The 72,089-nt window shown below is 38.3% G+C and overlaps 1 protein-coding gene across 1 annotated transcript; it reads right to left on the bottom strand.

The window, feature by feature from the left end:
- Positions 1–15,278: 15,278 nt before the first annotated feature.
- On the bottom strand, positions 15,279–69,862 carry AGTR1 (angiotensin II receptor type 1). The gene is made up of 3 exons (XM_040234422.1): positions 69,610–69,862; positions 59,209–59,290; positions 15,279–17,308 (listed from the first exon to the last, which is right to left on the bottom strand). Exon 3 carries the CDS (start codon positions 17,260–17,262, stop codon positions 16,183–16,185), a length of 1,080 nt encoding a protein of 359 aa, XP_040090356.1. The 5' UTR covers positions 17,263–17,308; positions 59,209–59,290; positions 69,610–69,862; the 3' UTR covers positions 15,279–16,182.
- Between the last annotated feature and the right edge of the window lie 2,227 nt (positions 69,863–72,089).

Here is a 72,089-nt window from a genome sequence, read left to right as displayed (position 1 = left end):
CTGCAACTTGTTCCTCAAAGCAGTACCAAATTAAGAGGCAGGGACAGAGCCATAGACCCTTCTGGGGTGTTTGATGACTCAGAAGGATATTAGGGAAACCCTAGAATCAGTGTGGGAGCGGCTGTAGTAACCTTGGTTTGTGGTTTGGAAGTGCTTTCTGGTTTGAATGCTTTTAGTGTTTTAAGTTTCTGTTATGATTATTCTCAAGCAGCCAAAATGATATCTCACAGTCATCATGTCTAAAGTAACAAAAAATGAGTTTTGAGCAGAAGCTCCCCAAATTTCATTTTAGCCCAATGTTTGTATGTAGGAAATGCTTCCGGGATGAAAGCATGTGGCTTACGTACCTCGGAAGCAGGAGATGGGAATTCAAACTCTGACTGAACTCTGACTCCTGTGCTGGATTGTCACTTTAAAGTTTGAAGAGCACTGCTTCAGATTCCTCCCTGCTGGGAGGGGAGGCCCTTTGCTTTGCTGATTCAGTGCTTTGCTGGTTCAGTTGCTGGGAGTCATGACCCTGGAGGCATGTGGAAGTTGTCACTATGAAGAACTAACCAGGACAAGCTGTTACTGAGCTGGGTTTGGCTTATGAGAGCTGCTTCCACATGGAACTTGGTTTCCCTTGCCAGGGTGCGTGCTAAGTCACTTCAGTCATATCCAACTCTTAGTGACCCCACGGACTGTAGACTGCTGGCTCCTATGTCCATGGGATTCTCCAGGCAAGAACAGTGGAGTGGGTTGCCATGCCCTCCTCCAGGGGACCTTCTCCACCCAGGCATCAACCCAAGTCTCCTATGTCTCCTGCCTTGCAAGTGAATTCTTTACTGCTGAGCTATTAGGAAGCCCTTCTCTTTCCTGCTGCTGCTGCTGCTGCTGTCACTTCAGTCGTGTCCGACTCTGTGTGACCCCATGGACGGCAGCCCACCAGGCTCCCCAGTCCCTGGGATTCTCCAGGCAACAGCACTGGAGTGGGTTGCCATTTCCTTCTCCAATGCATGAAAGTGAAAAGTGAAAGTGAAATCGCTCAGTTGTGTCTGACCCTCAGTGACCCCATGGACTGCAGCCTACCAGGCTCCTCCATCCATGGGATTTTCCAGGCAAGAGTACTGGAGTGGGGTGCCATTGTCTTCTCCTTCTCTTTCCTAATTACCTGCAAACCAATCTCTTGTCTCCATTCCCAGATCCCCTGGGGCTGACATATCATTTCCTTTAATTACCTTTTTCTATTATCAGAGCTGATCAATGGTACAACTTTAAGAGTCCTAGAAACATCTTCTGCTCCAAAGTTCTCTTTGCTCAGATGATATTTAAGAGTTGGCATTCTGCTTCTGAAATTCTGTTCCTTGTAAGACATTGTCCTGTGTAAAAGCAAAAAGCCTCTGGAAGGCTAGGTTTACCTTCCAGGGCTATGGTGTTATCAATGAGGAGGTTATAGAAAATCACTTCCAATAACTTCTCCTTTCTTATAATTGATAACAAAAGAAATTTTATTAGAGACTTTCTGATAGAACTGACTCTTAACTTGATAAGGGGCAAGGGAAGAAAAATTTATAAAAGTAAGGTATATTTAAGTAAGAGGATAACCAAGAAGGTTATGAAAAGAATGTATAATTCAAGGGAACAAAAATTAATTTTTAACTTCAGTAAATTAATACATCCCCCCAGTATCTTTAAAAAATGTAAGGTTATATTGACAACATCACTAATTTTTATGTTTGCATGTAGTAAACATAGAAAATTATTACTTATAATCTATACTTATAGTAATTAGTTACATAGTAATTTTTATTTTAAAATACAGATGATGTTTAAAAATTTTCAAATAACTGTGGAATATGGGAACTTCTTAAAAACTAACCCCAATAATATATTAAGTGGAGATAAGGAGAAAAAAAGTTGAAAAGGTGGTACCACTTAAAAATTCACTGGAAGAACTCCATGAGTGTGTCTTCATGAGGGGATGCCCACATAGATCCTGGGGACTCTTCCATACACAAAGAAGTGGATAGTCCCTGGTACATAGGAACAGCAGGAAGTGACCTATCAGATTGTCAGAAAAGCATGAGGATTGATGGAGCATGAATCCTGAGTAAATCAATTATGGGATCCTCCATTCCGTGAGAAATTTTTCTGCTTTCTACCATTAGGACTGGCACTACTACTGTTTGAGGACCATTGGACTGTCAGTAACTGGGTAAACAGTTCTTTATCTTAGTGGTGTGTGCTGAAATTTCTCTAATGAAATATTCTGAGAGTCTGCTTTGGGGAGAAGAGGAGTCTCGGCCTCAGGCATGGCTAATATTCAGCACTGGGGAGCTTGTGACATGAATGACTAGGTTGTTTTCTCTCAGAAAATAAGAGAAACGGGATTTGCTTCTTCCAAGGAAATTGGTGAAGAGTGCAGAGAAGGAAGGGGATGATGTGTGAGATGGAGTGAAGATGGTGACTGCATGGGGTCTAGGGTTAAAGGTCCAAAGTGATGGGGGCTCTTTTGATTTAAGGGTATCCCTTATTTCTTATAGATGTGTGTGTGTGTGTGTGTGTGTGTAAGTAATTGGAGCTGTTTCACCTTTGTGTCCTATAGAACAGGGATGTTCTGGTTTGGAATAGTGAGATGTTGTCTAACGTGAACTAGGGGAAGCAGATGGCTATAATTAGACCACGGAAATGAAAATTTCTAAGACTTCTGCAGAAAATTCTAGACATCTTGGACTTTCTCAGGGCATCTGAGTTGATCTCATCTAAGATGTTAATGGACCTACAGGTCCCACTGACATCATAACTATATCACTATACTATTGTATGACTCACATCACAGTACTGGATACCCTCACGTCACCACCTCCATTGAACTGTCATGCTCTCAGCTTTTATAGAACATTACAGGAACAATATAAGAATCACACCTAAATGAAAAATGTTGCTTAGAAATGATCTGTGAACTTGCTCTACATCTCCATCCACCAATTATTTGTGAGAAATTCCTTTAGGAATTCAGCATCAAGAAGACTGCTCCATTTCAGAGCCTTGTCACTTGTCACTTCAATGAAAATTGCTGGAGATGTTGTGATGTTTGTCCCAAGAAGGTCAGAACTCAATATTTTTCTCAGTCACAACTACTCTGTTAAGCCTTCATTATCAGTGGGTTTTGCTTCTTCCTTTTTACTGTCTTTATTTCTGATTTCTAGTTTTGTCCTGTTTTAAAGTCTTCGTTAGAAGCTGCTCAAATCCTCTAAGGAAATATTTAGAGTAAAAATAATTCACCCTGATTTTGTTTAATAAAAATTTTGTTAGAATCACATCAAATGCTCGAAATACTATAGAGTGTCTTGGGGGAGCCACCAACTGCACCACCCCACCCAGTTGTTTCATTTCTGCATTTAGTGTCTTCTCTATGGATTAACTGCTCAGTGGAACCCACACCTTCATTTTGTTTTCTATGGCAGTAAGGATGTAACCATTTGGCTTTACATCATGCTACAAGCTGGCCTTTGGTCCTAATATTCATAAGTGAATTTAAAATATACAGCTTGGGGACTTCCTTGGTGGTACAATGAATAAGAAATTGTCTGCCAGTGCAGGGGACATGGGTTCAGTTCCTGGCCCAGGAAGATTCCATATGCCTCAGAGTAACTAAGCCTGGGTGCCACAGCTACTAAGCCTGTGCGCTAAAGCCCGCGAGCTGCAACTACTGAAGCCCGTGAACATGGAGCGTGCTGCACAACAGAAGACACCAAAGCCCATGCCCTGCAACGAACAGTAGCCCCCTGCTTGCTGCAACTAGAGAAAACCAGCCTGCAGCAAAAGACTCAGTGCATCCAATTAAATAAATAAATTAAAAAAATAAAATATACAACTTGTTCCACAAGCCTTAATAGATTTGCCTGTGTATCCCCCACCAAACGACACTGCTCTTTTTCATACAATTTTCCATGAAATATATTGTTTGGATGACATTCACATGCAGTGACATTTGAGAAGGTGAGTTGGAGCACAGAAAAGAGGTGGGGTTATATTTCATGGATAATAAAAATCAGGAGACCAGCACTTTCAGATGGATACCATGCACAGCCGGTAATTAATTCACACTGCTGAAATGGTGCTCTTCCCTTCCTTCTGGACCCCAGGGATTCTCAGCTTTGACCTTAGTGACATTTTAAACTAGATAATTTTGTTTGTTTGTTTTGCTATATGGGACTGTCTTGTGCATTAAAGAATGGTTAGCAGCTTCCCTGGTCTCTAAACAGTATATGGCAGTAGCACTTTCCTCCCCTAAGTTATGACATTCAAATCTGTCCCCAGACATTGCCATGTTTCTCTGGGGAGTGTATCATTCCCAGTTGAGAATCACTGATCTACCTCTTTGCTCAACTTTTCTATCATGATATGCTATATTAATACTTTCTTCATTACTACATTTTTTTGGATATTTGCAAGTTCTGTCTCTTTATTTATTGAAGCACGGTTGATTTATAGTTTCAGATGTACAGCATAGAGATCAGTGTTTTTACAGATTATACACTATTAAAAGCTATTTCAACATAATGGCTGTAATTCCCTGTATGTACATGCTCAGTCACTCACTCGTGTCCGACTCTTTGTAGCTGCATGGACTGTAGCCCGCCAGGCTCCTTTGTCCATAGGATTCTCAAGGCAGGAACACTGGAATTGGTTGCCATTTCCTATTCTAAGCATTATTCCTGACCAGGGATTGAACCTGAGTCTCCTGCATTGGCAGGCTTCTCTATCACTGAACCACCTGGGAAGCCCGTGTGTGTATATACGCTCACAATATCTTCTTTATCCATTCAACTGTTGATGGACACTTAGGTTGCTTCCATCATAAATGTTGTAAATGTTGCTGCTATGAACATTGGAGTGCCTGTATCTTTTTGAATTACTGTTTTCATTTTTTTTCAGATACATACCCAGGTGTGGAATTGCTGGGTCACATGGTAGTTCTATCTTCAGGTTTTTGAGGAACTTGCATACTATTTTTGTGTAGTGACTGCATCAATTTACATTCCCACCAATAGTGTACAGAGGTTTCTTTTTCTTTACATCAACATTTGTTATTTGTAGACTTTTTGATGGTAACCATTCTGACAAATGTGAAGTGATATCTCACTGTGGTTTTGCTGTAAATTTGTCTAATCATTAGTGATGTTGAACATATTTTAATGTTCCTGTTAGCCAACTGTATGTCTTCTTTGGAAAAATGACTATTTAGGTCTTCTGCCCACTTTTGATTGTTTTTTTTTTTAAATTAAGTTTTATGAGCTGTTTATATACCTTAGATATTAACCACATGTCTTTCAATTCATTTGCAAATATTTTCTCCCATCCTGTTGGTTGTTTTTTTGTTCTTTTGATGGTTTCCTTTTCTGTGCAAAAGGTTTTACATCTAATTAGGTCTCATTTATTTATTTTTGCTTTTATTTCTTTTGCCTTATGGGCAGATCCAAAAAATGCACCATGATTTATGTCTGCTTGTGTTGTCTTCTAGGAGTTTAATGGTTTCAGATCTCACATTTAGGTCATTCATCCATTTTGATCTTATTTTTGTATGTAGTGTGAGGAATGTTCTAATCTCATTATTCTACATTTAGCTGTTCAGTTTTCTCAGCACCACTTATTGAAGAAACTGTTGTTTTTCCATCATATATTCTTGCCTCCTTTGTCATAGATTAATGACTATAAGTTAGTGGGTTTATTCTTGGACACTGTTCGTTTCACTGATCTGTGTGCCTGTTTATGTGCCAATACATTTCTATTTGATTACTGTAGCTTTGCAGTATAGTCTGAAGATAGGGAGTGTGATACTTCCAGCTTTGTTTGCTTTTCTTTTTCTCAAGATTTCTTTGGCAATTAAGTCTCTTGAAGGTGCATGGAAATTTTAGGATTACTTATATTAGTTCTGTGAAAAATGTGGTATTTTGATAAGGATTACATTAAGTCTACAGATGGCCTTGAGTAGTATGGTCATTTTAATAATATTAACTCCTCCAATTTGAGAGCCTGGGATATCTTTCCATTTCTTTGAATTGTCTTCAGTTTCCTTTATCAGTGTTTTATAGTTCTCAGATAATAGGCCTTTCACCTTCTTGGTTAGGTTTATTCCTAAGTATTTTAATTTTTTGATGTGATTTAAATGGGATTATTTTTACTCTATTTTTATGATATTTCATTGTTAGTGTAAAGAGAGGCAAAAATTTCTTTATGCTAATCTTGTATCCTGTTACTTTCCTGAATTCATTTACTAGTTTTAATTGTTTTTGTGTGTAGTATTTAGGATTTTCTATGTAGAGTATCATGTTATCTGCATATAAACACAGTTTTACCTCTTTCCTTTCAATTTGAATATCTTTTATTTCTTTTTCTTGTCTGATTATTGTGTGTAGGACTTTGATACTATGTTGAATAGAAGTCATGAGAGTGAGTATTCTTGTCTTGTTTCTGAATAAAGCGAGAAGGCTTTTAGCTTTTCACTATTCAGTATTATGTTGGTTATGGGTTTGTCTACAATGACCTTAAGTGTGTTGAAATATGTTCGCTATACTTTGATAAGAATTTTTATCATGAATGGATGTTGAATTTCATCAAGTGTTTCTCCTACAGCAATAAAGATGACCATATGAAAAAAAAAAAAAAAGATGACCATATGGGTTTTGTCTTTCCTTTTGTTAATATAATGTATTCATGTTGATTGATTTGCATATATTGTACAATCCTGTGACCCTGGAATGAATCCAACTTGATCATGGTCTATGATTTTTTTTGTGTATTGTTCTATTTAGTTTGCTAAAGTTTTGTTGAAGATTTTTGCATCTTATATTCATCAAAGATATTGGCCTTTAATTTTCTTTTACTTTTTTTTTTTTGTTTGGTCTGTTATTCATATGTGGGCAACGATGGCCATGTAGAATGAATCTGGGAGTGTTTCATCCTCTTCAGTTTTTTTGAATAGCTGAGAAGGGCAGTTATTAACTCTTCTTTATATCTTTAGTAGAATTTCCCCGTGAAGCCATCCAGTCCTGGACTTCCATTTGCTAGGTTTTTTTTTTTTTTTTTTAATTGCAAATTCAGTTTCACTACGAATGATCAGTCTATTCAGATTATCTGTTTCTCTTTAATTCAGTCTTGGCAAGTTATATGATTTTAGAAATAAGTATGTTTCTTTTAGGTTGTTATAATATCCTCTTATAATTTTTTGGTGTCTCTGTGGTATCATTTGTTATTTCTCCTCTTTCATTACTTATTTAAAAATTTTTTTAAATTAAAAAAATTAAACTTTTTGCTTTATATTGGAGTATAGTTGATTAACAATGTTGTGTTAGTTTCAGGCGTACAACAGAGTGATTCATTAATACATATATATGTATATGTTCTTTTTCAAATTCTTTTCCCCATTAAGTTGTTACAGAATATTGAGCTGAGTTCCCTGTGCTATTCAGTTTCTAGTTTTCAATGATAGTTATTTAACATGTAGATTTATTTTTGATATGTTCATGGGGGGAGATGAGTTCCATGTCCTACCGCCCATCTTGCCTCATCTCCTCTATTACTACTTTCTGACTCACACTGGCTGTTGGAATTTTCATCATGTCCCGGTCAGCCTCTCAGCCTGTGGCTGAATCACCTTGTTTTTAAGTGTTTTCTGTGTAAACACTGCTTTATACCTGTTCTGCATCTCGAAGCAAAGGTGAAGGAGTGAGTATCCTTTTCCTGAACTGTTACAGCTCTCTTCTTAGCTTTCACTGTTCTAAATAGTATCGACTGTGAGGTGATTTTCAATGATACTGCTAGACCTGTCCTCAAGACTCATGGCTGTGATCTTACTGCCTTTATTCTCTGGTCTCTGGACACAGTTGAGATAAATTACACTTCTGTTTTCATTATTCCAGGTATATTCTTCATCTAAATTTATTGCCAAAGCTAAACTGTATAACTTGAAAAGGAAATCTCTCAGAATGTAATTTCTCCAGAATGTTTTCTCAAAAGAACATCATTCCATTAAGTTGTAAGATAAAATTTGACATTAAAAATTAATTTAGGAATTTCCTTCCCCCTTCCATTTAGTAAATGTTGTCTGAATTCTTGGCTACAACAAGGATTAGAGCATTGAACTAATTACTGTGGCAATTAACAATCATAGCCTGTTTATTTGCTAGACTCAATATAAGCTCATCCAAAATCAAATTACAATAAATGTAAAATCTAGTATTATGCTGTATAAGGTCAATTAGTGCTTTCCATTAATGAGCCAAACTTTCATGGACAAAAATTATTGGAATTCTAACTTAAGACCTAGTAAGTATGTTTAAAGCAAAGCAAAATAATATGCATGTTGATTTTGTGTAGACTTGGGCAATTTTTGGAAGGTACCCACATGATTCATATTTTGTGATGCTATTTTCTTGGAAGGAGGCAACATAGTTTAGCAAATAAGAACACAGATTTTGGAGTCAAAGTGACTGGGTTCAGATTTCAGCTCTGGCATTTGCTAGTCATGTTACCTTGGATCAAATATACAAAATCTCTTAGCCTGTTTTGTCTCATTGGATGATAATAGAACTGATAAGACTGGTTGTTGTGAGGATTACAAATATAATACAGATAAGCAGAGAACTATGTCTTATATTAAGAATTTGATAAATGGTGGCTATAATGATTTTGCTGAAGATTGGATATTAGTGAATTATTTTGACAGGAAGCTCATCCCCAACCAGCTTGAGAAAAAAGGGGAAGTCTGGAGGCTAGTGCTGGCTCCTGGCACAGAAAGTCAGTTCTTGAGTGATATTGTAAAGGCTTGGTTCTTCTCCAATTCTTGGTCCATTCTTTCATTATTTTGGTCTCATACGTTGCCTTTGTTCTTATCTTCCCTGTGAAAACATCAGAAAATTTCTGCCTTGCCTTTTTACTAACCAGATGCTACATCTGCTTCTCACATCTACTTAATAAGTTCTGTATGATGAGAAGTATCAATAACCTCAGATATGCAGATGACACCACCCTTACGGCAAAAAGTGAACTAAGGAGCCTCTTGATGAAAGTGAAAGAGGAGAGTGAAAAACTTGGCTTAAAACTCAACGTTCAGAAAACTAAGATCATGGCATCTGGTCTCATCAATTCATGACAAATGGATGGGGAAACAATGAAAACAATCAATTCAGTTCAATTCAGTTGCTCAGTTGTGTCAAGACTCTTTGCGACCCCATGACTGCAGCTCACCCAGCCTCCTATCCATTGCCAGCTCCCGGAGTTTACTCAAACTCATGTCCATTGAGTGGGTGATGCCATCCAGCCATCTCATCCTCTGTCATCCCCTTCTCCTGCCTTCAACCAATCCCAGCATCAGGGTCTTTTCAAACGTGTCAGTTCTTCGCATCAGGTGGCCAAAGTATTGGAGTTTTAGCTTCAGCATCAGTCCTTCCAATGAATATTCAGGACTGATTTCCTTTAGGATGAACTGGTTGGATCTCCTTGCAGTCCAAGGGACTCTCAAGACTGTTCTCCAACACCACAGTTCAAAAGCATCAGTTCTTCAGTGCTCAGCTTTCATTATAGTCCAACTCTCACATCCATACATGGCTACTGGAAAAACCATAGCTTTGACTAGATGGACCTTTGTTGGTAAAGCAATGTCTCTGCTTTTTAATATACTGTCTAGATTGGTCATAGCTTTTCTTCCAAGGAGCAAGCGTCTCTTAATTTCATGGTTTCAGTCACCATCTGCAGTGATTTTGGAGCCCCCCAAAATAAAGTCTGCCACTGTTTCCCCATTTATTTGCCATTAAGTGATGGGACCAGATGCTGTGATCTTAATTTTCTGAATGTTGAGCTTGAAGCCAACTTTTTCACTCTCCTCTTTCACTTTCATCGAGAGGCTCTTTAGTTCTTCTTTGCTTTCTGCCATAAGGGTGGTGTCATCTGCATATCTGAGGTTATTGATATTTCTCCTGGTAATCTTGATTCCAGCCTGTGCTTCTTTCAGCCTGGTGTTTCTCATGATATACTTTGCATATAAGTTAAATAAGCAGGGTGATAATATATGGCCTTAACATACTCCTTTTCCTATTTGAACCAGTCTGTTGTTCTATGTCCAAAACTGGAACTGGACATTGAAACAATGACAGACTTTAGTTTTTTGGGCTCCAAAATCACTGCAGATGGTGACTGCAGCCATGAAATTAAAAGACACTTGCTCTTTGGAAGAAAAGCTATGACCAACCTAGACAGCATATTAAAAAGCAGAGACATTACTTTGCCAACAAAGGTCCTTCTAGTCAAGGCTATGGTTTTTCCAGTGATCATGTATGGATGTGACAGTTGGACTATAAAGAAAGCTGAGCACCGAAGAACTGATGCTTTTGAACTGTGGTGTTGGAGAAGACTCTTGAGAGTCCCTTGGACTGCAAGGAGATCCAACCAGTCCATTCTGAAGGAGATCAGCCCTGAATATTCATTGGAAGGACTGATGCTGAAGCTGAAACTCCAATACTTTGGCCACCTGATATGAAGAACTGACTCATTTGAAAAGACCCTGATGCTGGGAATGGTTGAAGGCAGGACAAGAAGGGGACAATAGAGAATGTGATGGTTGGATGGCATCACCGAGTCAATGGATATGAGTTTGAGTAAGCTCTGGGAATTGGTGATGGACAGGGAAGCCTGGCGTGCTGCAGTCCATGGGGTCACAAAGAGTTGGACAAGACTGAGCGACTGAACTGAAGTGAACTGAACTGAACTGGGGTGTTCAGCCAGGATTGCTACTTCTATTGTTCAGTTTTGCAAAAAAGCTTTGTAAGACATGAAAAGAATCAAGAAATAGGCCCAGGGCATATATGGCTCATCATCATTTTGATATTTGAAGCAAAACAATCATAACAGCAAACTGGCTTTTAATAGTTTCAAAATTAACATCATTTATTTATCAAATTTAACTCTTGGGCACATAGATAAATATTTTCCTATCATGCTGTTTAAAGGGCAAATCTCAGGGTGTTTAAATCCTTAGAGAGTTATTATGCAAAGTTTCTTTATATGAATTACTTAGAATTAAATATTAATAAACTAAATTCTCTCATTCTAAGGTTTTTTTTTTTTTGGTGGTGGGGGAAAGACAGTAATCTAATTCTGCCTCTTTCTCATAGTGAAAATTCAGTTATCTTATTTCTCAAGTAAGGTGGGTGGGCTTGTTGAATGAAGGCCTTTTCTGTTTTATTTGGACAGGGCAGGATGCAGTGTTCACAAGGTCTGTGAGATCTGGAGAACATCCAGGTCATGGAGAGAAGGCAGGGTCCAGGTAGTATGTACACCATATATTTGAGCAGGAGGTTTAAGGTGCTCATTTCCTCTCTTTACTTATATTTAATGCTTCACTTAATACTTATGATTTCTTGGGCAAGAGAAGAGTGTTTTACCAGTGTGACACCTCAGGGGAAGATCTCTGTTTATAATAATTTACACTAGTAGGTACTGTAGTACCCTTAGTCCCAGCTAAATTTGAGTCATCTATCAGCACACCTCTTCCCCTCTAACACACTACTGGGTGTCCTGGTCCTCACCTTTTCATAAGGACACTTGTGAAAAAAGAACAATCTACATGATCCCTTATTAAAAATAAAAATGAAGATATTTGGGGCCTAGACTGGTATCTTCTTGCTGGTCAGTGGGTGATGTATTGACCGTAATAGAAAGGAGATTCGTTTTGGTGAAGTAGGAAGGAACACATGTAGATCTCAGCTCCAGAATAGTATATTCTGTCCTAATTAGAGACATGAATGCTGGTTCTAAGTATAAGGTGGGCAGAGATAGAGCTGGGCATATAGCACAGATAGAATCAGGGACTCAGGTATCTCTAGAACTTTCTTGCTCTGTTAACTTCACTCTCAGTAGAGACTAGATTTATCCAGAGTGGCAACATGGTTGCTCTTAGATCCTAAGCTTACATCACACAACTTCTCTCTCAGTAACTTTCAACCCGAGTTGGACCAACTCTTCAGCAGTGTCTGTTTAAAAAGTCCTTAGGGAAAAGGCTGTGAATAGTTCATTTCAAGCCTTATTGATGAACTATGGCCTGGAGATAGAGTTGGGTAGGAAAATGGACATATTCTTGGGTGAGTTGGGAAATTCCCATGGTAAGGGGAGAGGGACAGGATAGTACAGGATAGTTCCATAGTGTCCTCTACAGAAATCCATCCACAAGAGTGGCTGTAGTTATGGATGTCCTATTTTAACTGATTTAGTCACATTGTTAAATTTGGAAAGTCTGGCTTTCTGATCATCAGCTCCAATATTCCACCTCCTCCATTTCCCTTTACATTCATTTTCAGTCTTATCAAAACCAACAGTGGATAATTTAGAGGACTTTTTCCTTCCCCAAATGCAGCCTGCACTATCTAAAATTTGTTGAATTTTGCCCCATACCATTTTGTGCTATTTATCACTTGCTTCCCTTCCTGATATTTAGATTCTTTCTTCCTCTGGTTGGTCTGGATCCAGTGAATCCACCATGGTTCTAGTGACTTAAGCATCGGTATGCAGCTCTCCTGGAGGTGTGCACCCTGACTTTTGAGGCAGTTTGTGGCTGCACCCAGGCCTCCACCGCTTCTCAATTTTTTCATATCTCATCTGCCCTTGATTTATTTTCTTCACTGCTCTCAGGGAAATCATCCTTTATGCCAGTGTTCAAAATCCCCTGGGACTCAATTTCTTCACTCATTTAACTTCACTTTTGTGATCTGTCTGAATCTATTTTCTCTTCTTTGGAGCCTTTCCGTGGATTGGCAGTCAAGCTACTTCTCACTTGGCTTCCTTTCATACTCCCTATAACAGCTGGTTGAAATGTTAACTGTGCATTTTAAGCTGTATGTTACATAACTCTAGTGCCCTAGCACAGAATAAGTAACCATACAAAATTTATTGAATCTATGAATTAATCAATTATTGGCTGAAAAAATGAATTTATCATGGGGGAAACTAGGGTTGAAATGTAAATAGGAATATACAAATACATATATTGCACTTGAGTTCCATTGAGCACTTAGATCCTCATGGTGAATATTCCTTTCTTATTAATTTACAAAATATCCCAAGAAATAATGAATCCACCTAACCTCTAAATACGTTAATAAATAATAAACCGTGGCATACTATCTTAAGATTTAGGTAAGTCATTTCAACTTCAAAATTAAGTTGGTCTCACTGAAAAAGCAAGATTAATCATGAAGTTAACAATATCTATTTCACAAAATGGGGTGGGGAAAATCACTGTATAATTTGATGAAATAAAAGTGAAAACAAGGCCTGAAACTTATTTATACCAGTTAATCAATACATGAGATAGAGGATATCTGAGTACAATTATTAATATCTACCAGAAATCTTATCACCTATGACTTATAAAATGTTCTAGCAAGTTTGAAGTACTGGTAATCATTTGGCTTAAATGACTATTGAATAAAAAATGAACTGTTACACAGCGGATGTGGAGGGAGCTCAAGTAGGGTAAGTTTATGCTATAATTCGGAGAAGGCAATGGCAACCCACTCCAGTACTCTTGCCTGGAAAATCCCATGGACGGAGGAGCCTGGTAGGCTGCAGTCCATGGGGTCATGAAGAGTCGGACACAACTGAGCGACTTCACTTTGACTTTTCACTTTCATGCATTGGAGAAGGAAATGGCAACCCACTCCAGTGTTCCTGCCTGGAGAATCCCAGGGACGGCGGAGCCTGGTGGGCTGCCGTCTATGGGGTCACACAGAGTCAGACACAACTGAAGCGACAGCATCGGCAACAACATGCTATAATTTGAGACCAGCTAGAATTTATTTTTTAGAAGTGATTCTTTGTGAAAATAATAAAGGATGTTTGGAGGTAGCGGCTGGTATTATATATCCGTGAAATCTAAAAAATCATATAAAAGGAAAATGAGGCACATGTAACCACAGTTATTCACTAAATAACTGTATCCTTGGGAATGTGAACATAATATGATGCTTCATGAATCCTGCCCAACCCCCAAGCCCTTTCTAAATGCTCTGCCACCACACCTCCCTTCAGCTCCTTTATTTTATCACACTAGTCTTTGGCCACTGTTGATGGAGTCAGATGAGTACCTCCACCTGCTCTGTGCGGATTCTCCAGAATGACAATGGCCTCTAGGATAAGGCAGCTGCCAAGGGCAAGAGAAACATTACAGCACTTTCTTCTATGCAGTTTCATCCCTGCTTTTGCACATGGCACTTGAATCCTTCTAGTAAAATTTCCTTTTCTGCTGAAATCTATTAAACATTCCTTGCTGCTGAGGCTATGGTAGGATTGAAAGCAGTTACGTTTTCTGGAAAACATTTGGCAAAAGGTATGTTAAGAATATTAAAAGTGTTCATATCTGTATAATCATTTATACCACTTCTAGGAGTGTATCAGAAAGGATTTATCAGATTCATGTACTTGAATGTTTATGTACAATATAATTTATGATACTGAAAAATCAGAAAAAATTAAATGCTCAAAAATTTGAATACTAGTAAACTGATGTGTCTGTATTTTGTAATGTTATACAGTTACTTATTTATTTTTACATTTGTTTGGCAGTACCCAGTCTTAGTCTTGGCACACAGGATCTTTAGTTACAGCTTGTGGGATCTAGTTCCCTGACCAGGGGTCAAACCTGGGTCCCCTACATTGGGAGCATGGAGTCTTAGCCCTGGACCACCAGGGAAGTTCCCTACAATAAAGATCCAATAACTGTTTTTCTAAATCAAGTATTAAATTGTTTTAGAAAAAAATTTAATGGTGTAGCCAACTTCTATGCTATGTCATTAAAGGGAAAATTTGCATACAAAATACATTATGATTTCAGTATCATGATTTAAACATGTATGTGTGTATAATGAATACAAGAAAAGTATAACAAGGTACCCAAATGTTAAAATGGTAATTTTTGAGCAGGAGAACTAAATATGACTTTTTTTTTTACTGCTTTCTTATATAGTCTATATTTCTTACAATTATCATGTATGTGAATAGAAAAACTGTATTAAAATTTTGTATAAAATAATGTATTATTTTAGTGTTATAAGGAATGAGTTTTTTCTTTGTTGCATGACAAACTTTGGAAAGCTCAAAATGGTATATTTATTCCATGTTGTGCAGTGGAAGAAAGTGTGTTCTTCGTATTTTCAATAGCAGGATATTAAATTAAAACCAACAGTATTAAACTATCAGTTGTATCAAGATTTAAATGAAAATACATTTGTACTTATTCACAGTTGTCCTATCTTAAAAAAAATTTTATTTTAAGTAATGAGGATTAAATACATTGAATAACATTATCTTATGTGAATATAACTTTGCCAAATTTTAATAAGATAGCAACAGTTTAGAGAGATACATACACAGGTTGAATATATACTTTTTTAGACAGCAAGGCATATTTTATGATGTATCATGTTTTCACCACAAAATATATATACTTCTCAGATCTGAAATAAAACTAACATGACTACCTGGGACCGGAATAACACCTTTACAAGTAATTTAATTTTTATACATGACTACAGTAAATCATTATATAAATAAACCACTCAGCTGGCATATTTTGGCAGTGTGAATCTATAAGACACGGGTTGGATTTCACAAAAGTGTCTGGAACCTGACAACTACTGCTTAGCGAGTCTTTGTATGAAATGTGCAGTAGCAGGTACAGGTGGGCCGCAGTTGCTAATAGCTAAATAGACATGAAAGCTTTGCTGCTCTTTGGAAATTGGGCGTGGCAGTCTTAAGCTCTTCTCTCCTGTTGCTCCTCTTGAGGTTTAACATATTCTAAGTACTTTCATGTGGAAATCAAATATAACAGAACAAGAGCAGACTAGGGAGAGGACATTTCTCCCAGTAAAAATTTCCAAATCCAACACTTTCATTCAGTTTCTGACATCAGTTCTTTGAGTGGGCATCATCAATCGAATGCAAAACATGGCAGAATGTGGCTTTACTTTGTTGAGTTGCAAAGGGAAAGAACTTTTGTTCAGAGCTGTAGACAAGTCAGTTCAGTCCACATAATCTATTTTCTCCTTTAATTCTGAAATGTAGCCATGCTCATTTGGTAGTGAGGTGTTGTGCAAGAATGTTTTTCTCGCTCTTTCTTTAAGGTGACTTCACAGACAGGTTTCAGGTGTGTCACTCAACCTCAATGCATGGGGCAGGCTTCTTGGTAGAGGAGTTTCCATTTTCTGAGGGGCGGTAGGAGAGTGTGCTCATTTTTGTTGACAGGTTTGAGTGGGATTTGGCCTTTGGGGGAATGTATTTCAGAAGCTGTAGAAAATATTTTTTAAATTTTTTCCCTAGAAAGCCATAAAAGAGAGGATTCAGGCAATTGTTAAAATAAGCCAAGCAAATAGTGATGGGCATGGCAGTGTCAACAATATCTTCAATTTTACAGTCACGAATGAGGCCCAACTGAATTAACACATCTATAAAAGTGAATATCTGGTGGGGAACCCAGGAAAAGAAAAAGAAAAGCACGATTGCCAAAATTATCTTGAAAATATCATCTTTCCTTGGTTTGTTCTTCTGAATTTCATAAGCCTTCTTGAGGGTCTTCCAAATAAGAGTGTAGCTTGTAAGAATGATCAGAAAAGGAAACAAGAATCCCAGTATATTCTTGGTGAGGCCCAGCCCTACCGGGAGGGTAGAATTTTGGGATTCGTAATGGAAAGCGCAAACTGTGATATTGGTATTCTCGATGAAAAATACATTGCGGTGGATTATAGTTGGCAAACTGGCCAAACCTGCCAGCAGCCAAATAATGATGCAGGTGACTTTGGCCACAAGCATTGTGCGCCGGAGGCGGGACTTCATTGGGTGAACAATAGCCAGGTAGCGGTCAATGCTTAGACATGTGAGTAGAAACACACTGGCATAGAGGTTGAAGCTGACACTGGCGGAAGCGATCTTACATAGGGAATTGCCGAAGGGCCAGCGGTATTCCATAGCAGTGTAGACAGCCCACAGCGGCAAAGTCAGTAAAAAGCATAAGTCAGCCAGAGCTAAATTCAAAAGAAAAACACTGGCCACAGTCTTCAGTTTCATGTAAAAGTAAATGACAATCACCACTAAGCTGTTTCCAAATATCCCCACCACAAAGATAATACTGTATAAAGTAGGGATCATGATAAATATGTAATTGTGCCTTCCAGCTTTGGGACAGTCATCTTGGATTCTTTTAATACCATCTTCGGTGGAAGAGTTGAGGATCATTTTGATCTCTTGGGTTAGTCAGTTTCAGACACTATGCCAAATGCACCTAGAAAAAATAAAAATGAAAAAGGTGAAAAAAAGAGAGAAATTTCCAGTTGTAAACAAATAGTTTTATTTCTTATTCATAAATACAGTACCTCAACTTTAGTTTTAGGAAAAAAAAATCAGATCATATTTTCTGGAGAAAAGCTGTGAGCAGAAATCTTAAAATCTAACATTGCACATTAAAATCTTTAAAATCTTAAAATCTTTAGATTAAAATCTAAATCTTAAAAATCCAAGATTGTACATTTAAATTAAGTTTCAGAACACATTGCTTTTCTAGGGAATGATAAATATCCCCCAGATCAGTGGAAGTGGGTTCCTAGGTGAATATTCACATAGGTCCTTTGCCTTTTTTTCTAAGAGTAAATCCTAGATTAAAAAATATAGTATAAATCTCAGAAAGTACTACTGAATTAAATTAGTTATTCAGAAAGACTTGAGCTTTTCCTTAGGTATGCAAGGCTAATTGTCTTAAACCTCAGAAATGTGACATAGCTGTACCTTATTCTTTGAACCATTTCTTTTATCTCACAATCTTAGGTATAGAAATTATTAGCATCCTCTCTTAAGTGGTTGGAATTGCTGCCTCTAGTTAACTGAGGAACTGATTTAAGAGGGGATAAAAGGAAAGGCTGAAGGCTTTGGGGAACAGCATTTTTTGTATGGTTTTCCAGGTCATTACATGCAGTCACCACTTATTTTTTTTTAATATAAATTTATTTAATTGGAGGCTAATTACTTTACAGTATTGTATTGGTTTTGTCATACATCAACATGAATCCACCACGGGTGTACACATGTTCCCCATGCTGAACCCCCCTCCCACCTCCCTCCCCATACCATTCCTGTGGGTCATCCCAGTGCACCAGCCCCGAGCATCCTGTATCATTCTTTAACTTCCAACTCAGTGTAGCAAAAGGGCCTGAATCTCCTAACTTTTGTGCCCACAAGCCATTTCTAGAGTTTAATCTCAATTAACCATTTATTTAATAAAGGGTGTAAAATGAATAAATTAGGTCAGGATTACTAATAAAATGTGTTTTGTTGGGGTTCAAGGCAGCAGCAGCAGTTCTTTAGGATTTTAGGAAGAATCAGAGGCTCTGAAATGAACTCCATAAAGACCTCTGCAAATATTTGCTCCAACATTTTACATAACCAACAATCAAGCTTTTCATTGATGTGATTTAGAAAAGCATCATAGTCTACCCTAGACAAGAGTCTATCTAAAAACCCCTGGAGGGAAGCTGAAGGTGCTGTGACGGTCACATGGCAGGATGGGGCACAGGCATGCTCTGAGGTGAAAGGCAGCCCTAGGCATCGGCAAGGCTGGCCAGGTAGGGGAGGGATGTTGGGTAAAGACCCCATTGCTCCACCAGGAGTGGGTCCCTGGATGAGCATGGGTCCCTAGATTTGCTTCCTCTTGTAGCAAAATGTCCGGGGTAAGAAGAGGAATGGGAATAAGACACTTCTAGTCTGCCCTGCTTGTTTAAATTCCATGCAGAGTACATCATGAGAAACGCTGGGATGGAAGAAGTACAAGCTGGAATCAAGATTGCCGGGAGAAATATCAAGAACCTCAGATATGCAGATGACACCACCCTTATGGCAGAAAGTGAAGAGGAACTAAAAACCCTCTTGATGAAAGTGAAAGAGGAGAGTGAAAAAGTTGGCTTAAAGCTCAACATTCAGAAAATGAAGATCATGGCATCGGTCCCATCACTTCATGGGAAATAGATGGGGAAACAGTGGAAACAGTGTCAGACTTTATTTTTTTGGGCTCCAGAATCACTGCAGATGGTGACTGCAGCCATGAAATTAAAAGATGCTTACTCCTTGGAAGGAAAGTTATGACCAACCTAGATAGCATATTCAAAAGCAAGGACATTACTTTGTCAAAAAAGGTTCACCTAGTCAAGGCTATGGTTTTTCCAGTGGTCATGTATGGATGTGAGAGTTGGACTGTGAAGAAAGCTGAGTGCCGAAGAATTGATACTTTTGAACTGTGGTGTTGGAGAAGACTCTTGATAGCCCTTTGGACTTCGAGTAGATCCAATCAGTCCGCCCTAAAGGAGATCAGCCCTGGGATTTCTTTGGAAGGACTGATGCTAAAGCTGAAACTCCAGTACTTTGGCCACCTCATGCAAAGAGTTGACTCATTGGAGAAGACTCTGATGCTGGGAGGGATTGGGGGCAGGAGGAGAAGGGGACGACAGAGGATGAGATGGCTGAATGGCATCACCAACTTGATGGACATGAGTTTGAGTGAACTCCGGGAGTTGGTGATGGACAGGGAGGCATGGTGTGGTGCAGTTCATGGGGTCACAAAGAGTCAGACACGACTGAGCGACTGAACTGAACTGAAGTGAGTCTGCCCAGGAGAGCTGCACATAGCATCTGGGAGAGCTGGCTGAACACATGTACCTAAGGTAGTAGTGAAGTGGTGCTGTGAGAAGGATGAGTCGCAATTAGCCAGATTGTCAAATATAACACTGGGAAAAAGAGGTTAAGTGGTCTCTTCAGAAAAGGCAATGGCACCCCACTTCAGTACTCTTGCCTGGAGAATCCCAGGGACGGGGGAGTCTGATGGGCTGCCGTCTATGGGGTCGCACAGAGTCAGACACGACTGAAGCGACTTAGCAGCAGCAGCAGCAGCAAGTGGTCTCTTTGCCTCCCCCAAGGGGCGCAGTTATTCTCCCTACCTGAGGTTTTTGTCTCTACACCCTCTTTATCTTCTCCTTTTGTAGTCAGAGCTGTATGAACTAAATCCCTTTCTTATCTTATTCATGGGGGTCTTAGCATTCACCAACAAGCAAATGTCACATGCTCTGTGGGGCCTTCCTAACTTGCCTGGGCAATTGGCTGTTCCATTTTTTTGTGCTCTTTTGGCACTTTGGATGTAGGTTTTGACCTATATGTTATAATGGCATGTTGACTTATCTGTCTTTTCCACCAGTTTGTAAGTGATTTGAGGATAAGGGCTGTTTGGAATCATCTTGTTCACTAGTGCAAACCCTCATACCTTCCAGAAGGCAGATGATAAATGTCTGATGAATAAGAAAACAAGTGGACACATGAATGGGTGAATATTATATGACTTAAAGCTGTCAGTGGAGAGTATTGAGACTAATTTCTAGGGGGCTAATGAAATCAATTTACATTCTGCTCCCAAACAATCTGATAGAAAATGCTCAGTGTCAACCTGAGCCTCACCTTTGATAATAAGCTAAAACCTAAACCCAACACAATTTAAATTGACAAAATAAGCCCTTGGCACTTTTAGAAATCTGCAGTTTACAAAACAAAAGAATATGAAAATAAGGAATAATTTAATAGAAACTAGGGCTAGGTTATGAGGGAAGTTTGACCTATTTCTTTTTCACCTAGAAGGATTTCTCTACACTTTTCTGATTTTTCAGTTTTTAAAAAAGTCATAGTTACTAAAATTATGCCAATTTAGAAGTATATATTCATTTAGGTAAACAAATATTCTCTATTAAAAAGTAAATGCTTCATAAATGGCTAGCAGTTATTTACACCTTAATGTGGATTAATTATTTATTCTTCTAATATCTAGTTGAGATAAGTTGGATTTTGCCTTAGGAAAAATTGAAAATGTCAAGGTTTTAGAATCTCAAAGATTAAAAGTTTCCTGGGTTGAACTCCATAACTCTGTAACTGAAAATAGGGAGAGTTAAATATTTATTTCAATTTGAGGATAAGGGCACTAAAAGGAAGGAATAAATTTGGGTGCCCTGAGTTGGGTGCCCAAGAGCAGGGAGGAAATTCTCTTTCTTCTCTTCATCTTCCTTTGAGGGCACACAACTCTGGTTGGTTCCATTAATTTTTGTCTAGAGGGGGTAGCATTTTATTGAGTAGGCCTGAACTGTAACCATCATTTATAAAAGAATTCCTGTGGAAAATTTTGTTTTTGAAAGGACCAATTTATAGACATGGATTTGTAGTCCAATTCTTTCACGTTGTGAGGTTAGCCTTTTCATAAATTTCCATCGATCCATATTGACTAATATAAAAGGTTGCTCTGAACAACTAGAGCAACATCCCTGAAAATTTGAGTGAGGTATCTATTGTTTTAATGAGTATATTACTTGAGAAACTCTGAGCATAGCACTGAATATACTAATTGGAAGAACATTTTATATAAGTGTTTATGTAAGTAATGACCAAGACTTCCTACCTAGTAAGGAGAGAGGGAGAGGAGCTTCAGTGATAACATTGGAAACAAGCACAAGGAGGCAGAAATGCAAACCGTGCATTTATCAGGCAGTTATCCATTCATCCCATATCCACTCAACACCTATTATGTGTTGGGGTAAGGAATGCAAAGCGAATAAAAGCAGTCCTCTGCTCCTCCTGATAATTTGAGTCTAGCTGGGGGATTAGGAGTCTTAAAGCCAGAATTATCTCTAATGTGTTGAATCCTTATACCATACCATAGGCATGTGAAATGTTCTGTATTTATTACTGACCCTGCCTAGTGGTGAGGATTTCCGATAATGATCAGGGACGCTTCCCAGAGATGGCCTGTAGGCTTTGGAGGATGTATGAAAATCAGAGTGGTTAGCACTTAAAGGCAGGCATCTGGCCAGCTAAGGTAGACTAGAGATTTTGTCATCGCTTGAACTTCTTTACGAATGTCTGCAGCTTCATCTATGGGAAACTGCTCCTGTAAATTTACAGATACTGCAAAACCTTCTGGTTATGGATGGTGTATGAATGTGTACTGGATGGAAGGGTGACACAGGCCATATGGGTGTGTAAAAAATATTGTTCTCTTAGTTTGCACTGTTGCCACTCTAGGCTTCCCTAGAGAAAGCTGGTTCTGAGAAAGAGAGAAAAATGAAACTCCTATGATTGGAGTCACCTTCAATTGATAATAATTAAATGGAAAAGACTAGGCTGCTTCTCTTTTTTTATTTTATTTTATAATGACATTTAATCCACTGGCATTTTATTTTATTTTTATTTTTTAACCATTTATCATTTATTTATTATTATTATTTTTATTTTTAAATTAATTTATTTTAAAAATTATTTTTCAATAATTAAATGGAAAAGACTAGGCTGCTTCTCTTTGAAGCTTGAAAGGATACTATTTTGGTGAGCAGCTGAAGGAGGAAGAGATGTGGTCTTCAAACTTTTGAGTCCCAGAAAGCAGCTATTTTTTTTTTTTGTTTCATTCTGCTGCTTCTCCCGGTAGGGTTACAGGTGGATAGATTATTGAGTGAAAACACAGGAGGGGCCACCTCTCTTTATTTCTGGGTCTTGCTGTAGCTTTTACTCAGGCTCTGTGGTTTACATGAACTCCACAACATCATTTCCTCTTGGGGGAAAGAAGATGGAATTCAGAGTCAAAATGCTTGTAAATGAATCTTCCTTTAGCACTTATAGATACGTGTAGCTCTGAGTAAGTCATCCCATTTCTCTGAATGTAAGTCTCAGTTTCCTCATCTATAAGAAGTGGGAGCAATGCCTCTTATTGCACTAAATTATTGTTTTAATTAAATAAGATAACTTAAAAGTACTGGGTCTATCTCTCAAGCAGTAAGTATTTAATAAGTGTGTTTTATGTGGATCTTACTAATATTATTTTGAATGCAAAGCAAGGGCTGGTTCAGCCATAAGTCAAAAAAGCATGAGAGATTAAAAAAAAAAATGTTTATCACTGGTAAGCTCTTTTTCTTGCCGTTAAACGGTTAAAAACACCAAGCTGTTCTTTCAAAGTATGAGTAAAAAATAATCTTAAGCAGCTGAATACATTTTCCATGAGTCAGGTGGGAACTCTCAGTCTGCTGCAAACACAAGGTTGGCTCACGGTGGCCACACCACATTTATCTACTGGTTGTTTAGTAGGAATTACCTTGCAGTCCTTGACAGCTTCCCTGGTTCTTAAAAACAAACCTAAGAAAGATTTTCTTTTTATCTTTTTTTTTTTTTTTAAATTCTAAGAATATTTCCCCCAAGACTTTCAATTAGAATATTTTTTTGACTTTTCAAGAACAGCTTTGTATTTTTTTCTTAATTTTTATTGGAGTATAGTTCCTTCACAATGTTTTGTTAGTTTCTACTGTATAGCAAAGTGAATCAGCTTTACATATACATGTATCCTCTCTTTTATGGATTTTCTTCCCATTTAGGTCACCACAGAGCACTGAGTAGAGTTCCGTATATAGTAGGTTCTCATTAGTTATCTATTTTCTAGATAGTATCAATAGTGTATATATGTCAAGGCCAGTCTCCCAATTCTTCCCACCCTGCCCTTCCCCTTGGTATCTATACATCTGTTCTTTATGTCTGTGTCTCTACTTCTGCTTTGCAAATAAGACCATCATACAGATTCCACATAATGACTTAATATATGATATTCACTTTGCTCTTTCTGACTTACTTCACTGTGTATGACAGTCTCTAGGTCCACCACATTTCTAAAAATTGATTAGAATATTAATACCTCCTTAAGCTTTAATTCAAGCCCAAACCAATCTAATTAAATTGTCCATTAGAAGCTATTTTTAAAATGAGTTTGCAATCTGAAGGAAAAAAAAACACTCTGAAGTTTCCATTACAGCTTGCAATTATAATTATCTTTTTTAATCTGGTTATTGATTGTGAAAATTGATAAACATCTTTTACTATTAAAAAAAGAGAACTAAAAGACCAAGTAATTATATTTTAGGATAATCTATCAAAGTATCTTTCTTAAATATCAGAAAGAGTAGGTCAGTGTTTGTAAATTTCTTGTTGTGATGGAGAGCTCAATAAACCATCCTATTCAAAAGGTATTCTCTTTATTGATCCTATCTTATAATTCAGACCTTAGAAAGCAACTGATTTTGCTCCTGTGTGTTTTTCCCCCAGTAATGAGTGAGGAATCCTACAGGGAACAACTCTTAAGTCAGTATCTGTTTGTGAATTCATTGAATCATAGAAGCTGGCACTAAAATTTTTAGAGTTTTTACTTGTTTCTTTTTCAAATCCACTTGTTCTTATATCTTAACCTTCTGTTCTTATTTTATGGAATCCTTACCTCCTTAAACATTTTGAACATCTGTGTTAAGAGCACCTATTCAATTGCTTTACTGTTTGTAGTTCTTCAGATGTAAATTCTATTTGTTTCATCTACAGACATGAAGGCATTTGCCTTCATTTTAGGTTTTGTAGTCTTTGACTGTGAGTCCATCTCTAGTGAAAATTAGCTTCTTTAGGAGGTCTGCGTGTCTGGATGGTGGTGGTGGGTGAAATTTCTGCTTGGACATACGACTCTCAGTTGATCTGGAAAAGTTCTTAGAGCCAGTTCTCAGCCTAGTTTTCTACCCCTTACTTTGCAGTTACTGCATATTAGGCCCTTGGTGCTGTGCTGTGCTTAGTCACTCAGTCGTGTTGTGTCTGACTCTTTGCAACCCCACAGTTTGCAGCCCATCAGGATCCTCTGTCCGTGGGGATTCTCCAGGCAAGAATACTGCAGTGGGTTGCTATTCCTTCCTCCAGGGGATCTTCCCAACCCAGGGATCGAATCCAGGTCTCTTCTTTACCATCTGAGTCACCGCAAAAATACTGGAGTGGGTAGCCTATCCCTTCTCCAGGGAATCTTTCTGACCCAGGAACCTGGGGTTTCCTGCATTGCACACAGATTCTTTACTAACTCAGCTACCAGGGAAGCCATTAGGCCCTCTACCCATTTTGAAATTTTTACTGGTCTACAAGTTATTTTAGTCTTAGATCATAATGGGCAGTGGTTTTCCAGTTCCTGGCTTTAACCAGGAAACCCAGTTTCAGTTGCCTTCAGTACATGAGTCTAATGGTCTTTACTTCCATTCTGGTAAAGTCATTAGAACTTTATGTCAGCTGTGTATCTGGTGTTGGTTTGTCCCTGGCCCATGTGGTCTTAATTCTTCTTCGGTGCTCTGACATGATATTTAATGTAGAGAAAAAAGGTTAATATCCATGATTGCTTAATCCATTGTCCTCATCTTGACTGGAAGTTGCTCTACACATTATTTGGTGATAATAGTTAAGTTGTTTGGATCCAATAAGCTTTAGACTATAGTCTTGTCCTTCTTCTTGCTCCACCCTCTCCATTGTGCCCTTTGATGAAGCATCCAGGTCTTTCTGGATGACATTCTTGTTTATGCTGGGAATCCTCGAAGCCATGTAGAAGAAAGCATGGCAGAAAGTCTATATTATAAGGCACATGACCTACTCTCAAGTCAGATACACAGGAGAATGCCATGCTTTTGGTTGATAGTCCCAGCCTGACTCCTTCTCTGTTACTTTCCTTGGAGATGATTTCATGTGCCTCTGCAATTCCCAGATGAATCTTCTCTTAATACAAAAATATGTAGTAAAAGTATTAATGCCATATTAATTAAATACTTAAGATTCAATCTTCTCAAACTTAATGAATACAAGTGTTGTATGTCTAAGTGGTTAAGTAATGGTTTCTGACACTCTTACTAAATCAATATCATCCACCATGGCCTGCTCTTAGGAGAAATGAAAGCCATGCAAACTATTCTTATTTCTGTTCATACCAAGTGTAACCAACTCTGGTGACAGTGGTTAAATGTTCTGTCATCCTCAACCAGTCCTAACCTTTGCTTTGTCCAAAATAGTGCAAGAAGCTAAAGAACTCAGCTATGAAAGGAAATTCAGAAGTTCTTTCCAAGTTAGGGTATAATTTTCAAGGAAAGTATAATGTTAATACTAAATTTTTGCTTCTTGGAAATTATTCAATACTTTAATATCTAATAATGTAACACTAGTCTACAATTAAATTCCTCTCCACTTGAGAAGCTCCTGTTTATCAGGAGCTTAAACAAGTTGGTTGTGATGAATATCCCAAGCTCCCCAAACAACTCTCTTCATTCCTATGGTATTTCCTCCCACTCTTGTCTGTCCTAAACTCTTGAGTATTTCTGTTGTATGGTTTTTTTTTTTTTAATTTCAGAAAGAAAATATAGGGATGAAAGATATGTGATTAAGTCTAATCAGGTGCTTATAATCTTTCTTTAACATGTTGGTATTAATGAAAAATATTCTTCTTATGTTAAATATAAAAGGTCATGGAAGATTTTCTAGTGAGTATAGAGAGTAGTACTCCAGAGACTAGGAGAAAAGGAAAATAACACCTAATTTGGAAGAAAACTTGTACATAAATGAACTCCTGTTCTTTAATACTCCCAAATTCCTCAAACTTATGGACTCACAGAATTTCCCCCAGGGAATCATAATCACATTTCAGAGGATCAGTATCTCAGCCATCAAGGAGGAGGCAACATCATTTTAATGCTATGGCTTTTGGAGACTGTTTACAAGCCTCTTTTTCAACAGATGAAAGAGGCAGTTCCTAGGTGGGCAACTCAGTCAACAACAGCTGCTTTATCCAACTTTGTGAACAAAACCCCAGACTTCATATGTGAAGCCATTCTACATTTGCATCTTTGAGACTTTAAATCAGGAGCAGAAACTCTTTACTTCATTTCAAATTCCACTTTAAGGGGTATGAGGAAAGTTATTGGGAAGGAAAGGATGCACTAATTAATTTATACCCCTAAGAAATGATGATAATATTATAGAATTTCCATGTATTATGAGTTTTATGCTAGAGATTATTGGCCACATGACAATTCATTGCAGATTACAGTTTTTAATGTTATATAAATCACATAGCCATAAATTTTAATGAAGCTAGGAGGATTAAATATTCAGTATATTGTACATGTTCCCCCAAAGTGCCCAATTTCCTGATTGCAGCAGGAATATTCTTTGAATGATAGTCTACAAATTGGTCCTGCACAATGTGTAAGGAGGCCTGGGTTCTAATTTTGGCTTTTCAGATCATTGGTTAGGTGACCTTGAATGAGTCACTTAGCTTCTCCAGACCTCTCTATTGTCATGCTTCAAAAAACCTTCTGAAACACTGAAATTTCATAATTTTTCTTCTGAATAGGTATGCACCTTTTGAAGACAAAGGCAATGATGGCTTGACAAGTAGAAATTAATTGATAAATCATACAATCAGCCAACTATTTATCTGTTGATATAGGTATTATTAGTGTCACAATGATTTAATAACATTGTATAACTAAATCTAAGAACTTTTTTTTATTAAAAGTGAAATGAAAAGAATTTTGCCTTTTATTGAAGATAAATAAGCTCTACTTAAGATCACTAAGTAGAGTTAAACTGACTCACTGGAAAAGACCCTGATGCTGGGAAAGATTGAGGACAGGAGGAGAAGGGGGTGACAGAGGATAAGATGGTTGGATGGTGTCACTGACTCAATGGACATGAGTTTGAGCAAACTCCAGGAGATAGTGAAGGACAAGGAAGCCTGGTGTGTTTCAGTCTTGGCGTTGCAAAGAGTCGGACATGACAGAGTGACTAAATTACATAAGTTCATTATGTTATAGTGATAGTGGGTCCCCCCCCCCTTTTTTTAGATTAATTATCTACCCAAAGAAATGTTTCCTCAGCAGAGCATTTGGATATCTGGTTGTGCCTCTAGGTTGATGAAGTCAAGATTATAGGTTTGGACATGATCTAGACAGAGGATGAGATGGTTGGAAAGCATCACTGATTCAATGGACATAGACTTGGGCAAACACTGGGAGATGGTGAGGGACAGGGAGGCCTGGCATACTCCAGTCCATGGGGTCTCAAAGAGTCAGACACGACTTAGCGACTGAACAACAACATGATCTTGAGTAGCTATTTTTACTCCATTTATGATCAAAGACTGCGAACCTCTCATGCACCCCTGTGTTATTCACTGGCAATTCCAGTTGCCAGGGTAAAGACAGATTGTTTTATGGTTGCAAGACAAAATTAAAAGCATACTTTGCTGTTAGGGAGTCAAGATAACATCAATATGAAAAAAGTGGCACAATGTGTTATTATTAAAATAACTTATTTGAAACAAACCTACTCTCAAATTCTTTGTGAAGAAAATACAACTTTTTAAAGTTTAGTAAATGCTTACTGTAGTTTGGGTCTTCCCTGGTGGCTCGGACAGTAAAGAATATGTCTGCAGTGCAGGAGACCTGAGTTTGATCCTTGGGTTGGTAAGATCCCCTGGAGAAGAGAATGGCAACCCCCTCCAGTATTCTTGCTTGGAGAATTCCATGGACAGAGGACTCTGGCAGTCTGCCATCCATGGGGCTGCAAAGAGTCGGACACGACTAAGTGACTAACACTTTCACTTTCTTACAGTGGTTCAGTTGCCTAGGTAAAACATAGAGGTGGGGTCAGAGTATGATAAAGGAACCTCACAGTAATATACTAAGTAGTATAATACTTCAAAGTATTATATTAGTTAATGCTTTGAAGAGTTAAATGGACTTTTGTGCTAAGAAAATGAGCTGAAGAACTGATGCTTTTGAACTGTGGTGTTGGAGAAGAGTTTTGAGAGTCCCTGGGATGCAAGGAGATCAAATCAGTCAATCCTAAAGGAAATCAGTCCTGAGTATTCATTGGAAAGACTGATGCTGAGCTGAGGCTCCAATACTTTGAACACCTAATGCGAAGAGCTGACTCATTAGAAAAGACGCTGATACTAGGAGAGATTGAAGGCAGGAAGAGAAAGGGATGACAGAAGATGATATGGTTGGATGGCATCACCAACTCAATGAACATAAGTTTGAGCAAACTCAGGGAGATGGTGAAGGACAGGGAACTCTGACATGCTGCAATCCATGGGGTCACAAAGAATCAGACATGACTGAGTGATTAAACAACAACAAAGGGTAATGTTCATTAGATTTTGATTTTATCACAGTTTTTTTTTATTAAAATACAGTTCAGTTTGCTACTTTTAATTTACTTTTTTACATTAAAATGTTGTAGAGATGGAAAGACAGCAGAGTGGTTTGGCAGAGAAACAACTGGACTAACGTATAGTTCAAGGGCTCGTTTTGTCCCTAAAATCAGTATTCTAAGCATGAGTCACTCAGTTGTGTCTGACTCTGCAACTCCATGGACTGTAGCCCACCAGGATCCTCTGTCCATGGGATTTTTTTAGGCAAGAATACTGGAGTGTGTAGCCATTCTCTTCTGTAGCGGATTTCCTTGACCTAGGCATTGGACTCATGGTTCCTGCACTGCAGGCAGATTCTTTACTGTGTGAACCACTACATACGTAATTAGTTTCTTACTTTATTATCTCTTAAATATTATAAAATATTTTGTATAAGAATACCAACACCAGTTCTCACTTCTGTTTCATAGGTTGCTAAAGTTAAAAAGTTAGGTCTTTGGAAGATATGAAGGTACTTTGAAAACACAACCTTTCTATATAATGCAAGGATAAGTGACATGAATTTAATGAAAGAAAACTGATAACTTCAAAAGATTAATGGATTTTTTTCATTCAGAAGTTCAGTTCAGTTTAGTCGCTCAGTCGTGTCCGACTCTTTGCGACCCTATGAATCGCCAGGCTTCCCTGTCCATCACCATCTCCCGGAGTTCACCTCGGTCGTCCCCTTCTCCTCATGCCCCCAATCCCTCCCAGCATCAGAGTCTTTTCCAATGAGTCAACTCTTCACATGAGGTGGCCAAAGTACTGGAGCTTCAGCTTTAGCATCATTCCTTCCAAAGAAATCCCAGGGTTGATCTCCTTCAGAATGGACTGGTTCGATCTCCTTGCAGTCCAAGGGACTCTCAAGAGTCTTCTCCAACACCACAGTTTAAAAGCATCAATTCTTTGGCGCTCAGCCTTCTTCACAGTCCAACTCTCACATCCATACATGACCACAGGAAGTTCAACAGAAATATTTTTCATTATTATAATCTAATGCTTTTGCTTCAATAATTATAGCATGGTACTTGATTAATGCTGAGAGAAAGGTAAAATGACATTGCATGTCTGTGTTTAAGTTGTAGCAGCAAAAATCTGGGTAAAGAGTGAGGCCCTCAGGCTCAGTCTGACCAACAGATGTATTTTCTTTGGCTCCCCGCAAAGGGTTTATAACTTCTGGGATTTGAATGTTCTGTGGTTCACTAATCGCCATCATTCTCTAGTTTCTGATTCTTTCGGCCAGTGCTGTTCAAAAGGAAAATGTTAGCTACATATGCAATTAAAACTTTTCTAGTAGCCACATTAAAAATAATAATATTTAACCCAGTATATCCAAAATATTGTCATTTCAACATGTAATCAATCCAAAAATTATTGAGGTATTTTACTTTATTTTTCACCAAGTTTTCAAAATCCAGTATAGTTTTTTTTTTTCCCCAGCATATTCTAGTTCACATGTGGCTAGCCACACTTCAAGTCTCAGAGACTGCCTGGGCCTGGCCACCAAACTGGACAGCACAGCACAGGTGCTTCTCTCACGTAAGTCACTTCCCTAAGCCTTCTAGCAATGGTTCTGAAAACGCTGTCTTTGGAACAGCAGCAGCACAATCACCTGGGAATTTCTTTGGAATGCAAATCTTAGGCCCCATCTAAGATCTACTGAATCAGAAACTCTGTGGGTGGTGTCCAATAAACTATTTTAATGAGCCCTCCAGGCAATTCTGGCACACACTTTTAAAGACCCTTAGAAAACTGGAAATAGAACTGCCATATGACCCAACAATCCCACTGCTGGGCATACACACCGAGGAATCCAGAATTGAAAGGGACACGTGTACCCCAGTGTTCATTGGAGCACTGTTTACAATAGCTAGGGCATGGAAGCAACCTAGATGCCCACTGGCAGATGAATGGATAAGAAAGCTGTGGTACATATACACAATGGACTATGACTCAGCTACTAAAAAGAATGCATTTGAATCAGTTCTAATGAGGTGGATGAAACTGGAGCCTATGATACAGAGTGAAGTAAGTCAGAAAGAAAAACACCAATACAGTATAATAACACATATATAGGGAATTTAGAAAGATGGTAATGATGACCCTATATGCGAGACAGCAAAAGAGACAGCAAAAAAGGACTCTGGGAGAAGGCAAGGGTAGGATGATTTGAGAGAACAGCATTGAAACATGTATATTACCATATGTGAAATAGATTGCCAGTCCAGGTTCGATGCATGAGACAGGGTGCTCAGGGCTGGTGCACTGGGACAATCCTGAGGGATGGGACAGGGAGGAAGGGGGGGTTCAGGATGTACACCCATGGTTGATTCATGTGAATGTATGGCAAAAACCACTACAATATTGTAAAGTAATTAGCTTCCAATTAAAATAAATTAATTAATTTACAAAAAAAAAAAAACAAAAAAAACCCACATGCACACACAAAAAACAAAACACTGCCGTACTGGCATCTTCATTTGCAGCCTTTGCTGACAGGCTCTGTGCCTTTCCTGATTCCCTGCTGTTGTCTGGTCTCACTAAGTTGTGCTTGACTCTTTGCGACTCTATGAGTCTGTAATCGGTAGCACTCCAGGCTCCTTTGTCCATGGAATTTCCCAGGCAAGAATACTGGATTGGGTTTCCATTTCCTTCTCCAGGGGATCTTCCTGACCCAGGGATTGAACTCATGTCGCCTGCATCTCCTGCATCGGCAGGTGGATTCTTTACCACTGAACCACCCGGGAAGCCCTTTGTGATGCATAGGCAAAATCAAATCCAACGCACAACAAAAGTACCATCAGCTAAAATATTTTTTTTGACCCTTTCAATGAGTTAAAACCTGAAGAAATAGAACAACTTCCTAAATGCAGCTTGAGAATTACTCATTAAGCTGTGTATTTCTTTTAAACATTTAAGACTAGTGTAGCTTAAGTGCAGCCCAACAGGAGGTCATCTAGTCAAATAACTCTTGCACCTACTCCTAGGAATTTCTTTAACTGGATTGGGTGATACTCATTTCTGTACTCTCATTAGAACCAAGATCTACCTGGAGAAGGAGACACACTGACTCAGGTGAGAGTCAGAGTTAAGGTAGTAGAGGATTGTGGGGCTGGGAGTCAAAAGGTCAGAATCAAGTACTTGATTTCCCTCTCATGATCTATGGAGCTTTTCAGTTCAGTTCAGTCACTCAGTCGTGTCCGACTCTTTGCGACCCCATGAATCGCAGCACGCCAGGCCTCCCTGTCCATCACCAACTCCTGGAATTCACTCAGACTCATGTCCATCAAGTCAGTGATGCCATCCAGCCATCTCATCCTCTGTCGTCCCCTTCTCCTCCTGCCCCCAATCCCTCCCAGCATCAGAGTCTTTTCCAATGAGTCAACTCTTCGCATGAGATGGCCAAAGTACTGGAGTTTCAGCTTTAGCATCATTCCTTCCAAAGAAATCCCAGGGCTGATCTCCTTCAGAATGGACTGGTTGGATCTCCTTGCAGTCCAAGGGACTCTCAAGAGTCTTCTCCAACACCACACTTCAAAAGCATCAATTCTTCGGTGCTCAGCCTTCTTCACAGTCCAACTCTCACATCCATACATGACCACAGGAAAAACCATAGCCTTGACTAGACGGACCTTAGTCAGCAAAGTAATGTCTCTGCTTTTGAATATGCTATCTAGGTTGGTCATAACTTTCCTTCCAAGGAGTAAGTGTCTTTTAATTTCATGGCTGCAGTCACCATCTGCAGTGATTTTGGAGCCCCCCAAAATAAAGTTTGACACCATTTCCACTGTTTCCCCATTTATTTCCCATGAAGTGATGGGACCAGATGCCATGATCTTCATTTTCTGAATGTTGAGCTTTAAGCCAACTTTTTCACTCTCAACTTTCACTTTCATCAAGAGGCTTTTTAGTTCCTCTTCACTTTCTGCCATAAGGGTGGTGTCATCTGCATATCTGAGGTTATTGATATTTCTCCCGGCAATCTTGATTCCAGCTTGTGTTTCTTCCAGCCCAGCGTTTCTCATGATGTGCTCTGCATATAAGTTAAATAAGCAGGGTGACAATATACAGCCTTGACGTACTCCTTTTCCTATTTGGAACCAGTCTGTTGTTCCATGTCCAGTTCTAACTGTTGCTTCCTGACCTGTATACAGATTTCTCAAGAGGCAGGTCAGGTGGTCTGGTAATGACCATCTCTTTCAGAATTTTCCACAGTTTATTGTGAGCCACACAGTCAAAGGCTTTGGCATAGTCAATAAAGCAGAAATAGATGTTTCTCTGGAACTCTCTTGCTTTTTCCATGATCCAGAGGATGTTGGCAATTGGATCTCTGGTTCCTCTGCATTTTCTAAAACCAGCTTGAACATCAGGAAGTTCACGGTTCACGTATTGCTGAAGCCTGGCTTGGAGAATTTTGAGCATTACTTTACTAGCATGTGAGATGAGTGCAATTGTGCGATAGTTTGAGCATTCTTTGGCATTGCCTTTCTTTGGGATTGGAATGAAAATTGATTTTTTCCAGTCCTGTGGCCACTGCTGAGTTTTCCAAATTTGCTGGCATATTGAGTGCAGCACTTTCACAGCATCATCTTTCAGAATTTGAAAGAACTCAACTGGAATTCCATCACCTCCACTAGCTTTGTTCATAGTGATGCTTTCTAAGGCCCACTTGACTTCACATTCCAGGATGTCTGGCTCTAGATTAGTGATCACACCATCGTGATTAGTTTTATACTTAATCTGTGACTCATCTTATTCATCTGGAAAATGATGATAATGAAGTTCATGATGATAATGATAATAATAAATGATAATATTATAATAAATGATAAATAGCAATAATGATAATGAAGCAAAAAATACCTGTCCTTTCTGGCTCACCATACCGTTGTGAGAAACAAATGAGGTCATGTATGTGGAGTTGCTATGAGATCCTGTAGCTTTAAGAGTTTCATTAACTTTATTAAAATCACACTGTGGTGTAAGTGACTAATTTTTCCTCTGCAAGTAAATATGGTAAGAAGGATTAGAAAACTATGTGTGATTCTGAAAATAGAAGAAGCTAAAGGATCAGAAAGAGGTGGAAAGACTCAGAGAGGGAGTCTAAAATGGCACTGCTGATAAGCTTCTCAAACAGTTGTTCCAGCTCTCATCATTCTCTTGAATACCTATATAATTATTTTAATTTTAATTAAATTTATTTATTTTTCATTGAAGGATAATTGCTTTACAGTATTGTGTTGGTTTCTGCCAAACATCAACATGAATCAGCCATAGGTGAATACCTATGTAATTTTAAAATATAAATTACAATGAAACTACACCACTGATTTTAATAGAAAAGTGTAGACCATTCCATCTCCCATTATTTATCTCTTCTTTCATTTCTATGTGGGGATACTTGTGTTTTCTCATTAATCAGCCTGTGATAAGAGGCATGGATGCTGGGCCAATAAAAGGTAAACAACACTTTGCCAACTGAAAAATACGATGAGATACCGGTGACTGCTGTTTCCTGTGAAAACTTCATTAGCAATAAATGAGTTACCAGATGTTACACATCAGATTTGAAATTAAAATATATTCCCAGTATTTGTGTGCAGTCTGAGCAGGAGGAAAAAATGAACTCTTTCCAAGAGTTGCATAAGATAATGTACTTCTTTGCCTTGGATTGTTTCTCCTATAAACATAGAATAAATGCATCCCTTGGTTTGTAAAGGGGAATAATAGCATTTTTGCACACAAAAGCTATGCAGTGAGGTTGTACATAACTCATCCAGCAGCAACTCTTTAAGGATAAGATGAATGTTCTCAAACATTCTATGGCACACCGAGACCACCATCTTGTTTTTAACTTGGCCATAGCAATTCCTATCTTTTCTTGCCTTCACCTTCAGCAAGCAATTTCTGCTTTTATTATTACCAACAATAAAGCTGTTCAGCTCAGCAACTGTCAACATCAACTCCATTTTTCCTGAACTTGCTGTAGCAACAACCCTGTTAGTGCTTCCCCTTTTTCATAAGATATAAAACCTCTCCTCTTGTTTTTCTAGCTAGCTAAGCTGACTCTGTTCTGTTTCTCGAAGCTACAAGCCTCCAATTGGAAAGCACTCGTGGTTAAGGAGGAAACCTCACAGTAGGATATGGGGCAGCATGATTTCACTTGAGCCAGCAGAAATTTCGTATGATAAGCCAGTGTGGTAGAAATATCTAACACACTCTAGTTTTTATAAATAAATATTTTTGGCAGAAGAAGGCCCATATTCCTTCGCAGTTTCAAAATCTCCACAGTTATTTGGTTCCAACTGAAGACGATGACTGTTTGTTTATTTCCTTTCTTTCCTAATTTATTTTTGTTCTTATCTCTTGTAAGACTGGTGAAGCCTATAAATCAAATTAAGAGGGTGAATGTAAATTATCATTCTCAAGCCTCCTCTTGGAGAAATATTTACATAGAATTTCTTTATACATATAAATTTCCCAAAGCACTTAAACGTTTATTTCTGGATCATTTACTACTCATCAGATGCTAGAGATGCTGAATCCACTGCCCTTTGACCTTTGCATAAAGGAAACCAGCACATGTTTGAGACACTTATATATGTCAGTGGGGAAAATATCTGTTTAAACCTTTCAACTGTGTAACTTCAGCACAAAGTGACACACAGATGTTCAGATAAACTTATTTAATGTATAACCGTTTTCTACTCTTCTCTGTTTCCTCTGGTATCTGATTCACATAGAGGACTTATAATAATAGTGGCTTACCATTAACAATAGTAATGTTTATGATATTGAATGCTTACTGTATTCCAAGTATTGTGCTGCTGCTACTAAGTCGCTTCAGTCGTGTCTGACTCTGTGCGACTCCATAGACAGCAGCCCACCAAGTTTCCCCTGTCCCTGGGATTCTCCAGGCAAGAATACTGGAGTGGGTTGCCGTTTCCTTCTCCAAGTATTGTGCTACTTGCTTTCATCTCTGTAAGAGTCCTCTTATAAATGAAATTGTGTCTCTGCCCGCCCCACAACAAATTCATGGGACTTCCCAGGTGGCTTGGTGGTAAAGAATCTGCCTGCCAGTGCAGGAGACACAAGAGATGCAGGGTTTAGTCCCTGGTTGGGAAGATCTCCTGGAGGAGAAAATGGCAATCCACTCTAGTAGTCTTGCCTGGAGAATCCCATGGACCGAGGAGCCTGGTGGCTGCAGTCCATGAGGTCGCCACGAGTCAGACACGACTGAGCACCTGAGCACACGCTCACTCCAAATTCATAGGTTGAAGTCTGAATCTCCAATGTGACTATATTTGGAGATAGGGCATTGGAAGAGGTAATTAAGGTTAAACGAGGTCATGAGGTTGGAGCCCTAATCCAGTATGACTGGTGTCCTTGTAAGGGGGAGACACACCAGACAGGAATGTGCTTGCACAGAAGAGAAGTCATGTGAACACAGTGAGAAGAAGACTGGCTTCAAGTGACAAAGAAAGGTGTCACCAGAAACCAGCCCTGCTGGCACTCTGACCTTGACCTTCCAAAACTGTGAGAAAATAAATTTCTGTTGTCATTTTGTTGTGGCAGAACTAGCAAACTAAAACAAGGCTTATGAGGGAAGGCACCATTATTCCCGCTCTTCAGATGAAGAAACTGAGGCTTAGAGAGCATATCCTTATATTTTTGACATTTTAAAGTTTCAAGGCTCAGTTCTTATTGTTTTGGTAAAGTCATCTCTTCACACTCTGGTTTGGCGCTTCTTAATCAGGGGTAATTTTGCCCTCTGGAGACATTTCTCAATGTCTGGAAACATTTTTGATTCCCATAACAGGGTGAGCAAGAGAAGGGGGTGTTACTAGCACCTAGAGAGTAGAGACCAAAGATATTGCTAAGCATCTTACAAGGCACAGGACAGACCCCCACAGTCTGGTCGAAGATGTCAATAGTGCTGTTGTTGAGAAGCTTTTCTAGTTTGGACTTTTTTCTTCCCTTTTCAATTCCTGATAACCTGTAGTTCGCATCTTTCATGGGATGAGTTAACTATACAGTATATTTTATTGGTGGTTTTGTTTCATGTATTATATTCATATCTTTCCAGGGAAACTACTTTTAAGATTCCTCAAAAGATAAAATTCTGTCAGGTGGCCTTCAAATGTTCAAGGTCATGTTGAATACTTATTCAGTTCAGTTCAGTTCAGTTCAGTTGCTCAGTCATGTCTGACTCTTGCGACCCCATGAACTGCAGCACGCCAGGCCTCCCTGTCCATCACCAACTCCCGGAGTTCACTCAAACTTGCGTCCATCGAGTCAGTGATGCCATTCAGCCATCTCATCCTCTGTCGTCCCCTTCTCCTCCTGCCCCCAATCCCTCCCAGCAACAGAGTCTTTTCCAATGAGTCAACTCTTCACATGAGGTGGCCAAAGTACTGGAGTTTCAGCTTTAGCATCATTCTTTCCAAAGAAATCCCAGGGCTGATCTCCTTCAGAATGGACTGGTTGGATCTCCTTGCAATCCAAGGGCCTCTCAAGAGTCTTCTCCAACACCACAGTTCAAAAGCATCAATTCTTCAGCACTCAGCTTTCTTCACAGTCCAAGGGTCCCAAGTTGTGAGCTGACTAAATATCTGTTATGTCAGATCTTTCTGGAAATTATCCTGAGCATTTTCCAGAATTCTAGGATTCTGTACAAGAACAATGGAAGAGAGAATTTGAACTTAGATTCATCATAGGGTCTTCAAGGGATTTGATGGTTCCTATAGTAACCCCAGTTGCCTCTGGAAGGAAGCAATTCCGGAAGTCAAACCCTGCCCTCTGGTGGCATCACTGCCATAGGCAACTGCTGTGTCAGTCTGAATCACTAGTGTCCCAACTGATTTTACAATATTTGAATGTAATTTCATCTTTGGATTGGACACTAGGCTTTTTTTTTCCTCTGTGGATCAATGCACTGAATGTAGCCTGTCATTAAGGCTCTCAGAGTTAAATCAAGTAAAGTAAGAGAGGATAAACATACTTAGTTACAAACAATAATCTCTCGAAGTCTGTGAGCCAGAGTTTCAATTACTTAGTTTGAGTCTCTGTTCCGTGTCTCCTCTGCCCAACTGCTTTTTATGATCCATAAGGGCAATGTTGCTAAGTCACTTCAGTCGTGTCCGACTCTGTGCGACCCCATAGACGGCAGCCCACCAGGCTCCCCAGTCCCTGGGATTCTCCAGGCAAGAACACTGGAGTGGGTTGCCATTTCCTTCTCCAATGCATGAAAGTGAAAAGTGAAAGTGAAGTTGCTCAGTCGTGTCTGACCCTCAGTGACCCCATGGACTGCAGCCTTCCAGGCTCTTCCTTCCATGGGATTTTCCAGGCAAGAGTCCTGGAGTGGGGTGCCATTGCCTTCTCCGATAATGAGTAGTTGTTTTTGTAGCTGAAGAACATTTCTGGAAAAAAGAGTTTCTAAATGAACCTCTATTAACAATATTAATAGAATTCTATGACCAAAATTTTAATTGTTGCATTGGTTCCTGTGGACTTTCCCTACAAATTTCTTATAGACTAGTCCTGCAAGAAAAGCACCATTACGTTTGAAATACCAGCTAAATCTGAGGAAATTATACTTCTCCTTTTCCCCATTAAGAAGTCTGTTCTCTCACTAGGAAAACACCACTGTACTTCTTATCACAGAATGCAGCCTTTTCTGTATACTGATGCCAAATGGGTAACATTTTAGTGGGGTATTTGAAGTTGTGATACGTAACTCCATGGGAGACAAGCAAGGTCATTCAGAAGGTCTTTTCATTGAGAACATCAGAGCTTTCAAAAGACGAAGGCAGCCTTTCCTGGATAATTGGGGTAAAACTGAAAGAAAGCAAAACACCATAAAGAACAAAGATAGGCGATCAGATGGAAACACTTAGAATTAGGAGGTAAAAGATACAGTAAATGCTGATGCTGAATCTTATAAATATATAAAACCAATAGCATTGAGTAAAAAGTGACATAATTCAAGAAGTTGAAGAGCAGAAATCAGCTGATTGCAGGGTTTAGCAGAGGGAAAAAAAGGACTGAGAACTAACACTACTCTGGAACTGAGAGATGGAGGACTTCGTGGCTTTTTCTTTGCTGTTCTAGAAATTGAGACCTCAGGCAAATCATTAAACCGTCACTGGACTTTGCTCTGATAAATGGGAATGAGATGATAAAACTCCTACCTTCCCTTGTAAGAACGTTGTGAGATTCTATATTTAAAATAGTTTCCTCAAAAGATAGTTTGTTACAACCCATTCACATGAATAGACTATATAACATAAAAACAAGTTTAATATATGGGTGAAGTGGAAAGCTAATCTTATGTCACAGTAAATATTCAGCACTGAGAATCTTAAAAGGGAACATTAATGTTAGCAGTGTCTGCTGGCTGGCAGGCATCATGCAAAACAAACCATAGGCTTTGCAGTCACAAAGGTCATTTAAGATCCTGGCTCAGGCTCTGACTCTTTGAGCCTTAGTCTCCTCATCTTTTAAAACAAGATAAAAATTTGCTGTTAACGTGAAGGTTAAATGAAACTTGGAGGGGGAGAGATTGCTATATACTAAACATTCAGTAAATGTTATCTATTATTACTGTCGTTTTATATGTTTTCAATATATATTCATATGTCCCCATCAAATACTAGGTGAATTACCCCATAAATTATACTTTATATATATAATTATACATATGTATATAATTTGTCACATTATTAACGCATGGCCAAGAAACAGATTGGAATAATGTTAGAGTTCTGTCAGTACAGTACAGTATAGTGATACCACTTGTTATTCAGTAAAGCAATGGAAAAGATCCAGGAAGGATCCATTTCTAAAATGAGTGAAAGAATAAACATCTAAAGTTCAGATAATTTTAAGTTTACTTTAAGCTGGGAGGGTGAAAATATCACACTATAGACCTTTGGTTGGTGAATCATACCTAATTAAATGGCAAAAATTTCCTTCAAAGTGCAGGATTCAGACAAAAAACTTTCTTTGCCAATAGCTCCCCTAGTATTCATATAAGTCTCTTCCCTGAATTATCTGATTTAACATGTGGTAATTGTTTTTTTTTAAATATGACTTCACAAGATTCACTGTCTAATAATTATAAAACGTTATATTGTTTCTGGTAATAACATTTCTGATATTACTTTATTACTGTATAAAATAATGGAAAAACAAATTAGGCTAAATATTTTTGTACTCAGAATAGAGCAGGCAGATTTGTGAAGTTCATTAGAACTTTGTGAACATAACATAATATGATAATAATTTTGGGTATGAAGAGGTTCTAATCCAGAGAAAATATGTTTAGAAATCAATCTATTTCAGTATGCATTGTAATATGCAAGCCAACCATCAGCTTAAAGCCATTTTCTGGATAAATTACATGGTTCATGTTATACCAGCAAATTAAGATGTTCTCTACATAAAAAGTCATTCTGTAACTGGACTTTTGATTTAGGTTTGGAGTGTAGCTTTATCTTAGTGTGGATCAGGAAGTCACAGAAATTTGTGCTATAGGAAAAAATTTAGGGGTCAAATTTATTGCTTTTCTTCTTGAGAGAAATATAGGAATATATATCTATGCCCTTAGAAACACCAGGGAAAGCAGAGACACAATGGTGGAGTAGAAGGACTTGAGCTTATCTCCTCTTATGAAAACATCAAAATCACAACGAATTGCTAAAGAACCATCAATAAAAATAATGCCAAAAAAGATATATTCTACATCCAAAGACAAAGAAGAAGCCACAGTGAAAGAGTAGGAGGGGAGAATTTGTGATACAATCAAATCTCATACCTGCCAGGTAGGCCACCCATAAACTATATGTTTGCCCTTTATCCCTGTAAACATACACAATGACTATATTCTAAATGGGGTCTTCATTGTCAGACTTCCCAAGAAAGTCTATTTTAACCTATAATGTAGTTGAACCTATAATCTATAATGCTCTACCATCTTGTGCTTTCATTGAAACAACTTGAATTAGAGATTTATAACATTTTATTGCTGGTATGGGCCCTGGAAATTATATGCTCTGGGGTTCACATGTTTAAATACTTACAGGCGCTGGAGTAACAGAGATGGGTGAAGCAGGCATGGTGGTGGACCTTTCCCCTTTCTCAGAGGATGTGGGGATGGGGAATCTTGATTGTGTCAGTTGTGACTGGGGGAGATACAGGCTGAGTTTTTTTTAAGGCAAGCTGGAAATTTCAAACTTTAGATGGAATATCTTATTTTGAAATGTTTTCAACTAAAGTAAATGGGAAAAAAAGCAACACTGTGTGGAACTAAACAGAACTCTTTAGCAGATCAAATTTAGTTCTAGGAGTGCCAGTTTACAACTTAGGATCCAAATTTACAAATAAGAAAACAGATTTGAAGCCCCAGCGACATGCTGCAGACCTCCATTCCAGTGTTTTTATAATAAAATAAATACTTCAAGTATACCGCCATTAGACAACTCCCTCCCCAAATTCCATTTCCACATGCAACAACCCATGACAGGATTTTCAGGTAGCAGGAAGACACCTGCTACCCATCAGAGATATGATGGGATGAGGTTATTACCCACCCCTGCTTTCATGAGAGGGCTGCCCTGGTGGCTCAATGGTAAAGAATCTGCCTGCCAATACAGAGGACTCAGTTTTGATCCCTGGGTCGGGAAGATGCCCTGGAGAAGGGGATGGCAACCCACTCCAGATTTGTTGCCTAGAGAATCCTATGGACAAAGAAACACTAAACAGCAACAACTCTCATGAGATTGGTCTGGTGCAGAGTCTGAGAACTTGTGCAGAATGGCAGCCAGGACTGCGTCTCCCTGATTCTTTGATCTTGATAGCAATTTATCTTTCCTTTTTCCTTTTACTATTTTGGAGAATATACTGTTGTTTTCTAGAGCTGTGTTGCATTTCACCAAAGTGATGTCTCCGTGTAGGTGAATACAGCACACAGTCTGTGAAATTTGGTTACTGCATGTTATTTTAACTTTTATTCAAAAATATCATCTAGTGCCCAAAAGATGGTCAGTAGTGAAAGCACCCGATGCCATTTCATAGATCCGTAAGGACCAAATGGTCCTGGTTATATAACTGGAGATGAGGTTAAATTTTAAAATATTTTTAGTAAGTACTGAAAGATATTTATTTTTGAAAACTTCCTTGTCAAATGTTTTTAAAGTGAAATGTGATATTCCAAGCATGAATTATCTATACATTTGTGTTTTAAGGCTGCGTTTGTGTTTCTGATACTATTTTCTAAATTCATTCACTGTGGTTTAGGAATACACACACACAGAAGTACCTAGAGAGACTATATGTGCTATTGATAAGGTGAGTACATTGAAGGAGTTACACATAACTAATACTGGAGGAATATGGAGTATTTCTGATGAATAGTAACATTTGGCTAGCATATACATTTCTTGGGGTCATGAAAGTGAAAATGTTAGTCACTCAGTCATCTTCAGCTCTTTGCAGCACCATGGACTGTAGCTTGCCAGGCTCCTCTGTCCATGGGATTCTCCAGGCAAGAATCCTGGAAGGGGTTGCCATTCCCTTCTCCAGGAGATCTTCCCAATCGTCTCTTGCATCACAGGCAGATTCTGAGCCACCAGGGAAGTCCTAGCCCTAATAAAACTTTTTAGACAAGTAAATTTATTTTTTAGCTTGGTTGGAGAAATAGTTGAATTCTCATGAGCATATTCTGAATTCTGTAAAAAGGCAACACATACATTTTGCTTAACTGTTTCATGGTCTGGAAGAACACAGTTCATGATTTTATACATAGTGCCTTGGATGGGAAGAGTGGAGAGCTACAAAAGTACTAACTTCCATTTTAATTTCATTTTGGGTGAAGAGAACAAATTTCATGCTTTTTCAAGCTGTAGAGTTTTCTAGTGAGATAGAAAATCAGGATAGGAAATAGTGGACCAATAATGTAAACTCATAGAATTCAGAAAATGCCATGTTGAGGACTGCTAGCTGCTACTTTGTTGAGATATCTGTGCTACAGTGGAGTGTCAGTCCATCTGATAATGGTGCCATTTGCTTCAGGAGCCAGAGACAGGCTGCAGGGAATCAAAGTGAAATGGGAAAGGGCCAACTGGAGCCCTTCAGGAAGTCTGTTGTCTTCAGACCGTAAACTCCTCTTAAAGGGAGTATTCACCTGGGAATTTCAGTATTAAGCAAGCATGAAGTATTAGGCTGCTCGGATCAAACTCATGATACAGGGAAGAATATGGTGCAGGCAGTGGAAGGAACGTGGTCAAACCAAGTTTGAGTTTTCAGCTCCAGAAATTCTATTTCGGACTTTTTAATATTGTCTATGTTGCTTCAATATGTTCAAACATTCCTCTGGCTTCTTGAACATATGGAATGTAGTTATATAGTCATCCAATGTCCTTGTAAATGAAGTTTATCATCTCTGTCATTACTAGGTCTGTTTCTATTAATTGACTTTTTTTTCTTTTTATGGATTTTTGTTTTCATGCTTCTTTGCATGCCTGATAACTTTTGAATGGATACTAAACACCGTGAACTTTGTTTTTACTTTGTTGGATATTGGATGTTCTTGTATTCCTACATAAATTCTCCAACTACGTTCTGGGAAGCAGTTAAATTGTAGTTTGATTCCTTCAGATCTGGCTTTTAAGCTTGTTTGTTAGACGAGACCAGAGCAACATCTGTGTATGTTAGTTGCTTTTCAGTCATATCTGACTCTTTGCCACCCCATGGACTGTAGTCTGCCAGGCTCCTCGGTACATGGGATTCTCCAGGCAAGAATACTGGAGTGGATTTCCATGCCCTCCTCCAGGGGATCTTCCCAATCCAGGAACTGAACGTGAGTCTCCTGCATTGCAGGCAGACTCTTTACCATCTGAACCACAGGGGAAGCCTAGAGTAGCATTTAGTCTAATTTTTTCCTATTCCTGAAGTAAAACCCTTCCGAGGATGCCACCTGATGCCCCATGAGTTTTGAGTTCTGCCCCTCTGGCTAGTGGGAATTTCTGGTTTTGTATCATGTCTGGGGTTGTTGCCTCTAATCCTTTTGGGAGATTACTCATTCACATGCACTGCAGCACAGAGGGGACCTTTCAGATCTCCATGCTCTTTCTTTGTAAGGCTCTCCAATGTCTGGTACTCTGCTCTGTGAGCTCTAGCTCCTTGCCTCTCTGGACACCAGTTCCACCCCTCAACTCTGGGGGACTTGGGAGCTCCTTCTGGAGTATCTTTTTCTGAGTTATGGCCTGACACTTTCTCCAGGCGGTGATCTGGGGCTTACTCCATTTGTCTCCCCACCCTCAGAGAATACTGCCCTTCGATGGCTGATGTCCACTCTCTTGAAAATCATTGTTTCATATATATATATATATATATATAAAGTATATATCTATATGACTATATAATATTTCAGTAGCTGTTTTAGGTGATAAAGTAAACCCCTCTCACTCCATCTTGGCCTGAGTTTGACCTACTTTTCGTGTGTTTTATTTTGGAAGAACTATGTAGCCTCCTCTTCTTTGTCTATTTATGAAATAAGGGTAAAAATATAATGACTAATCATATAGTAGAACATATAGGGTAGAACATGTTATTGTCTATAAGATTAGGCAAAGGGGTAGCCATACATTGAGGGTGGACTCTAAAAAAGGACCCATGTGGGGTGACCCTCACAGGATCTCCTGAGCACTCCTCTCTTGCTGGAACAGGGATATGTGCCTTTTTTGTTGCCCACATATCAACTAATAACCCCATCCTCCAACTTGTGGACTTGCTGATCAAGGGTCTCTAGGCCAAAGGCAACTTGACTCCTCTCAGAACCAATGGGGCAAAAGCAAATTTAGCTGAAACACTTTACCAAAGCTATACTGCCACACAACTCTAGTACCTCAATAGAGTATATGTGATTTATAGTTTAAAAAAAGTAGATTTAAAAAGTAATTTAAAAAAGTAGTTTTCTTATTTACACCTTCATTTGAAATAGATCACCATATTCACCAAACTCCTGTGAAGCAGAATGCATAATACTATTAGTTGCAAATATCTGCCCCAAATTATAAGCATATAGAATTCATTCAGCTTATAGTTAATGGATCAGCATTTGAAAAGAAACATTTTTTAAAAGAAAGGTATCTTTCTTCTGAAATATTACAATTCCAACTTACTAAAGTAGTAACATAAGTGACTACTCAAAATTCTCCAAGCCAGGCTTCAACAGTACATGAACTGTAAACTTCCAGATGTTCAAGCTGGATTTAGAAAAGGCAGAGGAACTAGAGATCAAATTGCCAACATCTGTTGGATCACTGAAAAAGCAAAAGAGTTCCAGAAAAACATCTACTTCTGCTTTATTGACTATACCAAAGCCTTTGACTCTGAATCACAACAAACTGGAAAATTCTTCAAGAGAGGGGAATACCAAACCACCTTACCTGCCTCCTGAGAAATCTGTATGCAGGTCAAGAAGCAACAGTTAGAACCGGACATGGAATAGTAGACTGGTTCCAAATCAGGAAAGGAGTAGGTCAAGGCTATATATTGTCACCCAGCTTATGTAACTTATATTCAGAGTACATCATGCAAAATCCCAGGCTGATGAAGCACAAGCTGGAATCAAGATTGTTGGGAGAAATATCAATAACCCCACATACGTAGATGACACCACTCTTACAGCAGAAAGTGAAGAACTAAAGAGCCTCTTGTTGAAAGTGAAAGAGGACAGTGAAAAAGTTGGCTTAAAACTCAACATTCAGAAAACTAAGATCATAGCATCCGGTCCCATCACTCTATGGCAAATAGATGGGGAAACAATAGAAACAGTGACAGACTATATTTTTTGGGCTCCAAAATCACTGCTGATGGTGACTGAAGCTATGAAATTAAAAGACGCTTGCATCTTGGAGGAAAAGCTATCGTCAACCTAGACAGCATATTAAAAAGCAGAGATATTGCTTTGCCAACAAAGGTCCATGTAGTCAAAGCTATGATTTTTCCAGTAGTCATGTGTGGATGTGAGAGTCGGACTATAAAGAAAGCTGAGCACCAAATTGATTCTTTTGAACTGTGGTGTTGGAGAAGACTCTTGAGAGTCCCCTTTGACTGCAAGGAGATCCAACCAGTCAATCCTAAAGGAAATCAGTCCTGAATATGCATTGGAAGGACTGATGCTGAAGCTGAAACTGCAATACTTTGGCCACCTGATGTGAATAACTGACTCATTTGAAAAGACCCTGATGCTGGGAAAGATTGAAGGCAGGAGGAAAAGGGGTCGACAGAGGACGAGATGGTTGGATGGCATCACTGACTGACTCAATGGACATGAGTTTGAGCAAGCTCCGGGAGATGGTGATGGACAGGGAAGTCTGGCATGCTGCAGTCCATGGGGTTGCAAAGAGTCGGACATGACTGAGCAACTGAACTGAACTGAATGTGAATGAAAATATAATAAAATCATATGGCTTTTTTACTGCATGTTTATTTAGGCCGAATCAGTATGAAGCAGCTAGATTAATTACTTTTATACTGTTAAGTACTGTACATAGTTAATTATTTAATCTAAGTCATGTCTGAGCCAAACCTGTAAATTACTGTTCATGCAGGGCAATGATAATTTATGTACTCCCTCCGTACTACAGCCTAATATATTATTTTTGATTTGAAATTAGATGTTAAAAGTTTGCAAGAGGCCTTTCAAGACTACTCCATGACATAAGTTCTAAAATTATGGATTTCAAAATTAAGGTTGACAACATTGTATGATAGGAACTTATTTAGACGATGGATTTTTTCTGAAAAACATTTTTCCCACATTTTACTCTGATCCGTTGACTCTTATGGTTTCAGCTTGTGCTTTTTATTCTGCCTGATTTTATGATGTGGACGTTGCTTTGTATGCTTAGTAGTTTTTCGGCATGCACAAAACTTCATCTCACCCACCCTCCAAGTGAGGCTAATCAGATTTTTAATGGTAGTTACAAATGCCTAATGACTTTAAGTGCTAGCAAGGTGCTCACAATCACCATGAACTCACCAAACTAAACAGATAACACTGAATCCATTCTTAAAACGTAAGATCAACTTTACATTACTTGAGTAACAAGTAATATTTGTACATAGTCGAATGAAAGAGAACTTTAAAAGTCTTATAAAGTAAAAAATTAAATTTTGAGATGCCAATAAAGTAAAAAGAAGAAAAAGATGAAAAAAATCAGTAAAACACAAAATTTAATTAAAACAAATAAGAGATATTATAGAGTATCCGTGCTGCTCCCCATGTGGTCCTGCAATGCCAGCATTAGCATCACCTGTGAGCTTTCTAGTAAAGCAGTCTCAGGCCCCACTCTACCTACTGAGTCAGAACCTGAATTTTGCAAGATTTTCCAGGTGATCTGTGTACTCATTCATGTTGGAGATGGACTGGTCTAGAGAGACATTTAGTAATCACCAAAGCTTGTGCATGGATCCGATAGTTAGCCCCTCATATAGACAAAACCACCCCAATCACTGAGCCCCAGCCTAGCAGAGAGAACTGGGGAAAGGACAGACCAGCAGCACCTGAGTGAGTCTCTTGCATTTTCAGAGGGAGCCCTTGGAGTTTAGAGGAAGAAGAGTCTCACAGAGGCAAAACTGTGTGCCAAGGTAAATAAGATCTATTTTACACAAAGCTACGATCTGCTAGCTCCATACCTATAACAAGTGAATTGGATATTAACCTTTCAGAAGAAAAACAATATAGATTCAGACGTTTTGCTGGGACTTTGATGGGAGGATCCTTGCTTGTTTGGGGAGTACTAAGAGCATCTAAAAGGATGGGAAGTGCTCCATCTTTCCTTGCTACACATTATTACCTTCTTTTCAATATGTATGAAATATGTGAATTTTGCAACATGAGTAGTTTTAACTAGCAACTGTCTTTCCTCTTTAAAATGCAAGCACTTGATGTACCATTTCCTTTTCCAGCAGAGGTTTTCAAGCTGTTCAACCACTAGAGGTCTGTATTACCTATTTTAAAAGAATCATACTCAACTGGTTGTCCTTCAGTTCTCAATTTCAACACCTATTTCTGTGTTTTAAGATTTAAAATCTTCTAAAAACATAATGCCAGGGAATAAAAATCACAACACTTTAGGAAATGAAGGAGAAAAGTTAGTAGGAACCCTTCCATTCAGAAGGGTGCCAGGTCTTTCCCCCTCTGACTAGGAGACAACTGAGTACACCTTCATACTCAGAAACACAGAATCCACAGCCAGTTATAAATCCGGGGAACAAATTTATTTTCTGGAAAACAGTTTTTCCCCCAATATATTTTAAGATCTCTGTCTTCATTTTAAATATAAAGCATTTGTTTTCTTCTCCAAAGCAATTCAGTTCTCAGTATAGTTCAAGCTGCACCCCACCACCTGATAGTTCTTAGAACACAAATTTTACTACTTTTATGAGGGTTTTTAAATAAGAATTTCTTTTCTTGGTGACCCAATGTTAGACTAAAATTAATGTTCTTTCATGCTTAATTTATAAGATTTTGCTGCAATTTTATAAACAAATGCATGAGTCTTGGGCTAGCCTGGTTGGAGCTATATTAATGGTATAGCTAGTGGTCTTGACTGCAAGTTGAGTCTCCCAAGTTTTCACTGGGTTCCACGTTTGCCAGGGATTTTTCACTAGCATAGCCCATTTTGGGCCTGCCTTCTGCCAGCAGCAGCACTGACTGCGCCTTCCAGAAATCAGAAATGAGCTGTCCTCTTTACAGGACACCTGATTAATAGTGATGAAACCTTTCCATAGCATTATAGGGTGGGCCTCCTAAAATACTACACGCTCATATATTCACACACTTAAATGGAATGGTATAAAACACTACAGAGGTAAGGAGCTATAATTTACTGAGTATGTATTGCGCCAAGGGTTTGGGATTTAGAGGTTGGATTTTCATAGATTCTAATTACTCCTGCATTTGGAGTAAGTGGGTACATTTGTTGCCAGGCAAGGTGTAATGCTATAAGCCTTGCCTTCTTAAAAGGCATTATGGCATAATGTTCCTGGCCTGGAAAGCCTCCAGAAGCATAAGCGGGTCTTGTGTGGCTTCTCTCTCAGTCTGTCACTTTATTAAAACACAACAATTTGCAAGTGTTATTTAGGAGATCAGCTGGGTTCATTTCAAAGGCTAATATTTAACAGAGGGAAAATAACTTATCCTAATCCTTTTAAAAAGTGTTTTCTATGTATTCTCAGGCAATTTGCCTAGTGTTTTCTATAGATCTCAAAGCTAGGATTCAAGGACAGTTTTGTAATGTCTTATACTGCGTATTTTGGAGAAGGCAATGGCACCCCACTCCAGTATACTTGCCTGGAAAATCCCATGGATAGAGGAGCCTGGTAGGCTGCAGTCCATGGGGTCGTTAAGGAGTCAGACATGACTGAGCAACTTCACTTTCACTTTTCACTTTCATGCATTGGAGAAGGAAATGGCAACCCACTCCAGTATTCTTGCCTGGAGCATCCCAGGGACAGGGGAGCCGGGTAGGCTGCTGTCTATGGGGTCACACAGAGTCGGACACGACTGAAGCGACCTAGCAGCAGCAGCACACTGCGTAACTATGTAATCCAAATGATCAGTTCTACAGCAGAAGGAAACTAATTCAGTGCAATGAGTTACACTACAGACCACATAATTTAAAGTGGTTAAGTTTTTTCATTTCCTGTTGCATTTCTGCGTATGGCTGGTGGCATATGAATTAACAATTTTCTCACTGAAATGTGACAGAAAAATATCTGCTTTACAAATCCTGAACATTACTTTCAGACCTCCTGACTCTTCTATTATTATTCAAAATTATGCTAGCTTATGCTTGCATCTAATAATGTATAAACATATTAATTAAATATTAGCACAGTGTTTACTTGTGCTAATGCTAATTTGCTTCAATCATGCCTGACTCTTTGTGACCCTATGGACTATAACCCACCAGGCTCCTCTGTCCATGGGATTCTCCAGGCAAGAATACTGGAGTGGGTTGCCATGCCCTCCTCCAGGGGATCTTCCCCACCCAGGGATCCAACCTGCATCTCCTGTGTCTTCTGCATTGGCAGGCAGGTTTTTTGTTTTGTTTTGTTTTGTTTTTACCACTGAGCCCCCTGGAAGCCCTCACTTGTGTGTGTGTGTGTGTGTGTGTGTGTATATATATATATATATAAATGCTAATAGTGTAGCAGTTAATTAAAAACAGAGAAAGGAAGATCTCAGGCTTTGGAGAATTTGATGAGTTACATCTCGGGGAGAAATGAAAACTAGGAGGTTGGAGTTAGTCCCCGATTCCAGTTCTTGTCTTGGTATTGGTTAGTGATATGATGGACCCCTTAGACTCACTGTGAAAAATTGAAGTCAATGAGAAAACCTAACTTGTAGCTTTGTTTTTGTGAATTAAGTAAGAAAATGGAGATGAAGTGACTGACCCAGTGCCTGACCAAGTAAGCATCCAGTTTTAAAGATGTTAACTAATGCATTCTTTTGGTGTCTGCATTAAAAAACCCAGCAGTATAATACAACAGCAATAATCCTAGTTATTTTCAAGTGTTGTGAGAAGGCAATAAGACCCAGTATGTGAAACAGTATCAGGCTCTTCCCAAAGTGATCTCCCAAAAGGTTTCACCCATGAAACTAGACTGTAGGTTGGGAGAGTTTTAAAGATGATTCATTCTTGAATTTTTAATTTTTTTGAGTGAGAATATTATACCATTTTGATTACTTTATAAATCTCACTTATTTTTTTCTGCTCAGCATGATGACTTAAGTTTGCAACTCTACTAGGCTAAGAAGATATAATGTTACCCTGAAATAAGATCTAACTACAGACAAACTATTTGCAGGGCAGTTAAAAAGATGAAGTTAAGGATAGGTTCTACCTCAGGGAATTGAAAGAAAAAAATGTGATGCTTAAAATACTATTTTCAACCCTTATGTTACCTTACCCCCCATGATTGAGATAAGTTTGTTTTGCCTAAAATACTGTATAGTGTCTCCTTTCAGGAGAAAAATCTGTGGGAGAGAAATTTGAAAGAAGCTGTGACCAACTAGCTTTTTATTAGGGACATAATGCTGATTAAATTTCAGGCATTATTTTAACTCAACTTGTCTTCCCAATACTATTTGGGTTTAGTGTGAACACTGAGGTATTTTGCAACCACCACTGGTGAGAGCAAAGACCAACTACTGACATAGAACTAAAAGGTTTTACTCAGAGGAGAAGGACTAGGCTTTGGCAGTTTGGCCTTTATGCAGCAATTTCCAAGGACACACTTGAGTTTCAAAAGAGATATGTGCTTCCTGAAATCACAGGCCCTCGCCTGGACAAGTCAGTGTCAATTCAAACCAACTTTCATGTTTTTGTGTGAGAAAAGGAAAGCTCCTCATTTAAAGTTGCATGTTGTATGTTCCCAGAATGTCCTAGTTCTTTTGCAAGGGCTGATTTTATGAGATGTCAATGATATGAGGGGTCCTGGGAAATAAATTCCTATATCATTGTAAATAATTGTTTATACCATCAGCAGCCCTGGGACCTGGAATTATGTCAGAAGTTTTTCTGGGGTTATATTTCCTTTAGAGAGCCAGTCACACTTAAGGACTGAGTCCCTTATCTTTTGTCAACTCAGCACAACCTTGTTTCCAGAAGCCTCCTTCTATCACCACCACTTTGGAAATAAAATCTGCCTTTCCACTTCAAACTGCATGTCCTATAACTCCTCATACACAGGAGAAATGTACAAAAATATTTTACTATAGCATTGTGAATTATAGCTATTGGGTATTGTTTTTCTAGAATAAAGGAAATCACATCTTCCCCCCTCATTCTGTCCATAATCACTTCTCATTTCTCACTTGAGGGAAGTCTCTAAAGGAGGCCTGTAAGGCACAGGCCTATCTGGGGGAAGCATGACATCACAGATGATTCGGTCCTTGGCCCTATTGGCTGGAAATAGTAACTAAGTCCTTTGTCTAAGCTGGTAAGAGAGGAGCTGCAGAAAATCAAATTAGCAGGAGAGAAACTATTCGTCTTCATTTTCTTGTTTCCAGCCTGCAAATACAGATTGTTAAATATGCCTGTTCTCTAATCCTCATTAGGAAATCTTGAAGAATAGCAGGACTGGAAAAAAGGCATGAGGGTTATGAGAAAACACCACCACTAAAAAATAATACAAAGTCAGAATCGTTCCTTCTCATTCAGACTGTCTTACGTGTTTAGAGGTGGTAGAATTTGAGGTTTTCCATTAAATTATTTTATTTCAGTTATATGTGGATGGATGCCACATATACTATCCCAAACATATCATTTTATTTCGAATTTTCTTTTTCTTGGACTTGAAGAGAAAATAATTTAAATGGAATACCCAGTGTATGAAATCATTTTGCATTCAGTGGTAGCCGCAGGAATTGTTAAGTTCACTGGTATATTAATGTCAGAAGGCAAAACCTTCACTAACAATAATCTAATGGTGATGCCATGCACTACTAAATCTCTGTTATGGGGGGTTTTATTTTCAGGTCCACAGACATGGGATTACAGGTCAGTAATAGGCAAAGTATTCTTGAAGTATACCAAAGGCGCCAAAAGTATCAGTGGGTGGTTCAGGAGGAACTGACATCAGTTGCAGGTTTTTAATGATTAGAGTTCTAGTAGTAGTCACTGATGATGATGGCTACTGAACCAGTCACGGGATTGAATCATGTACCTGACTTCTCTTCAAAAATCTCTCCTGTGAAAATATTTCACTACATTTCAAAGCAACTTCAGTCATGAAACCTTTTCAGTTTAAAATGTTCATTTGTTCCCCTCTTCTAGCATCCATTCTAAATTACGTCTCTAGTCTATCTGTCAGTTGATACCCTTCAATTTTTGCTTTACGGATACTGGTCTGTTTGCTGTGTCTTAAATATGCCATTGCATTGCTGCCTCAGGGCCTTTGCACTTGCTCTGCTCTCTCCATAGATCCATCTTCCTCCACACAGTTCCTTTGTTCTTACTAAGGAGGCTTTCCCTAAATTCCTTTTAGAACTGCACCCTTCTCCCTCACTGCTTATATACTCTATTTCCATTCTTCATGCCATCTAACATACTCTAACATTTTTTTCCCTGTCCAAATGCACTGGAATGTTCTATGAGGGTCAGGATTTTTGTCTGCTTTGCTCACACTTTGTCCTTCATGTTGGGAATAGTAACTGGCATGTAGGTGTCCAAAGAAAATACTTATTGAGTAAATAACAGCAGAATCTGTTGTAAACTGCAGCCCTAAATAGGAATAACTTGTGTTTAATATAATTTTCATTCAGAAGACTTTACTCTCATGATATTTCTTTGATTTTCGTATTTTTGAAGTCAGAAGAAAGAAACTTTAGGGTTACCCCACACCTGCTCAGTAATAAACTTCTGGGTCACAATAGTTGCAAGCTGAAATGCCATCAGGATTTAGACAGTTAAATATAGGTGTGAAGCATCATTAAGGAGTGATGGGGCCTGTGACAAATAGTTGAGTTCATGTACTATTCTCCCTAAAGGCATTCAGAGTTGAAAAAAAAAAATTAAGCATAGCCCTGTCAGAAGAGAACCTACGTGTGGTTTTAAAGGTCAATAGGACCATGAAGACATTTCTAAGTCATACTGTTTTTTCTATCTCTTTCCAGCTATTCACTCAGGCTTGGGTATGTGCCTGATTCCACTTTAGGACAGGAATATTCAACTGATAAAATCTAATTACATTTGCTTCCCAACTAAATTGCATGTCACCTTCCCCTCTTGCGATGGAAATGGCCCCTCTTGGGTCCTCAGCGTCTGATTATTGCAAACCTAATTGATTTGCGACATTTCATTAATAAAGTTAACTAAAACTAATTATACATATTGAAAAGAAGTTTCCTGTGAAATGAATTATTCTATTTAGCTTAAGGGTTCTTAATTGTTAGAATGAATTGTTGAGGAGGATTGAAGCATTATTTTCTCTTGAGATCTTTATATATATATATATAAAATACATATATATGTACATATAAATATGGATTGGTGGATGTTTATACCATAGTAACTGAAAAAAAGAAGAAAATGGTTAAAAATGAAGGTTAAAGATAACAAAACATCCTCCGCAGAAGATAAAAAATCACAAAATAGGTTGTGCATAGATCTCTTCATTTTAAGATGTCAAATTAGGATCTGTTACATTTATCATACAAAGGAAGCTAAAATCAATTTTTAAATCATTTGACATGTATTATTTTATTCATAGCATAAACTTCTCTTCACTGAACTGGTTCATATTGTATTTCTCACTCTTTAATTCAGATGCCATGTGTCTAATTCACCAATCTAATTAAATCAAAATTCTAGCATAAATCCAGAGGGAGCCTATACTATTTCAGTTGCCCCAAACCAAGCAGATGCATTGTGGGTCAGTAATTTTCACAGGGTCATTTTCAACATTCCCTATTTGTTCAGTTATATGTAGATAAATATGTTCTACATAAAATGAAGATGAGCATTCATTAATGGTTTGCTGCTAAGCCACTTCAGTTGTGTCCAACTCTGTGAGACCCCATAGATGGCAGCCCACCAGGCTCCACTGTCCCTGGGATTCTCCAGACAAGAACACTGGAATAGGTTGCCATTTCCTTCTCCAATGCATGAAAGTGAAAAATGAAAGTGAAGCCGCTCAGTCGTGTCCAACTCTTTGCTACCCCATGGACGCAGCCGACCAGGCTCCTCCATCCATGGAATTTTCCAGGCAAGAGTACTGGAGTGGGCTGCCATTGTCTTCTTTGCATTAATGGTTTAGAGTTGAATAAACCATGGCTGGGCCATTACTGTTACAGAATAACCTTCTGTATCACGTAAGAAGCTGTTCTCATCAATGACTTGAATTTACATTGCTTTTACACTGCCAAAGCAGGTGCCAAAGGATTTCCTTCTTTGCATTAAGTAAGACACTGAGTTGTTTTATCCTCTTGCTCTGTATACTGACTGCACTGGACAGCCCATGAGGCAGCAAAATGCCCATCCTGTTCTTCCCCCTTGGCCTGAAGCATCACAGAGGAGTCAAGGTTCAGACACTAGGTCAAAAGATAGCCTTTATCCACTGCTGCCTGGTTTTATCTACAGTGGCTTTGTTTGCTTTTTATGGTGGCCAGTGCGGTGTGCAGAAGTATTTTGGCTTTGCCTGGGTAAAAGGAGAAGGAAGGCTGCTTCCGATGGGACTTTGGACTTGCGATGTGACATTGTTCCTCTTGTCCCAGGGACGCCCTGGGAGAGTCCAATATTTCATTTCAAATCTGGAAAGGTACCAAAGACCTAATTCTAGATAACTGGTTATCATCTGCCAAGTTTGTACTGTACTATTACATTTCTGAGATATTTTAGATATTCCCTGAATTGAAAAAAATGACTCATATATCTAAATCGTTTTCAGAGTCTTAAAAGGAATGACTAACTAGTTGAAGGGAGAGGATGACAGCACTTCTAGTACTGGTGAAAAGTGCTTCCTGCCGGCAAAACCAAACCATGAAATTAAGAGGCCAATTCTCTGAGCTCTTTTAATTATTAAAAATATTAATAGTAACCAGTTTAAATTAGAATCTCCTAATAGTTGTATGCTGTGCATATCTAGCTATATTATTTAAACCTAGGATGAACATGTGAATAAACTATATGGATAATAGGTTATTTACAGTAAACCTGTTATTCTATAAAGAAAAGCTATTTTTTGGTTTATTAAAAAGAAAAAATCTCCACAGATAGCTAACATTTACTCTGCCTTTTTTTCATTGGTAAGATTTGGATTCATATTTAACAATTCAAAACTGGGTCTATACCTCTATTATTTATGCTTTCACTGAAACATGATACTATTAAATGTGTTAAGGAATATTGGCTGGGTAGTTATGTCTTTTTCATAGCTAGTTATATAGCTATTTCAAATCCTTGATGCTTCAATGACTCAAAGATAAATTTGCTTTTAATTTCTTGCCTTATGTAACATATAACCATTAGTCCAGGAACCAAATTTAATTGAACTACTAGATATAAGTGACTGGAAAATAATTGAAACTGATATTAAATGATGGGATCACAGTAGAGGAACAATGGTGAATAAGAAGTTTAAGTATACACTATAAAAGGGGGTGATTATATTAATTAAAATTATAAACAAGCTATTATTCTTTTTTATACAATAAGTTGGAAATCCAGAGACTATTAATATAATACACATTTCCATAAATGAAATAGAAATAAATAATAGTTATATTGTTTGGTTCTTCAGTTGCTTAAAAAAATAAAGCTTTAGTAAAATCGGTATGATTGAGACCCATCTATCATTGTAGGAAAAATAAAATCTTACAGAATATAAAGAACAAAGAAAAAATACTGGCCTTTAAAAATGATCCTACATCTTTTCTAGTTTTGCTTACTTGGAGACGTCAGTGATTCAGTAAAAAAGCCAACAGCCATATATTAGGTCAACATAACTATGTGTACAATTTTTCACAATTTTTAAGGAAACAACCTCTAAAAATTTTATAAGAATACATAAAATATTTAAATAAATATTTAAGTAAAACAGTTAATTCCACATGTCTTAATATGCAATTAAATAGGAAAGAGGAAAGGGGCTTGTGAGAGCCATACACCAGATAACCTACAGCTAAGAAAATTAGCATTTAAAAAATATTTTTAAATTTCAAAAGACATATAAAAGAGCCCAAAACTTTCTTACCAAGTAGGAATGGAAGTCTACTGCATTATTAATAATTTCTTTATAATAGCACTGTCAAGTAGAACTTTCCATAATGATAGAAATGTTTTATATCTGTGCTATTCAGTACAGTAGCCACAAACTACATGTGTCTATTGAGAACTTGAAATGTGGCTAGTATCATGGAGGAACTCAGTTTTTAATTGCATTTATAATTAATGTAAACAGCTACATGGGGCAGATGATTACTATAGATTTTAAGCTCCTGAATATTTTTATTCTTTTATGTGTATTAACCATGTTTTCCCATTTATCATAAGTAGGTTTCAGCCTAAGTATTTTTGTTTCTACAATATAAAACAAGCTCTGAAATGCTGTTTACACATTACTGGTTTAAATCGTTAAAAGATCAAAGTTCTGTAGTTGTAAGTTGATGAAAGTTTTAAAGTGACAATACAAAGTTCAGAAGACCCTTGGAAAACACTTTTTGTGTTTCAATATAATGACCATGGGTTGGGATGGGGCTTGAAGATTCTTCCAAAGGCAAAGTTGCTAGTTAGTGGAAGAATTGTATGATGTTAGTTCTTCAGTGGAAAATAACTTCTTAGAATTAAGCATGTTTTTGCTCATTCATCTGAAACTTAAAGATCTGAAAAAGTTTAACATTGTATAGGATGTTTTTGTTCAGTGTTTTCTTATTTGTAAGCAAAATGTCGAAGTTATTTGGAAAGTTTTACTACAAATGTGTGAATGTTAATCAGAAACTTAGGGGCTTCCAAAATACAGGAGCAGAGGCTGATCTAAGGACCATTTCCAGGAGGAACGCCCCTGTATTAGTCTCCTGATTCTTCTACTTTAAGCCGAGGGGGTGAATATGTAAAGAGCTCCCTCTGTTCAGTACTCTTAGGATGTAAAAGAAAGCTTCTAGTTTTGGTATCTTCCTAACTTGGACATATATTTTAATATATTTTCCCAGAGCTGGATATTTGCTGAAAATGTGCATAGCCCAGCTTCCAAAATTTCAACTACATCTCACAAAAAAAAAACCCCTAAAGATTTCCAGTGGCAGAACTCTGAAGAACGTTACTATTTTTGTCTTCCAAGATTAAAGTAGTCCTAAATAGTTTTCTAACACCACTGTGGACTGCCTTCCAGCAAGTGTTTCCTACTTGTCAATCAAAAAGACTAGTTACCTCTAACATATGTCTGCCCACCCACCACCTATCTTATCTACCTTCTACTTTGATAAAATCCAGCCATGACACATTCAGAAAGGGACAAGCTACTCTTTTCATTTTCCTTGGAGGAACTAGAGAATGTCTCCCCTGTTAATTTGGGAAGCTGAGGGTTTGTTCTTTGAGCTGAGTTTATGTTAGGAGAAAAAAATCCTGCTAGCTGGGTAAATCAAGGAGTCTTTTTATGAAAAATATCATACAGTCTGTGTGATAGGAGTTGAACAGACAGAGCACCCCCCCCGCAGTTGCTCTGTGAGGTTCTGAGTGGAATGCCCCACTGTGTGACTCCATGCGGCTTAGGTCTACCAGGGGTTAAACTGCTTTGGCATCAAAGGCTACCTCTGTACCCAGTTTCAGAGACCTTTTTCCTATACCTTATTGGAGTTAGGGAGACTTTTGTAAGAAGGAAACCCTGAGACATTGGGGTTTTCTGAACGTGAATAGGTGGCTTCAGACACTTATAGTCTTTAGACATATGCCTCAAGAAGTGAGATCTCGGGATCACAGAGCACCAGTTGCCCATTTGGTGGCTGATGAGAGAGTGTGATCACTTCCCTCCTGTCCCTCCTAAAGCCCTACATCGCGTAGAAAGCACTGCTCAGAACAGTCACCTATGACCACGAGGAGATCCCTGCCAAGGGGTTGCAAATCTCTCACATGGTTTATCATCAATACATGAATATCTCGGTAATTCTGACATTGTTTATTCTTAAAATCATGTTAGGGGGACTTCACTGGTGGTCCAGTGTAAGATTTCACCTTCCATTGCAGAGGATATAGGCTCAATCCCTAGTTGGGGCACGGAGATCCCACATGCTTTGGGGCCAAAAAGCCAAATGATGAAATGGAAGCAATCTTGTAACAAATTCAATAAAGACTTTAAAAATGGTCCACATCAAAAAAAATCTTAAAAAAATAAATTCATATTATTAATAATATGTATGTTCTTTATATATTGGAAGGAATGGGCTCAGAATGTCATTCTTTTCTACAGCTTCTGTTTCTATCACCTGACAATAGCGTGTGTGGCTTTTTGCGCTACCTTCACAGTTGACACATTAGAGAAAATTACTAACAGATACAATGTTATAGGTGTAAGCCAATTACCTGGATGCAGACCTTCTGGGATGGCTTCAATGACTTAGTCAGATAAAACCTGTCATTTTATATCAGCTTATCATACATCAATCTGTAAAGAAAAAAAAAACATTAAGTGATTCACTGAAAAAGGTCAGATTTTTATTTTCTAATTTATAAAATAAGCATTAACACTACATCTTAAGAATGTTTTTGAATGGAATGAAGCCATCTGTCAACATCAAGAACATATTTTTCCTTATATAGACTTAGGCTCTACTGGGTGACTGTCTGTCAAGGGACCTCATCCTCTTCCTGATTATAGTCAACATCTTCCCTCATACCCTTGTAGATGAATGCTAGAGAAAGTGAAAAAGAGTTTTTGGGTCAACAATAATGCAATTCCTAAGGCATTTCTGTAGATATAACTACTAAATATAAGAAACATCCTTATAGATTAGATTTTTACTTGTGAATTAACAAACTTTGACATATGACTATTAGAGTATAATTGCTACCCAACGTCGTGTTAGTTTCTGCTGTACAATGGAGTGAGTAATTTATATGTATACATATATCCCCCTCACTCTTGGACCTCCTGCTCACCACCCTCGCCTCATCCGACCCATCCAGGTCACCACTGAGCAATAAGATGGGCTCTCTATGCTTTATAGCATGGTAGTATGATTCTGTTTTACACATGGTAGGTAGTGTGATATATAATTCTTTTCATAGAAAGCTTCAGTTCAGTTCAGTCCAGTCACTCAGTGGTGTCCAACGCTTTGTGACCCCATGAACTGCAGCACACCAGGCCTCCCTGTCCATCACCAACTCCCGGAGTCCACCCAAACCCATGCCCATTGAGTCGGTGATGCCTTCCAACCATCTCATCCTCTGTCGTCCCCTACTCCTCCTGCCCTCAGTCTTTCCCAGCATCAGGGTCTTTTCCAATGAGTCAGCTCTTCACATCAAGTGGCCAAAGGATTGGAGTTTCAACTTCAACATCAGTCCTTCCAATGAACACCTAGGACTGATCTCCTTTAGGAAGGACTGGTTGGATCTCCTTGCAGTCCAAGGGACTCTGAAGAGTGTTCTCCAACACCACAGTTCAAAAGCATCAATTCTTCAGTGCTCAGCTTTCTTTACAGTCCAACTCTCACATCCATATGTGACCACTGGAAAAACCATAGCCTTGACTGGATGGACTTTTGTTAGCAAAGTAATGTCTCTGCTTTTTAATATGCTCTCTAGGTTGGTCATAACTTTTCTTCCAAGGAGTAAGTGTCTTTTAATTTCATGGCTGCAGCCACCATCTGCAGTGATTTTGGAGCCCCCAAAAATAAAGTCAGCCATTGTTTCCACTGTTTCCCCATCTATTTGCCATGAAGTGATGGGACTGGATGCCATGATGTTAGTTTTCTGAATGTTGAGCTTTAAGCTAACTTTTTCACTCTCCTCTTTTCACTTTCATCAAGAGGCTTTTTAGTTCCTCTTCACTTTCTGCCATAAGGGTGGTGTCATCTGCATGTCTGAGGTCATTGATATTTCTCCCGGCAATCTTGACTCCAGCTTGTGCTTCCTCCAGTTTCTCATGATGTACTCTACAAGTGTTATTGTGCCATAATTTTGAAAAGAAATCTCCTTAAAAGTTTTTTTCTGTTTTAATTTTTCATAGAAGTAATATATGTATGTGGTACAAGTGCCAAGTTATGGAAATGTATAAAGTAAAAGTACACATCTCTTAATTCTCTAATTGTCTCTCCAGATCTACTTCCCAGAGATATTTACTACTAATAGTTTTTTATGTACCCTTTAGAAGTTATAAAAAAGTGCACCCATGCATATAAATGTGTATATCCATGGCTTCTCATTTTATGCATTATATGTTCTGTACTTTGCTTTCCTTAAAAAAAAAAAGAACAAACAGTAATATGGCTCGTAGAACTTTCTACATCAGATACACAAATCTATGTCACTCATTTTGATAGCTATTTAGTATTCTATTCATTGCACTGAAATATGATAATTGATATAATCAGTCCCTATTGGGCCTTGGGGGCTTTCCAGGTGGCTCAGAGGTAAAGAATTTGCCTGCCAATGCAGAAGACTCAGGAGACACAGGTTCAATCTCTGGGTGGAGAAGGTCACCTGGAGGAGGATATGACAACCCATTCCAATATTCTTGCCTGGGAAATCCCACGGACAGAGGAGCCTGGTGGGCTATAGTCCATGGGGTTACAGAGTCAGGCTAAGTGACTCAGCACACATCACGGGCCTTAAGTTTTTTTTTTTTTTTTCCTTCTATTTCCCTTTTTTTGGATGTAAAAAACCCTCAATGATCATATTTATATATATGCATGTTTGTCCTTATATGATTATACTGGTAGAATAAATTCCAAACATAATTGTCAATATAAATTGTTTATACACTCTAGGTTTTTGGAAGATACTTACAAAATGTCCTCTATAATGGCTATATGGATTTAAGATACCAAAAAATCTGATTTGTATAAAATTTTGCATTTTTTTCTCAGTCTTATAAGTGAAAAATATATATTTGTTTTGGTTTACCTTTTTTTGCTTATGAATGAGGTTGAGCTTCTTTTTGTTTTCTTATTTTTGCAGTCATTTTTCTACTAGTTTGCCTAGTTATGGCCTTCACTCATTTTTCCTTTGGGTTCATTGTGTCTCATTTTAAAAAGCTCATGTCGAAAATTGGCATTTTACATGTAATGTGTGGCAAATAGCTTTCCTACGTTCCTGTTTATCTTTTGTGTTTGTTTCTGGTGCTTTTTACTACACAACCATTTTAATTTTTTTATGTAGCCAAATTCATCAATATTTTTCATTATGGTTTGGGGATTTTTTAAAGTAAGAAATTGTTTAAAGTTAATGAATTACTCAAGAAGATTGTGTAAAGTTTTTTTTTTTTTCCCCTAGCAACAATGTATACGAGTTTTGAAGTTTTACTATCACATTGTGGTACAGGAGCATTTTGGCATTAGAAGAATATATTTTTAACTTATTCTTTGGTGGTTTTTTGTCATAGCAAAAATTTTCCCATGAGATATTTTTTCCTATAAAATGCCACTCTGGTGTAAAATCTGTGTACTCTTATAGAGCTCTAGTGTACCTTAGGGAGAAAAATAGAGACAAGGTTGACTTGCCAGGATCATTCTTAGAGGGTTAATGGTGGTTGTCTATGATCTGAAATCTAGAGTGAGTTAGAAGGAAAGGAAAAGAAATTCCAAGATAAACAAAAGTACGAATGGAGGCTCATGATAGGAAAGTCTGAAAGCACATGCCAAAAAAGGGGAAAGAAAAGTCACGTTTGATCTTAGCCTTGATCTTAATAATCCTCAAAAGCTTTAAAGATTTGTTATATATTTTGCCTAGTGTTTCTTATCTGTTCATGCAAATACACAGGCATTAAAAAAATCTCTAAGCGATTTTGCTCTCAAATCAGTTCTAGTGTAACTGAAATGTTTTCATTAGAACACCAATGACTCAAATAAGACATTAATGGCACCTTGACAAGAATCTATCAAAGACACACACACACACACACACACACTCTCTCTCTCTCTCTCTCATTGGATTTATGTTTTATACACTGCTGTATTCACTTGTAATTATCTTTCCTTGTCACTAGATATTTAGTAAAATAAAAAAATAAATAAATAAAAATAAAAAATAAATAAATAAACAAACAAAAAAACAAAAAAATAAAAATATATACATATAAAATACACAATGACTGTATAATATTCCATCATGTGGCTTAATGTAATGGGAATTTAAAAGAACAGATTTGTATTTCTCACAAATTCGATGATTAAAGCTGGGCTAATGGAACGTTCTTGTTCTAGCAGCATACCATGTTATTTACAAGTATGTAAGATGCATCTGAATTGCATAACAAGAAGAGTTTGGGTCCAAAAGCATATATGATGATGAAATTGTAAATGGATGAAGTTTAGAAGAAATGCTGTGAGGTTTTTCTTTCTTTTTTTTTTTTCTTCAGTTTATTTAGAAAAAAAAGAACTAGTGTTGATTAAATTCAGCCACAGGCACAACTATTTGGGGTTAGTGAGATGAGCAGGACTGTAAAGAGTCACAAGAGAATCACTGGTAGTTTATCATTGATCAGCACTAAGAAACTCTGCCTGCTAGTATGCAGGATGTCTCCTGGGCACAAGTTCCCTTCTGAGCATTCGCCACTTGGCTTTATGGCATCCCTGGGTTGATTTTTGCCCTCATCTATAACTTACAAGTTAGACACTGTACTATTAGTGCTGCTGAAAGTTCTAGATCTAAGCAGCTGGTAACTTCTGTCTCCCAAGGATGTCCCTTTATCATGGAGAAAATCGTGGCTGCTTAGTTCTGTTGACATGCCTCTCCTCTCAAACATGATCACAGGGAGCCCAGATTCACCTCGGTCTTTTGACCCACATCAATGAGCCTCTGTCAAAACAACAGACATTTGACCCAATCCAACTGACAGCTCTCAGAGAGTCTATATGCACTGGGAAAAATGTTTCAGAGACGCATCATTTGAGAAGTCACTGGCTTAAAATAAGGTACCCTTGTTTGCAGACTGACTGATTAGTATTATATTCAACTAAAGTTTTAGAAACTGTGCTTATAGATAAATGTGTTTATATTAAAACTATGCTTATAGATAAATTTGTATTTATATTAAAAGGTGAAAGAGTGATGTATAATTTGAGTTGGAAAGATAAACACTTTATATATGTAGGATATGGGTTGTTCAACTCAAGAACTTTTTTAAAAAGTTCATCAGAACAGAAAGGTGAAAAAAGATAAATTTCAGGTAAGTTTTGGGAAAATAGAGATATCAAATTTTAAGTTTTAAATTATGAACTATCATAGTTTTCTTACTTGTTTCCCAACTAAAGAAGGAATTCCTAGAATTTCTCATTATTGAAGTTAAAGGTTAAGATGATAGGAAAATGTTATAGATCTTGCTTTTTTCTATGAGGAAAACAGAACTTGATTTCCAATTATAACTTTCTAATAATTATCAAATAATTAATTTGTCCAATAATTAACTGGTCTTAAAAAGCAGGCAGCCTAATGTGGAGCAGACAGTGTGGGTGGCAACAAAGAGCACAGAATCAAAATTGTGTTCAAATCTTGACTCTTAACAGTTACCAAAATTGGGTACGCTACTTATCACATTATTACTCAGTATCCCAATCTATAAAATGGGGATGCGGCAGTGACTATTATAGAGGGATGTCATGAGGAATAAATAAAACACAGTGTTGAAAGGCTGAACATTGTTTGGCACATTCAGCCAGTCCGTTCAGTCGCTCAGTCGTGTCCGACTCTTTGCGAGCCCACGAATTGCAGCACGCCAGGCCTCCCTGTCCATCCCCAACTCCCGGAGTTCACTCAATAAATGTTACTTTTGTTAAAAATGTTACTTTATTAAAAAGTCAAGCAAATAGCCTCTAGGTAATCATTTGAGCAAGCCGGAGGCACTGTCACATGTGCTTTTCGAGCTCTAGAGTCCTTTTGAATCATGTGGAGATCTTGCTAAAATGCAGATTCTGATTCAGTCGGTCAAGGTGGGGTCTGAGAGTCTGAATTTCTAATAAGCTCCCAAGTGGTACTCGTGATGCTAGTCTGGGGACCTTGACACCTGAGGTAAATGGGGCGGTTCTCAATAGGGAAGAAATGGGGAAAGGAGAAACAGGGGAAGTGCAGACAATACGTACAGATTTAAAACACTTCCTAGGTGATTTTCATATGCTTGCCTTACCTGCTCTGTGATGCCTGCTTTGATATTTCAACCTTTTATTCTTTTCATAGCTCTTTTTCTTATTCTTTACCTTTCTCTTGCCTTAGTTTTTAAAAGATTTATTTTAATTGGAGCTTTCTTGCCTTAGACTTTTAAAGCTTTAGATTTAAAGCAATTGTATGAATGCTTAGTTATTCCATTAGTAAGACTAAAGCAACACTTTTAAGTCACTTTATTGTAATAGGAAAGGTTTCTAACATTTCCTCAATATAAGGATCTGAAAATGTATTTAATGTTTTCCACAAATTAAGCCAACATGAGACAAACAGGCAAGAAAGTGACTTTAATAACAGAATACAAGGCAGTTGGGTGTGGTGCATACTATCAAAGGAGTTAAAACCCCATGGAGAAAGGAAAGTTGTGGTTATGGAAGGGGCCAGAATCAAACATGAAACCACATTAGATATTCCACCCAGGCTGAAAGGTAGAAGGAAGAGAGGGTTGTTTTTAAATGGCTTTCTACCCCAGCGGCATTGAGATGACTGGCGAGACCTATATCTAATATGTACTTAGCTTGACCAACATCTCTCTAGGACAAAGACCATGTTTATACTTTGGTGTGTCCTCAGGACCTAAGATCTCTCAGATCCATTGCGATCCCTCAGTAAGTATCTTCTACTATTGTTGATATATTTCATACATATAATTCTTCCTTTTCCAAGGCAGATAAGAGGAGCTTTGATTAAAATAAGAAATAACTAAAGAAAACTTATAGAGGAAATTAGCAATCATTAACTCTCTTTAAAAGTACAGAATTATATCCATATAACTTTAATTACAGTATATTGTTACAATTATTCTATTAAAAAAGTACAGAACCAAACGTGTATATGTCAGTATTCTTACTCTGAAGTTAACTATGTAGCCAAAGTACTTTAATTCATTGATCTAAATGAGATTTTAACATCATCTGATGAAGAACAAAGCAGCTTTGATTATATGAAGAGAATAAGAAATCCCATAAAACTTGACCCAAACTGAATGGTTATTAACGCTATGATTTTAAATATTAAGGGCATGTAGAATTGGTACTTAAACTATGAAAAATAAAGCATACCTATTTCTTACCCATTTTTCCAATTTGTGTTAGAAAAGTAAATGGGCAACACAATTTAAAATATTCTTGACTATAGGAAGGAAAATCAAATGATAACTGGAAGATTCCAGACACTTTATATATATATATATATATTCTTTGTTAGTAAAATATTTTGAAAGAAATTTTGGTTTTCACAGTCAAGGAAATTTTTTCCCACAGTCATCATCTGCTATGAAGAGAAAGGATCAAAATCAGATGGAAAACTTTTAATGTTAATACAACCACAGCTAAGATTCACTTGTCATGTTATAATTGTTCTAAACATATATTTTGTTTTCTAATTGTCAAGTTTGTCATTAAAGTAACCACCAAACAAAGCATCTGGCAAATTTATAACTCTTTAGATTTTTTTTTTTTTTGCTGTGATGTATTTTAGAGCTTTAATAGGATAATAGTAGTAATTTGCCAAATCATTTGCCTATTACCTTAAATCCATACAGATACTTCTAGATTTAAACTGGCTCTGTATATTAAGCCATTGAAAAGCTGATTTTTCATAGCTGAAATTCATATTGTGATTAAAAATAAAAAATGTAAAATGATAGCTAAATTTAGGCGGGAAATGGAACAAAATTTACTTTTGCTGTGGAAGCTTTAGTGTACTGTTTTAATAGACACTGATGAGAAAAGAAACAAACCGTGTTATCCAATGACTTCAGACAATTTTGAAAGAGAAAATTTATAATCATTTTGAAGAAAATAATAGTACTTTCCAGTAGTGATGGGTTAAGAAGCTGGTTTTTCCAATTTGCTAGATAACAGGGGTGTTTGGTTACATTTTTTATACTTGGACATTTTGTTGCTCTGGCTCTGTATTTTTTTATTGCCACAGTCTGTCTTCAAAACAGCTTTTAATTTTTTATAACACTTGGATGTACTTCAAACTTCTAAATAAAATTTTTAATTTTTCAGACTGCTCTGAGAGGCTCTGGCATTGCTCAGTCACTGAGCAGGAAGTGGACTAAGTAAACTAGTGAGCTTGGGGCAAAAGACCGGGAGCCTGCATCAGGCAGCCAAAACATCTAAGTGTGATGGGTCTGGATCTTGGTCCCTGTATCAAATTTGAAAACAAAACATAGCAACTGTCAGCTGCATTAAAAGGACACTGTGAAAGCACAGATAAAACTATAGGAGACGTGAATCATGCATTTTAACTGTGAGTTTCAAACTCCTTTTCGAATGTGTGAATGTGTAACTCAGTCGTGTCCAACTCTTTGAGACCACATGGACTGTATATAGCCTGCCAGGGTCCTCTGTCCATGGAATTCTCTATGCAAGAATACTAGAGTGGGTTGCCATGCCCTTCTCCAGGGGATCTTCTCGACCCAGCGATGGAACCTAGGTCCCCTGCATAGCAGGCAGATTCTTTACTATTTGAGCTATCTGAGAAGCTCTCAAGTATTTTACCTGGGCTTTGGGTAAGCAGCAAATTTTCTTTCATTAGTTTTCATCTAGCGCAGGACAAGAACTAGTCATAGTAACAACAACAGTAATAAGCAGCAGCAGCAGCAGAATAACCCCAAATTATATACCAGCACACACACACAACTCTTACTAAAGGTAGGAAAAGAAAAAACAAAGAAGAAACCTGAACAATTCACAAAGTCACAGTTTGAGCACTAAAGCAGGTTAAGAGGGGGATAGCAGAGATTTGAGCTCAGAGCTCCTGGGATGCAGAGCATTGCCAAAGCAAGAGTGACTGGGAGACACTTTATAAAACTTGTCTCCCTTTGGCTTCAGTGGAAGAAAACCAGCTTTCTTTTGGGTTGGATGATGGGACAGTTGATTCAGTTTAAGATCAAAGAAGAATCGAGCTAGAAATCGAGGCCTCATGATAGACACAGAAAACAAGGATATTAGGAAGAAAAAAAAGGGGCTGCAATAGAGTAGATAATGGACTAGATACTACTAATCATGAAACCTTTAGCAAAGTGTTGAGATCCAGCAACTTGGAGCCACTCCCTGATCCTTCAGCCGGGTTGTAGAAACTTCCAACTGTAATTTAGCGGATGGACACTTGGACCTAATGATTTTCCAGAGCAGATAATTTACCAGGAGAGCTATTTAGACAGTTTTGAGGAGCACAAACATGGGCTAAAAGGGTAATTGTTTTAGACTTTATTTTTTAAAGCAATAACTAGGAAACAAAAGGAATCAAGGAATTTTATCACTAGAGGGACCTCAGGTTTGAGTTGTGAAGTAACTCTAACAGCACATGGCCAGTTATGTGGGAGTCTCCATTCCCAGCTCTCTGTGCTTCCTTGCCCCTGCACTGTCTTCCAGATGGGTGTTGGAATCCATCAGTCTCCAGAGAGATTATCCATGTGTTGGGGCCTTGAGAGCTAGGGAAACACTAGCAGGCAACAAGGGAAACAGGCAGTTTCCTTTAAAGAAGACTTATAAAGGTGTTACAGCTTATGCTAAGGAGAATAAACCTTGGAGACCCAGGGTGGTATAACTACCAACAGAATCATGTTGGGGATGACAGCAACTTGAAGAGGAGATAGAGGTTGTTCAAAAAAGTTATAAAACAGAGCGGCAGGGTGCCGGATTTCCTCCCTGCCTCATTGTTACTCTCATCTAGGAATGACACTAGAAGTAGCCAGGTGGAAAATGTGATCCCAAGGGAAAGTGAGCATCCAAACTTTCACCAAGAAGACAGGGCTCCAGAGGGCCACTCGTGGGTGTTTGATTCTTAAACCATCAGCAAAGAAAGATCAGGTAAAGAGGCCTGCAATGTGCTCAATAGGTCAGGGCAGGAGACTCTTCTGAAGACAAAGCATCTGGCATTGTGGGTAGATCGGGCTGGACATTTAAGAGAACTGGAGAATGGGGTGCTAGGTAGAGGGGTGTATGAAGGGAAGGCATCAGCAAGAGGTTCTGCTCGGTCTTGGAAGCAGAAGAATTTCTCCTAAAATCCCCCTCAGTGACAAACGTGCTCTAGCCAGGCTGTGGGGATTGGAGTGTGTGGAGAAGCTCCGTTTTCGTTCTCCCCAGTTAATTCGATGCGGACTCAGCATCCCGGGCCAAGGACCCAGCGTTATCATTTGAAGAGGGGAGGTGGGGAGGTGAACCTTGCTGGTGCCTGGCAGAGTGTGGGGACAATCAAGTACTCCTTTAAAGTGGCACAACTTTTAAAGGGACTCCCGCCTCGAGGAGTAATATGCACAGATCACAGTTTAAAGACACGAGTTAGCTAAAAGCCTCGGGAAGAAAGTTTCCTTGGTTGCATCCCATCTCTGCAGATTCCTCACTTGTGCTCCACAGAGTTTGGTCAAATCAGAATGAAACGTCGGGGGCATGCGGCAAACAAGATCAGACTGCTTCTTCCCACATCTGATTTGGGGAAGGTCCTCCACCTTCCAGTGGGTGCCGGGGGACCTTAGCTCGCTCTCGCCACCGTCTCCGAGAGCCTCCCGGCACCGCGCCCGCAGCTGACACCTTGGCACGAAACTGACACCCCCGCCCCAGCCCCCAAGCTGGCGGGGCAGTCCGCGCCACTCACCCGCGCTCACTCGGGACGCTGCGCCGGCGTCGGGCCGAGCTGGCGGCGCTGGTTCAGGGTGCGCCCTCACTCCCGGGGCCCGCTTGGGTTCCTCCTCATGGATCGCTGTCTCGGGTAGGCAGAGCTGCTAATCGCGCGTCTGCCCGGGCGCTCAGTCGCCTCAGGCCCTTGGCTGACTGGCGCTGGGATCGTCCTCTCTGAGGCAGCTCCAAATTTATAGCGAGGGGCGTTGCTGCTTCGAGGGTTCCAGGGGCGAGGCTGTGTTTTGCACTCTCTCCTCCTCCGCCCCGCCCGGGAGACCCTCTCGGCCCAACCCCCTTTCCTCTCCAGATGCTGACGGAAGCGGGATGATGCCACAGTCATCCCCGGTGTCACTTATAGATAGATCTGCGAGTACCTCGCACTGAACCCGGCATCGGAGGAGGGAGTGGAGAAAGGGGGGAGAGCCGAGAGTGCAGGACCAGCCATTTACACCAAGATCCGGGTTACTCCACTTTTTTCTTTTAAAGCTTGGGAAACTTTTAAGGATGAATTAGGGAACTTCTTTCTCTTCCCTGGATGTAGCTCAGACTTTGATAATACCATTGTTGATCAAAGATCGCTGCCTTAGATTGTAATTTCAGAGTTGTTACAAAGTGAAAGGGTGGACATTCATTTCCTTCTATTGGGGTATGTTGTTGGAGTTACATTTTTAAAAATGTATAAAGTTAAAAAATGATTAAATATTTAAGGAATAATTAATATAAATTCTTTATCGATTCTTCTGAAGAAGGAGATGATCACTTTGCAACTCACGCTATAGGTCAGTATCACCCTTATACCAAAACAAGATGAGACATGAGAAGAAAATCTCCCTGATGAATGTAGATAAAAATCCTCAGCAAAATATTAGCAAATAGATTTAGTTCAGTTCAGTTCAGTCGCTCAGTCGTGTTGGACTCTTTGCGACCCCATGAATCTCAGCAGGCCAGGCCTCCCTGTCTATCACCAACGCCCAGAGTTCACTCAGACTCACCTCCATGCCATCCAGCCATCTCATCCTCAGTCGTCCCCTTCTCCCCCTGCCCCCAATCCCTCCCAGCATCAAAGTCTTTTCCAATAGATCTAGTAACATATTAAAAGGATTATACACCACGTCCAAGTGAGATTTATCCCAGGAATGCAAGGTTAGTTTATCAAAAATCAATTGTTATAATATACCATATCAATAGAATAAAGGATAAAAGCCACAAGATAATCTTAATAAATTAAAAAGCATTTGACAAAATCTAACACTTTTTATGATAAAATCATTCAGCAAACTAGAATAGAAAATAATTTCTTCAAACTATGAAATCTATCTGTGAAAACTCACCAACGTCATACTTAATGTTGAAAATAATGTTTTTGCACCTAAGATCAGGAAAACGGCAAAGTTCTTTGCTTTCCACATATCTATCAAACATTGTTCTAGAGGTTCCAGCTAGGGCAATTAGGCAAGAAAAAGAAATGAAAGGCATCCAGATTAGAAAGGAAATGAAACAATTTTTATGTGCAGATAGCATGGTCTTGTATTTAGAAAATCTTAAGGAATCAATTAAAAAGCTGTTAGTGCTAATAAACAAGTTCAGAAAAGCTTCATGATGCAAGAGCAGTATACAAAATCAGTTGTATTTCTGTATGTCAGCAATGAGCAATCAAAGAATACAATTAAGAAAAAACTGCATTCACCATAGATCAAAAATATTAAACTTTTTAGGAATAAATTTAATAAAAGGATGCAAACATTATACTCTAAAAACAGAAAATATTGTTGAAAGAAATTAAATTAGACCTAAATAAACGGAATGACATTCCATGTTCATGGGTTGGAAGACTTAATATTGTTAAAATAGAAATAATCTCCAAGTAATATACAGAGTAAACACAACTATATAAAAATCTGAGCAAGTTGTCTTTGAAGAGATTAACAGGGTGATCCTAAAATTTAGGAAAGCACAAGGGACTCAGAATAATCAAAATAATTTTGAGAATGAACAAAGTTGGAGGACTATAACTTGTCTCATAATATCACAGACATTTGGAATCATTTATCCTAAGACTTTTTGTAGAAAAGCCAAAAGTAGGTGACAAATTCCAGAGTCTGTGAATGATATTGGGAAATGTTACTGTGATTATTGTTTTAAGAATCAGGGGAGCTTTATGTTTTGCAAATGTATTTAGTGCTATAAATCATTAACCATAGTCACACCTGTACTAAATTCCACCTTGATTTTAGAAATGATCATAGTTTTGAGAACTAGAAGTTTGTTACAGTCAGTTGTTTTGGGTGAAACTTCTCAAAAGGGTGGGGTTGACTCACTGGAATGTTATATCATCAGACACAAGCAGATGAAAAGGAGATGATTCCAAGAAATTAATGGCATCATTATTACTCTGCTGAATCAGCTGAGAAATAGGATGGTTTAAACACCCAACACTTATGCTGAACCCAGCTTTGC

This window comes from Oryx dammah, unplaced genomic scaffold, assembly GCF_014754425.2.
Source record: "Oryx dammah isolate SB20612 unplaced genomic scaffold, SCBI_Odam_1.1 HiC_scaffold_2, whole genome shotgun sequence".
Classification (NCBI taxonomy): domain Eukaryota; kingdom Metazoa; phylum Chordata; class Mammalia; order Artiodactyla; family Bovidae; genus Oryx; species Oryx dammah.
Note: the sequence above shows the minus strand (reverse complement) of the source record. Positions and strands in the feature narration are given on the sequence as shown.

Bases quoted from the DNA above. Each gene is read 5' to 3' on its own strand.
- AGTR1 (XM_040234422.1), bottom strand. From the start codon at position 17,262: ATGATCCTCAACTCTTCCACCGAAGATGGTATTAAAAGAATCCAAGAT.